Source organism: Triticum aestivum, chromosome 7D (assembly GCF_018294505.1).
Source record: "Triticum aestivum cultivar Chinese Spring chromosome 7D, IWGSC CS RefSeq v2.1, whole genome shotgun sequence".
NCBI classification, from domain to species: domain Eukaryota; kingdom Viridiplantae; phylum Streptophyta; class Magnoliopsida; order Poales; family Poaceae; genus Triticum; species Triticum aestivum.
The window spans coordinates 568,334,154-568,394,255 of record NC_057814.1 but is presented as its reverse complement, the minus strand read 5'-3'; the positions used below and the strand labels follow the sequence as shown (position 1 = coordinate 568,394,255).

At 43.4% G+C, this 60,102-nt stretch overlaps 2 long non-coding RNA genes and 2 pseudogenes across 3 annotated transcripts; all 4 read right to left on the bottom strand.

The window, feature by feature from the left end:
• Window positions 1-7,181: 7,181 nt before the first annotated feature.
• Window positions 7,182-10,453, bottom strand: LOC123169776 (uncharacterized). The gene is made up of 2 exons (XR_006484948.1): window positions 10,087-10,453; window positions 7,182-7,450 (listed from the first exon to the last, which is right to left on the bottom strand). It is a non-coding gene; the product is annotated as an uncharacterized lncRNA (long non-coding RNA).
• Window positions 10,454-11,131: 678 nt separating this feature from the next.
• Window positions 11,132-12,580, bottom strand: LOC123167802 (uncharacterized). Of its 2 annotated transcripts, none has more exons than XR_006484096.1 (3): window positions 12,308-12,580; window positions 11,538-11,651; window positions 11,132-11,461 (listed from the first exon to the last, which is right to left on the bottom strand). It is a non-coding gene; the product is annotated as an uncharacterized lncRNA (long non-coding RNA). The 2 variants fall into 2 exon arrangements; XR_006484097.1 differs by having other exon boundaries at window positions 11,538-11,646.
• Window positions 12,581-31,244: 18,664 nt separating this feature from the next.
• On the bottom strand, window positions 31,245-34,854 carry LOC123166070 (chaperone protein ClpB1-like; annotated as a pseudogene).
• Window positions 34,855-41,939: 7,085 nt separating this feature from the next.
• Window positions 41,940-42,560, bottom strand: LOC123171302 (phytoene synthase 1, chloroplastic-like; annotated as a pseudogene).
• Window positions 42,561-60,102: the final 17,542 nt, after the last annotated feature.

Here is a 60,102-nt window from a genome sequence, read left to right as displayed (position 1 = left end):
CGTGGTGTTCCTCTTTTTCCTTTTCTGCATTTCGCAAAAGGGAGGGATTGGGACGACAAGTAGCTAGACGGGGACTTGATTAGCTCCAATTTAAGGTCGATTGTTCTTTTTGGCTTTTTTTTTGAAGAACCTACACTTCTTACACGCAGATCTTGATGATATTTGTGAAACAGGTTTTTTTTTTCTTTTTTTCGAAAAGGGGGATCTCCCCGGCCTCTGCATCAGAGTGATGCATACGGCCCTCTTATTAACGAAATAAAAGGTTCCAACAAGGTTCCAAAGTCTCCGACTGAAAAGTAATAAAAAGACAGCTCACACAGAGCTAAAGAGGCTGGACACACAGACTAGCCAAGATAAGACGCCACAACCGGCTGGCTAAAGATAGATAGGTAAACTAATTGCCTATCCTATTACATGACCGCCATCCAAACCGGTTGAAGATATCCCTAGCTACCATCTCCCAGCGGATAGATCCAGTAACCAAATGCTCCCTGGCCTCCATCGGAGTGAGTAGCGACCATGAACGGATCACAGCCGTGGCTCGGAAAATAACCTGCAAAAAGTGAATACATGATGTTCTGTTAAAAACCAAATCATTTCTGCAAGTCCAGATAGTCCACAACAAAGCGCAAACTCCAACGCGAATATGTCTCGCTAATTCAGGCTCAATCCCAGTGAGCCATGTCCCAAATAACGTAGTGACAGAATTCGGTGGAGTAATATTAAAAGCAATGTGAACCGTCCTCCAAAGTACTGTGGCAAACGGGCAATCAAAAAAGAGATGTTTGATCGTCTCGTCCCGATCACAAAAGCTACACCTCGTAGGTCCTGTCCAATTACGCTTAATCAAGTTATCCTTGGTTAAAATAACCTGTTTATGGACAAACCACATAAACACCTTTATTTTCAAAGGAACTTTGACAGCCCAAACATGCTTGGAGGTAGGAATGGAGCTCGAATTAATTACATCAATATACATTGATTTAACCGTGAATACTCCAGACCTAGTCAGTTTCCAGCGTAATACATCGGGTTGTTGAGAAAGATGGACATCCATTAGTCTCCGAACTAGACGGAGCCAATCTTCCCAACGATTGCCCACTAACGACCGTCTGAACTGAATATTAAGGGGGATGGATTGAAACACCGTAGCAACGAACACCTCACGTCGTTGAACAATGCGATATAAAGACGGATATTGAATGGCCAAGGGTGTCTCGCCGAGCCAAGTATCCTCCCAAAAGCGTGTATTTGTGAAACAGGTCGATTGGTTTCATCTCTCTAATGCCTGCTTGGTGTTAGTTCTTAAGGCATGCATCGGGTAGATCGGTGCGACTCACAATACATGATTCAAGACCCCTAACAACAAGGTACGTGGGTTCATTGTTGATCATTTGAGGTGCTATCCACCACCATATCTTCAAGAGTTAATTACATGTTTAGTACATGAATTTGCACGACGGATACATATTAACATAAAGTTAAAAATGACGAAAAAAATAGCCCAACAACTTGTGTTTGTGGTACATTTCCGTCGTTGGCCGTTATCTCTCCGTTAACTCGGTTGTGAGTCTGGCCATGCTCTCTTACATGTGGGGCCCATCTATAAGTGGGGGAAAGAGAAATAAACAGAAAAATAAAATTCCTCGAGTGTGCTAGACGGAGCCTCCCGGTTCTGATTTTTACCAACCATACGCCGATCTAATGGTTCATCAGCTGGGTTTTTAGGCACTAAATTTATTTATTCTTTACTACTCCCTTCGTCCAATATAAGAGCATTTTTGACACTATAGGATGGAGGGAGTAATACCCTAATGGAAAGAGATCAAATACCACCAAGTTCTACAACTTGAAGAAAAAAGTAGCTTGGGTGATATGGCCATTGGGCCAAATCTGAAAAGTGAAGACGATGTCTCCAACGACCTAGGGTCGAATCCTAGTTCATGCGGTAGACTAATACTTTTATAATTTACGCACGGTTTATGTGGAAATACTAGAAAAGAAATGGTTGAAGGTAAAATAAAAGATGTTGCTCGCGTGCGCCGCGAGCTCTCGCGTTTGAGTCCCGTCTGCTACAGGCATGGAATTTTAATTTTCTATTCATTTCTCTATCCCCGGTTGCATGTGGGCCCCACAGTTAAGAGAGCACGGGCCCAGACTCGCTGGCTTGCCATGTAGACAGAGTTAACCGAGAGATAATGGCCAGCGACGGAAATGTATCTTATTGCACCCCAAACACAAGTTGTTGGGCTTCTTTGTGTCATTTTTCAAGTTTATGTATGAATTTGTACCCGTCGTGCAAGTTTATATATTAACAATGTAATTAACTCTTTTGTAATTCAGAAGTATGGGGTTTAATTATTTAGTCTTAGAATATGTTAACATAGTTGAAAATAAGTTTAGGTCGCGTTTGGAAATAATATTTATGTTTCTTCACAGAAAAATAAATAATATTCATGTGTCACAAATGGTAACCTATTTTCCCATATAAATATGTTATTAATAACAAAAAAAGGAATTAGTTTTTTTAACAAAGGGTTCATGCATGATGATCATACACTGTTTACAAAATATGCACATTTTCCCAAAAAAACAAAGCCAGGAAAATAAAAGAAAATGCAAAAAAAGAAAGAAAACACAATAAAACCGACCAAATCAGCTAAAAATTGGATGGTGAAACCAGAAATTGATGAAACTGTAAATCACACCAGAAAACCAACAGAACAAAGTGAAAAGCAGAAAAAAAAAACGGTAAATGCTATTTCTCACCCAGTTTGAGTCCTAATAAGTCTCGCCTACAGCACGATGCTATTGGACTAGCCCCTGTAGGTACACACGAGTTTTTTCTGGCTTGTGTTCTTACCGGCATTTTCACTGTTTTGCATCGGGTTTCTTTGCGTTGTTTCATTCTCTGTGGTTTTCTTCGGTTTTCCTCTATTTCTTTCCTTTTTTTCCTCGATTTTTTTTGTTATCTTCTTTGGTGTTATCCTTGGTTAAAATAACCTGTTTATGGACAAACCACATAAACACCTTTATTTTCAAAAGAACTTTGACAGCCTAAACATGCTTGGAGGTAGGAATGGAGTTCGAATTAATTACATCAATATACATTGATTTAACCGTGAATACTCCAGACCTAGTCAGTTTCCAGCGTAATACATCGGGTTGTTGAGAAAGATGGACATCCATTAGTCTCCGAACTAGACGGAGCCAATCTTCCCAACGATTGCCCACTAACGACCGTCTGAACTGAATATTAAGGGGGATGGATTGAAACACCGTAGCAACGAACACCTCACGTCGTTGAACAATGCGATATAAAGACGGATATTGAATGGCCAAGGGTGTCTCGCCGAGCCAAGTATCCTCCCAAAAGCGTGTATTTGTGAAACAGGTCGATTGGTTTCATCTCTCTAATGCCTGCTTGGTGTTAGTTCTTAAGGCATGCATCGGGTAGATCGGTGCGACTCACAATACATGATTCAAGACCCCTAACAACAAGGTACGTGGGTTCATTGTTGATCATTTGAGGTGCTATCCACCACCATATCTTCAAGAGTTAATTACATGTTTAGTACATGAATTTGCACGACGGATACATATTAACATAAAGTTAAAAATGACGAAAAAAATAGCCCAACAACTTGTGTTTGTGGTACATTTCCGTCGTTGGCCGTTATCTCTCCGTTAACTCGGTTGTGAGTCTGGCCATGCTCTCTTACATGTGGGGCCCATCTATAAGTGGGGGAAAGAGAAATAAACAGAAAAATAAAATTCCTCGAGTGTGCTAGACGGAGCCTCCCGGTTCTGATTTTTACCAACCATACGCCGATCTAATGGTTCATCAGCTGGGTTTTTAGGCACTAAATTTATTTATTCTTTACTACTCCCTTCGTCCAATATAAGAGCATTTTTGACACTATAGGATGGAGGGAGTAATACCCTAATGGAAAGAGATCAAATACCACCAAGTTCTACAACTTGAAGAAAAAAGTAGCTTGGGTGATATGGCCATTGGGCCAAATCTGAAAAGTGAAGACGATGTCTCCAACGACCTAGGGTCGAATCCTAGTTCATGCGGTAGACTAATACTTTTATAATTTACGCACGGTTTATGTGGAAATACTAGAAAAGAAATGGTTGAAGGTAAAATAAAAGATGTTGCTCGCGTGCGCCGCGAGCTCTCGCGTTTGAGTCCCGTCTGCTACAGGCATGGAATTTTAATTTTCTATTCATTTCTCTATCCCCGGTTGCATGTGGGCCCCACAGTTAAGAGAGCACGGGCCCAGACTCGCTGGCTTGCCATGTAGACAGAGTTAACCGAGAGATAATGGCCAGCGACGGAAATGTATCTTATTGCACCCCAAACACAAGTTGTTGGGCTTCTTTGTGTCATTTTTCAAGTTTATGTATGAATTTGTACCCGTCGTGCAAGTTTATATATTAACAATGTAATTAACTCTTTTGTAATTCAGAAGTATGGGGTTTAATTATTTAGTCTTAGAATATGTTAACATAGTTGAAAATAAGTTTAGGTCGCGTTTGGAAATAATATTTATGTTTCTTCACAGAAAAATAAATAATATTCATGTGTCACAAATGGTAACCTATTTTCCCATATAAATATGTTATTAATAACAAAAAAAGGAATTAGTTTTTTTAACAAAGGGTTCATGCATGATGATCATACACTGTTTACAAAATATGCACATTTTCCCAAAAAAACAAAGCCAGGCAAATAAAAGAAAATGCAAAAAAAGAAAGAAAACACAATAAAACCGACCAAATCAGCTAAAAATTGGATGGTGAAACCAGAAATTGATGAAACTGTAAATCACACCAGAAAACCAACAGAACAAAGTGAAAAGCAGAAAAAAAAAACGGTAAATGCTATTTCTCACCCAGTTTGAGTCCTAATAAGTCTCGCCTACAGCACGATGCTATTGGACTAGCCCCTGTAGGTACACACGAGTTTTTTCTGGCTTGTGTTCTTACCGGCATTTTCACTGTTTTGCATCGGGTTTCTTTGCGTTGTTTCATTCTCTGTGGTTTTCTTCGGTTTTCCTCTATTTCTTTCCTTTTTTTCCTCGAATTTTTTTTGTTATCTTCTTTGGTGTACGGCTGGTTTATTATTATTATTCTGTTCTAACAACACGTGAAAAAAAATCATACATATTGTAAATTTATCATATACATCAGAAACATTTTTATACACGTTGAACATTTTTCAAATACATAATTAATATATTTTTAGATATATATTATCTGATGCCTACTTTTTCATACACATTTATCCTTTTTCATATGCATCTAAAATAGTAATTTCTATGTGTTTAACATTCTCCATATGCATGAATAATTATTATTTTTCAAATATGTCTTTTGAATATTTTTACGAAGATGTGTTAAAAATCAAATACACATTGAAACATTTTTTAGAATGATTATAAATATTTCTTGAAAACAATGCGAATATTTTTACATTGCATAAATATTTTTTTAAAGTCACAAACAAAATTCTGAAGCACGTGATTTTTTTAATGCAACGTTCATTTTTTTTGAACGATATGAAACAGTTTTTTTAATTTCACAAACGTTTGTTTACATAGTATAACAAAGTTAGAAAATATCACGCACACTTTTTTTTAAACACGTGACCGTTTTATAAATGTCACCTACATTTTTTTTAATGGTACAAACATTTGTAAAAGTTGAGAAAACTATTTTTACACTGCCTGAACATTTTTTAAATGTTTGTTAAACATTTCTAAACTAACTTAAATTGTTGTATCATATTATTTTTTAGGGAAATGTTTTCATACTATGTGTATTTAGTATTTATCAATATATAAAACTACTAAAAAAGGAAAAATCATGTGTGTGACATCAGATGATGAGACCACAGAAGCACATGGGTCGACCCACAACCTAACCAGATTGACCTTGTTAACATTGATTTTCCGGCCGGCCAGGTAAATGTCATTGATCTTGACATATCTGCCTGTGTTACATGAATAATTTATTACTGTATGCGTGAGAGGTTGGCACTTCTTATTGTTCCAAAAAGAAAGTACGTGCTCAGCTATAAACCACAAAAAAGACAGGCACACACCCTTAAGAGAAGTAACTGTCGTACTTGAGCACCAAATCTAAGGCTCAGAACATTAGGCAAAATAAAGTAGAAATATCACAAACATGAAATGGTAAGAAATCAGGGATCAATTGGAGGAAAATAGGAATGGGGAGAACGTACCTTGCTATTTTTTGGGCAAACAGATTATGATGGATGCAGAATGATCTTGTGTGGCTGCAGAATGATTTATGGTATAAACAAAACACAAATGGATGAAACAAGTTGATATCAAAATGACATATAAGAAATCAATCAAAAGGGATCTTAGTGTCCCATACACCAAAGCAAATCAACCTCTCTTTTTAAAGAGAATAATCACCTCAAAATAAAAAGAGCATGCTAGCCTACAGCTGCAGTTGAGTAACTTCACTTTTACAAATTTGAAGGTTTAATTTTCCAAATAATTCGCTCTTTGAATATCTTCCTCTGAACGAAGTCAAATACAGTCGAGAATGTCTATGAAGCCAATGTCATGCGCGTTATTGTTTGCGGACAGCTTTTGACTAATTCCAGTTCTGCTTGAAACATCACATATAACTGGCTAGTGCTTTATTTCTGAAACTGGAGTGCCAAAAATAATAATCCGAAATTATAAATAGGGATAAGTCAACAGAAACGATAATTCCATAGGATGCAAATCCGAAAAATTATTGAATCATCATTTTATCAATGTTCATATTGTAATCATTAGAATCAATATTTTTTATACTTCAAATACTACACGCTGAGGAAGCAAACTCTGGAAACTGATTCTGACAATTACCTCTAGACAATGAATCGTGAACTTACGTGGTGCTCTCCGAATAACTGAGAAAAAACAGTGGACACATTAGAAGATGGCAAAAATGATTTTATACTGCAGTAAAAAGAAGCAAATACTCTTACGGCACAATCAGTGGAGGCATGCCGACAGCGTCATGGGCAACATCGGAGGGCCCTCTTACGGCACTGGGTGGGTATGACGCCCCCGATTCAATCGTACACTAATCATGCACGCAAATGTGTACGATCAAGATCAGGGACTCACGGGAAGATATCACAACACAACTCTACAACATAGATAAGTCATATAAGCACCATAATACAAGTCAGGGGCCTCGAGGGCTCGAATACAAGTACTCGATCATAGACGAGTCAGCGGAAGCAACAATATCTGTGTACAGACATAAGTTAAACAAATTTGCCTTAACAAGGCTAGCACAAAAGTAGCAACAATCGAAAAGGCAAGGCCTCCTGCCTGGGACCTCCTAACTACTCCTCGAAGCCGAACTCCATGTAGAATCATCCTCGGGATCTCTAGCTCCTGGACTCCAGCATCTGGTTGCGACAACCAGGTATAAAAAGGAGAAAAGAGGGAGAAAAGCAACCGTGAGTACTCATCCAAAGTACTCGCAAGCAAGGATCTACACTACATATGCATGGGTATATGTGTAAAGGGCCATATCGATGGACCGAACTGCAGAATGCCAGAATAAGAGGGGGATAGCTAATCTTGTCGAAGATTACGCTTCAGGCCACCTCCATCTTGCAGCATGTAGAAGAGAGTAGATGGTAAGTTCACCAAGTAGCATCATATAGCATAAGCCTACCCGGCGATCCCCTCCTCGTCGCCCTGTTAGAGAGCGATCACCGGGTTATATCTGGCATTTGGAAGGGTGTGTTTTATTAAGTATCCGGTTCTAGTTGTCATAAGGTCAAGGTACAACTCCAAGTCGTCCTGTTACCGAAGATCACGGCTATTCGAATAGATAAACTTTCCTGCAGGGGTGCACCACATAACCCAACACGCTCGATCCCATTTGGCCGAACACACTTTCCTGGGTCATGCCCGGCCTCGGAAGATCAACACGTCGCAGCCCCACCTAGGCTCAACAGAGAGGTCAGCACGCCGGTCTAAATCCTATGCGCGCAGGGGTCTGGGCCCATCGCCCATTGCACACCTGCACGTTGCGTACGCGGCCGGAAGCAGACCTAGCCCCCTTAATACAAGCGCGAGCTTACGGTCCAATGCGACGCGCGCCACTCAGTCGCTGACGTCAAAAAGAGCTTCGGCTGATACCACGACGCCGAGTGTCCATAACTGTTCCCGCGTAGTTGGTTAGTGCGTATAGACCAAATGGCCAGACTCAGATCAAATACCAAGATCTCGTTAAGCGTGTTAAGTATCCGCGAACGCCGACCAGGGCCAGGCCCACCTCTCTCCTAGGTGGTCTCAACCTGCCCTGTCGCTCCGCCACAAAGTAACAGTCGGGGGCCGTCAGGAACCCAGGCCCACCTCTACCGGGATGGAGCCACCTGTCCTTTCAGCCCCCTCATCAGAACCACTTGCGGGTACTCAACGAGCTGACCCGACTTTAGTCACCACATGTGTCATGTATATAAGTATATAGTATATACCCGTGATCACCTCCCGAAGTGATCACGACCCAGTAGTATAGCATGGCAGACGGACAAGAGTGTAGGGCCACTGATGGAACACTAGCATCCTATACTAAGCAGTAGGATAGCAGGTAAGGGTAACAACTGTAGCAACAATGACAGGCTATGCAGCAGAATAGGATTAACCGAAAGCAGTAGCATGCTACACTACTCTAATGCAAGCAGTATAGAGAAGAATAGGCGATATCTGGTGATCAAGGGGGGGCTTGCCTGGTTGCTCTGGCAAGGAGGGGTCGTCAACTCCGTAGTCGTACTGGGTAGCAGTGGCGTCGGTCTCGTAGTCTACCGGAGAGAAGAGGGGGGAGAAACAATAAATATAATGCAAACATAAGCATGACGATGCAAGACATGACAATGAGCGGTGCTAGGTGTGCCCTAACGCGGTAGTAGGTGATACCGGCGAAAGGGGGAAATATCCGGGAAAGTATTCCCGGTATTTCGCGTTTTCGGATAGATGAACCTGAGGGGGAAAGTTGCGTGTTCGATATGTAGGGCTGTGTGGCGGACGAACGGGCTGCGTAGTCGGATTCGTCTCGTCGTTCTGAGCAACTTTCATATATAAAACTTTTTCATCCGAGATACGGTTTATTTTATATTAATTTTCGAAGCTTTATTGATTTTCCTGAATTTCTGGAATTAATTTAATTCGAAATAAAACAGAAAATACTTTTGTCACCCAGTGCTACCCTGGCCTATTTGTATGACAGTGGGGCTAGGGGTGGTCCAGTCAGCTGGGTCAACAACAGTTGACCAGTCAATGCTGACCCACATGTAAGTGTCACAGGTGCTAACAGAAGTAGCTAGACTAAAATAAACTAAAGGGGGCCACATGTCATTGGGCCAACTAAGTCTACCTAATACGGGAGTACTAAACAAATCCTAGTACTAAACCAAAGTGTTGGCTGGCTGTAGGCATGCACAAGAGCACGCAACGCATATGCAGGAGCGTTGGATGCTTGTGTGCACGAATGCATGGCCGTCCATGCCCGAAGCATAGCACGACGAGCGTGAGCAGAAGGCCGTGGGCCGGTCGCAGCAGCAGCGGCAGCAGGCGAGCATTAGGCGGCCGAGCACGGGCAACAGCAAGCGGTAGAAAGCAGCAGTAAGAGCAGTACGAAGCAGCGGCAGCAGCAAGCGAAGGCAGCAGCAGCGGTAGTGCAGCAGCAAGCAGCGACGGGAACGCAGCAGCAGGTGGCTGAGGGTACGCGCGTGTGGGCGTAGGGATGGGCAGGACCTGCCGCGCGCTCGAGGTCGGGTGCGGCCACGGGTGGGCATGAGCGGAGGGGCGAGCGGTGCACGCAGAGATCTGGGCTCGATGTAGATCGAAGCCACAGGCACACAGCTGGCTCGCCAAGGGCACGGGCAACATCTACGCGAGGCCACTAGCGGGGCGGCGCACTTGGCTGGGCGAAAGGAGCACAACAGCAGCGGCGCTGAGCTCCGGCGGCCATGGCAGCAGCAACAGTATGCACGGAATCGAGACGCGGCAAGAGGGGAAGTGATGAGGAGCTCACCACGGAGGCACATGGAGGCCCGTTGGTGGCTTAGGAGCTGCAGAGGCGACGGATTGACGAAGAACTGCGGCAACGACCGAGGAAGAAGATGGTGTCGATTCGGCCGCTGCAGTGGCTCCGGGCTTGAGCTCGTGGGCGAGGAAGACGAAGAGGACGACGGCGGATCTCCTGGACATGTCGGCGAGGCGAGGGCTTGGTGTTAGGCGACGGGGCCATGATGATGGACTCACTCGGCTTGCGCGAGGAAGAAGAGATCGAGGCGAGGGGGAATTGGGGAGGCTAGGGTTCCAGGAGGGGTGTGGGGGTCTTATCCACGCGGGGGTAATGGCAGAGAGGCGCGGGATGGCCGACACGGCGCGGCCTCCGCGCCATGGACGACGCAGGGGCGTCCATGGTGCCTCCTATGAACAGGAGGATGAGGAGGGAGGGGGAGTTGGGCTGGGCTGCAGTGTTGCGCGGCTGGGCCAAGTGCACAGTGCAGCCTGGCCTTTTCTTTTTACTTTTCATTTTGTTTTCTTTTATTCTTTCAAAAAAATTCTATTTATTTTTAACTTCAAATTATTTTGTTAAAATAAAATACAAAACTAGTTTCTAAATTAGTATAAGTAAATATACCTCCGCCACAAAAAGTTTGGTACTCAAATAATTTAGTTTGATATTTTAGAAATTATAAAAGGCATTTATATAATCGCTCAAGCCACTGTTTTAATCATTTTTTAGCACTTAAACACTTTATAAAAATTTGGTTTCTTCACCATAATTACCTATGCATTATTTGGCACAAACCGAACATTTTAGTTTTAATATTTGAATTTTTTTATTGTTTGCTTGATTTTGAATTTAATTTGAATCGGTTTCGAACTAACGCGAGATTAGCCACAATAACCAAGGTCACGTGGCATCATTAGCAGAGGTTCACTGTAGCTTAATTACCCGGGCGTCACAGTGGGACAAACGTAGGACGACATGAGTGTGATGCTAGTGCTAGGGTTTCATACTAAATACTGAAGAAATATAAGAGCGTTTAGATTACAGAGGGACTAAATACTAAATACTAAATACCAATGCCTTTATCAGTCACCACCAATATATTTTCATACTAAATACGACAATCACACTCAGAGCACTAATCTTTCACTACATCATGAACTGCATGTTCATGCGCCATTTGTGTCCCCTTGGATTCGCGGTGCCATTTGATCAACTAAAGTCTTCTCATCGCAGGTAATGCAGTAGCAAAGAATTTCATCAGGATCGCCAGTAAAACCACATGTCCCAGATTCGTACTTATGTTGTGTGCAAAAGGGATCACAACTGTCATGATTACAAGGAACAGGAAGTTTGTAGGTTTGTTGCTTACACTTAGCATCCGTACCTGTATCCAGAGAAACGCATTAAGACACGATATATATATTTGAAGTAAAGCTTTCGTAATATGTGTTTTTACTTACCATGACAGAAGACGAGTGCTAACATGAACATAGATGCAACTACTATTGACACCCTCCGCTCCATGGTTTATTCTTGGATCGGTAGCTTGGGATGTAGAAGGCGGAGTTTCTATCCTTCAAAAAGTACATTCAATCCTTTAAAAAAAATCACAGTGATATTTTCTATAAAAGACTGAAACTTGCTATTTCAAAAGAGTTGAATAAACAATTCGCTATTCCAATTCAGTTATTCCAATTCTAATTTGCTATTTCAAAAAAAAATCACAGTGATATTTTTGAACAATGTCATTTCAGTTATTCCAATTCTAATTTGCTATTTCAAAAGAGTTGAATAAACAATTCTAATTTTGAACAATGTCATTTCAGTTATTCCAATTTACATACCACGATTCCAGTGTCGTTTCAAAGAACGCAGACTATCAATTTGACATATGTGCACACTGTTTTGTACTGTAGAATTTAAGATCACAAAACCAAATAACAAAAAAAAATCGATTCACTCATCAACTTCTCAATTTTATAAATTGTTTTCGCTGGATTCTACGATTCATAAATCATGCCGTTCAAATCATGTTTCAATGTATTTCACACACATTCCACAACAATAACCGATGCTCTCTGTCACAAACATACAAACATCTGAAAATGAAGGAGCAGGGTAGGCCGGCCATCAGGTGAAGGAGCAAGGGATGTCCAAATCATTCAAAATAAAATCGAAATCGTCAAGTACAGATGGAGAGAGATTAGGGGAGATGGGCTTCATTACTCACCAGATCCGGTGGCGGTCAGATTTGGAGTCGCCGGATCCAGCGACGCCCGTGCGCGGTGACCCGCCGGCGTGATTTGGCGTCGCTCCTCACCGGCCTGGTGGTACAGCCGCGCCGGCGCCGCTGCCGGTCTTGGGTGTGTCCCCCGTGGTAGGTGACGGCCGCAGAAGCCGGATCCACTGCCGGAAGTTGGTGGAGAAGCTAGACCTTGTGGCGGCGGCGACCGGTGTGCAACTCACGAGAGAGAGAGAGGAAGAGAGCTCGATGTGGGAAATACTCCCTCCGTTCCTAAATATAAATATAAGTCTTTTTAGACATTTCAAATAAACTACAACATACGAATACATATAGACATATTTTAAATGGTAGATTCATTCATTTTGGTCCGTATGTAGTTACTTGTTGAAATCTCTAGAAAGACTTATATTTGGGAACGGAGGGAGTAGACAACAGCGTGGGGTTGATATTATCTTTTTTTTTTACTTTTTTTGCGTGGATCTTTTTTTTAACTGCAGGTTGATATTATCTATTCTGGGGTCCATCTTGTATTGCATCTCTAGAACACTTGTATCCTGGAAGTGGTGGGGGAAAAGAAATCTCATGGGGTCCACCAGCATCAATCTAGAAGCAGTGAAAGATGGTGGATTTCCCGCCAGCAGCTACCGGAACCGGTAAAATTACTTATTCGACGGGTGCACAACCTAACGCCCGTGGCGGCACACAGTAGTGCTAATAATATGCATGTATTTTCGGCTAAAAAAATATGCATGTTTTTTTTTGAACCGGGCTCACACCCCTTTCCATTACTTTCATAACGAAAATAACCAGCACAATAGATTCCATCCGAACTGCTATACCAAACGAGAAGGGTGCGGGAAAGGGACACGCGAGTTGGTTTGTTAACAGGAAACCCGCTGTAGATGCTCAAACTTGAGGCATCCACCATGGGGCAAAAACCTGCTAACACCACTCAATGACAATTAGTGAACAAAGAAAAGTACCAGGCGGCCATTGACCTTACTTGAAACCAATCTTAGTAGGCATCCAACATCTGTGAGAGCTTAGCAAAACACCAGAAGCTACCATTAAACTAGAAGAGGCTTCTCACCTCTCAACGCTGCACAGCCCCAATGCCATCTGCAATTAAGAACCTACCGCGAGAAGGAGACCTATTCGTCAAGGAAGCAGCCATCTGAGCCACCTTCTGTACACCAGCCTTGAATGTAGTTCTATCTTTCAGTTTCAGCAATCCTGTCCAACAAGTCAAAAAAGAACATGCAGTGAAAACAGCTTCCAATGGGGAGCAAACAATGTGTCCATCAGAAATGACTTTGTTTCTAGTGCAGCTGATCCTCCAACAAATAGCAGAAATGATCATTATATAAAACCTCTTGCCCTCAGGCAAGTAACAGTACAACCATGGTCAACTTTGCCAATGAAATCTGGGGCCACAAGGAGCACCCATTGCAAGCCCAAAAAAAACCCAAACAGGTCTAGCAAGTGTACAGCCAAAGAACAAATTAAATGATTAGCAGCCTCCACATTGCAACAAAAGGAATAGAGCGCTGCTATGCACACGATGATATACGGACGACGTGTGAACGATAGCATATATCAGTCCGTCTATGCGTATCAGTAGAGTTCAGTCGACGGCTGGATCGGGCATCGTCCCGCTGTCGTGCAGGCAGTGTCGTGCACACAACAGTTTCGAAAGGAATAAGAAGGATTTCCTCCCCAATTACCTTTGCGCAAGATATCACGTGTAGGGACAGCATTCTAAAAAAGTTGCCACATAAAGTTTTTGATTTTTAAAGGGATATTGGCTTTCCAAACCCACTTATACTTTGGACCAGCCAACCCTCTCTCTAGACACTTATAAACTGACTTAACAGTAAAGTCCCCATTGTTAGTCAGCGACTAAACAATGGAGTCCGAAGCATCACTTCTCTGAAAGGTCATGGCCCTAGAGACAATATCCTGCCATCACTAGCGGAAAGACGGCTAGCCATAACTTTCGTTAGTAGCACGTCGTTTTTCATCAACGCCAGCACTATTATTATCAGATAGTGTTGGCGTCGGCCAATTTCGTAAGCCATAGATATTTTGTTATTGCTGGGTAGGAATCCTAGGGAACGACACCGTATGTGGGTCCCAACATTCCGACCTGGCCTAACTTAGTGCCAGCGAGGCAAAAGTGCCCTACGACAGCACTAACCACAATAGCTATGGCGTCGTGGAGTAAGTTACGACAGCAGTATATTTTGCGGGTCCGCCTTGGGCGGTCCATTTTTGACCTAGCATAACATTGGCGTGAGTAGTATCCGAACGTCAGGGATACATATAATTGTAATGATGTTCCCTATTTTTTCGCACGCCAGTAATTACGTCGAAGCTGCATCCATTTAGATATTTTGCTTCTTCTTCGTCCCTCTTTCCCTCTTCCGCTCCTCTCTCTCTTCTCTTCTTCTTGAGAAAAAGACCAAATTCTTTCTTAGGATTTCTTAAGTAGGTAGTTAGATCTAGCTAGGTGATGCCTTAATTAAGCTTGCTAGCCTTCACACTATCACTCACTAAGCTAGTTTTCTTCTCCACCCACTCAAACACACACACTTGCATGCAAATTTCCACCACACTCCATTAATGGCGCCTCCAACTTAGGTACGGGCGGCCGGCCCCTCTCCTGCACCTTTGATGAGGTAAAATAGACCGAACGTCTCGTTAATTTATGTACATATATATGATGCATGTGCATATGGATGGATATGTGATGGATGTGTGGGTCAAATTAGTTGCTACCTATAGAAATTGCATTGCTCGTGAATTATTGTCTCGTGGTTTGTTTCATTTTGCACGCAAAATGTCTAGAGAGTTGCCAATGTTTTGGCAAAACGTTGATTCATTTCCGTTTCGTCAAATTTCAGGCACTTAATATGTCCCTTTTTTAGCAAAGGTCATGTCGAATTTTTTATGCCGTCATTGTTAATATATTTAATTATTTTTGTACTTTTACCTTTGCAACGCTGCTTGATCGATCAAAAGATTCAATATGGATCGAAGTGTGAAGGGCTTTCTGTTGGAAATATGCCCTAGAGGCAATAATAAATAGGTTATTATTATATTTCCTTGTTCATGATAATCGTTTATTATCCATGCTAGAATTGTATTGATAGGAAACTCAGATACATGTGTGGATACATAGACAACACCATGTCCCTAGTAAGCCTCTAGTTGACTAGCTCGTTGATCAATAGATGGTTACGGCTTCCTGACCATGGACATTGGATGTCGTTGATAACGGGATCACATCATTAGGAGAATGATGTGATGGACAAGACCCAATCCTAAGCCTAGCACAAGATCGTGTAGTTCGTTTGCTCAGAGCTTTTCTAATGTCAAGTATCATTTCCTTAGACCATGAGATTGTGCAACTCCCGGATACCGTAGGAATGCTTTGGGTGTACCAAACGTCACAACGTAACTGGGTGGCTATAAAGGTGCACTACAGGTATCTCCGAAAGTGTCTGTTGGGTTGGCACGAATCGAGACTGGGATTTGTCACTCCGTGTAAACGGAGAGGTATCTCTGGGCCCACTCGGTAGGACATCATCATAATGTGCACAATGTGACCAAGGAGTTGATCACGGGATGATGTGAGTTACGGAACGAGTAAAGAGACTTGCCGGTAACGAGATTGAACAAGGTATAGGGATACCGACGATCGAATCTCGGGCAAGTAACATACCGGTAGACAAAGGGAATTGTATACGGGATTGATTGAATCCCCGACATCGTGGTTCATCCGATGAGATCATCGTGGAACATGTGGGAGCCAACATGGGTATCCAGATCCCGCTGTTGGTTATTGACCGGAGAACGTCTCGGTCATGTCTGCATGGTTCCCGAACCCGTAGGGTCTACACACTTAAGGTTCGATGACGCTAGGGTTATAGGGAATAGATATACGTGGTTACCGAATGTTTTTCGGAGTCCCGGATGAGATCCCGGACGTCAAGAGGAGTTCCGGAATGGTCCGGAGGTGAAGATTTATATATGGGAAGTCCTGTTTTGGTCACCGGAAAAGTTTCGGGTGATATCGGTAATGTACCGGGACCACCGGGAGGGTCCCGGGGGTCCACCAAGTGGGGCCACCGGCCCCAGAGGGCTGCATGGGCCAAGTGTGGGAGGGGACCAGCCCCAGGTGGGCTGGTGCGCCCCCCCACAAGAGGCCCAGGGCGCAGGAAAGGGGGGAAGGGGGAAACCCTAGGCTCAGATGGGCCTAAGGCCCATCTAGTGGGGCGCCCCCTCTCTTCCCCCCTTTGGCCGCCCCCCCCAAGCACCATCTAGGGCTGGCCGCACCCCTTGGGGGGGGGACCCTAGATAGGGGCGCAGCCCTTCCCCTCCCCTATATATATTGGGGTTTTGGGGCTGCCCAAGACATGAGAACGTCTCTCTTCCGGCGCAGCCCTACCCCTCTCCCTCCTCCTCCTCTCCCGCGGTGCTTGGCGAAGCCTTGCGGGATTGCCACGCTCCTCCATCACCACCACGCCGTCGTGCTGCTGCTGGATGGAGTCTTCCCCAACCTCTCCCTCTCACCTTGCTGGATCAAGGCGTGGGCGACGTCACCGGGCTGTACGTGTGTTGAATGCGGAGGCACCGTTCTTCGGTGCTTAGATCGGAATCAACCGCGATCTGAATCGCAACGAGTACGACTCCTTCATCCGCGTTCTTGCAACGCTTCCGCATCGCGATCTACAAGGGTATGTAGATCCACTCCCCTTCCCCTCGTTGCTAGAGTACTCCATAGATTGATCTTGGTGATGCGTAGAAAATTTTGAATTTCTGCTACGTTCCCCAACAGTGGCATCATGAGCTAGGTCTATGCGTAGTTTCTATGCACGAGTAGAACACAAAGTAGTTGTGGGCGTCGATTTTGCCAATTCTTCTTGCCGCTACTAGTCTTATCTTGTTTCGGCGGCATTGTGGGATGAAGCGGCCCGGACCGACCTTACACGTACGCTTACGTGAGACAGGTTCCACCGACTGACATGCACTAGTTGCATAAGGTGGCTAGCGGGTGTCTGTCTCTCCCACTTTAGTCGGAACGGATTCGATGAAAAGGGTCCTTATGAAGGGTAAATAGAAATTGGCATATCACGTTGTGGTTTTACGTAGGTAAGAAACGTTCTTGCTAGAAACCTATACAAGCCACGTAAAAACTTGCAACAACAATTAGAGGACGTCTAACTTGTTTTTGCAGCATGTGCTATGTGATGTGATATGGCCAGAAGATGTGATGAATGATATATGTGATGTATGAGATTGATCATATTCTTGTAATAGGAATCACGACTTGCATGTCGATGAGTATGACAACCGGCAGGAGCCATAGGAGTTGTCTTTATTTTTTGTATGACCTGCGTGTCATTGAATAACGCCATGTAAATTACTTTACTTTATTGCTAAGCGCGTTAGCCATAGAAGTAGAAGTAATCGTTGGCGTGACAACTTCATGAAGACACAATGATGGAGATCATGGTGTCATGCCGGTGACAAAGATGATCATGGTGCCCCGAAGATGGAGATCAAAGGAGCAAAATGATATTGGCCATATCATGTCACTATTTGATTGCATGTGATGTTTATCATGTTATGCATCTTATTTGCTTAGAACGACGGTAGTAAGTAAGATGATCCCTCACTAAAATTTCAAGAGACGTATTCCCCCTAACTGTGCACCGTTGCGAAGGTTCGTTGTTTCGAAGCACCACGTGATGATCGGGTGTGATAGATTCTAACGTTCGAATACAACGGGTGTTGACGAGCCTAGCATGTACAGACATGGCCTCGGAACACGTGCGAAACACTTAGGTTGACTTGACGAGCCTAGCATGTACAGACATGGCCTCGGAACACAAGAGATCGAAAGATCGAACATGAGTCGTATAGCAGATACGATCAACATGGAGATGTTCACCGATGATGACTAGTCCGTCTCACGTGATGATCGGACACGGCCTAGTTTGACTCGGATCATGTATCACTTAGATGACTAGAGGGATGTCTATCTGAGTGGGAGTTCATTAATCAGATGAACTTAATTATCATGAACATAGTCAAAAGGTCTTTGCAAATTATGTCATAGCTTGCGCTTTAGTTCTACTGTTTAAGATATGTTCCTAGAGAAAATTTAGTTGAAAGTTGGTAGTAGCAATTATGCGGACTGGGTCCGTAAACTGAGGATTGTCCTCATTGCTGCACAGAAGGCTTATGTCCTTAATGCACCGCTCGGTGTGCTGAACCTCAGCGTCGTCTGTAGATGTTGCGAAACATCTGACATACACGTTTTGATGACTACGTGATAGTTCAGTGAGTAATGCTAACGGTTTAGAATTGTGGCACCAAAGACGGTTTTTGAAACGTCGCAGAACATATGAGATGTTCCGAAGACTGAAATTGGGATTTCGGACTAGTGCCCACGTCAAGAGGTATGAGACCTCTGACAAGTTTCTTAAGCCTGCAAACTAAGGGAGAAAAGCTCAATCGTTGAGCATGTGCTCAGATTGTCTGAGTACTACAATCACTTGAATCGAGTGGGAGTTAATCTTCCAGATGAGATAGTGATGGTTCTCCATAGTCACTGCCACCAAGCTATTAGAGCTTCGTGATGAACTATAACATATCAGGGATAGATATGATGATCCTTGAGCAACTCGCGATGTTTGACACCGCGAAAGTAGAAATCAAGAAGGAGCATCAATTGTTGATGGTTAGTAAAACCACTAGTTTCTAGAAGGGCAAGGGCAAAAGGGATACTTCATGAAACAGCAAATCATTTGCTGCTCTAGTGAAGAATCCCAAGGTTGAACCCAAACCCGAGACTAAGTGCTTCTGTAATGAGGGGAACGGTCACTGAAGCAGTACTACCCTAGATACTTGGTAGATGAGAAGGCAGGCAAGGTCGACAGAAGTATATTGGATATACGTTATATGAATGTGTACTTTACTAGTACTCCTAGCAGCACCAGGGTATTAGATACCGGTTCGGTTGCTAAGTGTTAGTAACTCGAAATAAAAGCTGCGGAATAAACGGAGACTAGCTAAAGGTGAGATGACGATATGTGTTGGAAGTGTTTCCAAGGTTGATGTGATCAAGCATCGCATGCTCCCTCTACCATCGAGATTTGGTGTTTGCGTTGAGCATGATTGGATTATGTTTATCGCAATACGGTTATTCATTTAAGGAGAATAATGGTTACTCTGTTTATTTGAATAATACCTTCAATGGTCTTGCACCTAAAATGAATCTCGATCGTAGTGATACACATGTTCGTGCCAAAAGATATAAATAGTAATGATAGTACCACATACTTGTGGCACTGCCATTTGAGTCATATTGGTATAGAACGCATGAAGAAGCTCCATGTAGATGGATCTTTGGACTCACTCGTTTTTGAAAAGATTGAGACATGCGAACCATGTCTATTGGTATATATGCATGAAGAAACTCCATGCAGATGGATCGTTTGGACTCACTTGATTTTGAATCACTTGAGACATGCAAATCATACCACATGAGCAAGATGACTGAAAGGCCTCGTTTTCAGTAAGATGGAACAAGAGAGCAACTTGTTGGAAGTAATACATTTGATGTATGCAGTCCAATGAGTGCTGAGGCATGCAGTGGATATCGTTATGTTCTTACTTCACAGATGATTTGAGTAGATGCTGGGTGTATTTACTTGATGAAACACAAGTCTGAATTATTGAAAGGTTCAAGTAATTTCAGAGTGAAGTTGAAGATCGTCGTGACAAGAGGATAAAATGTCTGTGATATGATCATAGAGATGAGTATCTGAGTTACGAGTTTGGCACACAATTAAGACATTGTGGAAAGTGTTTCACAATTAATACCGCCTGGAACACCATAGTGTGATGGTGTGTCCGAACATCATAACTGCACCCTATTGGATATGGTGCATACCATGATGTCTCTTATCGAATTACCACTATCGTTTATGGGTTAGGCATTAGAGATAACCGCATTCACTTTAAAAGGGGCACCACGCAATTCCGTTGAGACGACACCGTTTAGAGAAACCTAAGTTGTCGTTTCTTAAAAGTTTGGGGCTGCGATGCTTATGTGAAAAAGTTTCAGGCTGATAAGCTCGAACCCAAAGCGGATAAATGCATCTTCATAGAATACCCAAAACAGTTGGGTATACCTCCTATTTCAGATCTGGAAGCAAAAGTAATTGCTTCTAGAAACGAGTCCTTTCTCGAGGAAAAGTTTCTCTCGAAAGAATTGAGTGGGAGGATGGTGGAGACTTGATAAGGTTATTGAACCGTCACTTCAACTAGTGTGTAGCAGGGCACAGGAAGTTGTTCCTGTGGCACCTACACCAATTGAAGTGGAAGCTTATGATAGTGATCATGAAACTTCGGATCAAGTCACTACCAAACCTCGTAGGACGACGAGGATGCGTGCTACTTCAGAGTGGTACGTGATCCTGTCTGAGATATCATGTTGTTGGACAATACTGAACCTACGAGCTATGGAGAAGCGATGGTGGGCCCATATTCCGACAAATGGTTAGAAGCCATGAAATCCGAGATAAATGGATCTTTGAGAAGAAGACGGACGTGGACGGTAATGTTACCGTCTATGAAGCTCGACTTGTGGCAAAGAGTATTTCCACAAGTTCAAGGAGTTGACTACGATGAGATTTTCTCATCCGTAGCGATGCTTAAGTCCGTCGGAATCATGTTAGCATTAGCTGCATTTATGAAATCTGGCAGATGGATGTCAAAACAAGTTTCCTTACCAGTTTTCGTAAGGAAAGGTTGTATGTGATACAATCAGAAAGGTTTTGTCGATCCTAAGGATGCTAAAAGGTATGCTAGCTCCAGCGATCCTTCCATGGATTAGAGCAAGCATCTCGGAGTCAGAATATACGCTTTGATGGAGTGATCAAAGTTTTTGGGTTTATACAAAGTTTGTTAGAAACTTGTATTTACAATAAAGTGAGTGGGAGCGCTACAACATTTCTGATAAGTATATGTGAATGACATATTGTTGATCCGAAATGATGTAAAATTTCTGGAAAGCATAAAGGGTTGTTTGAAAGGAGTTTTTCAAAGGAAGACCTGGATAAAGCTGCTTACATATTGGGCATCAAGATCTATAGAGATAGATCAAGACGCCCGATGATACTTTCAAAGAACGCACACCTTGACATGATTTTGAAAGAGTTCAAAATAGATCAGCAAAGAAGGAGTTCTTGGCTGTGTTACAAGGTGTGAGTATTGAGTAAGACTCAAGACCTGACCACAGCAGAAGAGAGAGAAAGGACGAAGGTCGTCCCCTATGCTTCAGACGTAGGCTCTACAGTATGCTATGCTGTGTACCGCACATGAAGTGTGCCTTGCCATGAGTTGGTCAAGGGGTACAATAGTGATCCGGGAATGGATCACATGACAGCGGTCGAACTTATCCTTAGTATCTAGTGGACTAAGGAATTTTCTCGATTATGGAGGTGAAAAGGAGTTCGTCGTAAAGGGTTACGTCGATGCGAACTTTGACACTAATCCGGATGACTCTGAGTAGTAAACCGGATTCGTATAGTAGAGCAGTTATTTGAAATGGCTCCAAATAGCGCGTGGTAGCATCCACAAGATGACATAGATATTCGTAAAGCACACACGGATCTGAAAGGTTCAGACCCGTTGACTAATAACCTCTCTCACAAGCATAACATGATCAAACCAGAACTCATTGAGTGTTAATCACATAGTGATGTGAACTAGATTGTTGACTCTAGTAAACTCTTTGGATGTTGGTCACATGGTGATGTGACCTATGAGTGTTAATCACATGGTGATGTGGACTAGATTATTGACTCTAGTGCAAGTGGGAGACTGTTGGAAATATGCCCTAGAGGCAATAATAAATAGGTTATTATTATATTTCCTTGTTCATGATAATCGTTTATTATCCATGCTAGAATTGTATTGATAGGAAACTCAGATACATGTGTGGATACATAGACAACACCATGTCCCTAGTAAGCCTCTAGTTGACTAGCTCGTTGATCAATAGATGGTTACGGTTTCCTGACCATGGACATTGGATGTCGTTGATAACGGGATCACATCATTAGGAGAATGATGTGATGGACAAGACCCAATCCTAAGCCTAGCACAAGATCGTGTAGTTCGTTTGCTCAGAGCTTTTCTAATGTCAAGTATCATTTCCTTAGACCATGAGATTGTGCAACTCCCGGATACCGTAGGAATGCTTTGGGTGTACCAAACGTCACAACGTAACTGGGTGGCTATAAAGGTGCACTACAGGTATCTCCGAAAGTGTCTGTTGGGTTGGCACGAATCGAGACTGGGATTTGTCACTCCGTGTAAACGGAGAGGTATCTCTGGGCCCACTCGGTAGGACATCATCATAATGTGCACAATGTGACCAAGGAGTTGATCACGGGATGATGTGAGTTACGGAACGAGTAAAGAGACTTGCCGGTAACGAGATTGAACAAGGTATAGGGATACCGACGATCGAATCTCGGGCAAGTAACATACCGATAGACAAAGGGAATTGTATACGGGATTGATTGAATCCCCGACATCGTGGTTCATCCGATGAGATCATCGTGGAACATGTGGGAGCCAACATGGGTATCCAGATCCCGCTGTTGGTTATTGACCGGAGAACGTCTCGGTCATGTCTGCATGGTTCCCGAACCCGTAGGGTCTACACACTTAAGGTTCGATGACGCTAGGGTTATAGGGAATAGATGTACGTGGTTACTGAATGTTGTTCGGAGTCCCGGATGAGATCCCGGACGTCACGAGGAGTTCCGGAATGGTCCGGAGGTAAAGATTTATATATGGGAAGTCCTGTTTTGGTCACCGGAAAAGTTTCGGGTGATATCGGTAATGTACCGGGACCACCGGGAGGGTCCCGGGGGTCCACCAAGTGGGGCCACCGGCCCCAGAGGGCTGCATGGGCCAAGTGTGGGAGGGGACCAGCCCCAGGTGGGCTGGTGCGCCCCCCACAAGAGGCCCAGGGCGCAGGAAAGGGGGGAAGGGGGAAACCCTAGGCTCAGATGGGCCTAAGGCCCATCTAGTGGGGCGCCCCCTCTCTCCCCCCTTTGGCCGCCCCCCAAGCCCCATCTAGGGCTGGCCGCACCCCTTGGGGGGGGGGAACCCTAGATGGGGGCGCAGCCCTCCCCCTCCCCTATATATATTGGGGTTTTGGGGCTGCCCAAGACATGAGAACGTCTCTCTTCGGCGCAGCCCTACCCCTCTCCCTCCTCCTCCTCTCCCGCGGTGCTTGGCGAAGCCTTGCGGGATTGCCACGCTCCTCCATCACCACCACGCCGTCGTGCTGCTGCTGGATGGAGTCTTCCCCAACCTCTCCCTCTCACCTTGCTGGATCAAGGCGTGGGAGACGTCACCGGGCTGCACGTGTGTTGAACGCGGAGGCACCGTTCTTCGGTGCTTAGATCGGAATCAACCGCGATCTGAATCGCAACGAGTACGACTCCTTCATCCGCGTTCTTGCAACGCTTCCGCATCGCGATCTACAAGGGTATGTAGATCCACTCCCCTTCCCCTCGTTGCTAGAGTACTCCATAGATTGATCTTGGTGATGCGTAGAAAATTTTGAATTTCTGCTACGTTCCCCAACACTTTCTCAATTTCGCGGTGAAAAATATAATGCTAAATGGTGAAGTGTAGATAATATGTCCATGTTTGACATGCGAAAATGGAGTTTTGCACAACCTGTTCGAAGGCAGCGTGCTGGCGCACTTGCTCTGTCGCGGTTTCGTTGCAGGTTATACACGGTGGACAAAGCATGGTGAGGAGGATGTTAGCAATGATGAAGGAGGAAACAATGATGCGGAAAACTCTGGCGATGAAGCAGAGCCGCCAGAAGGAGGAAACACTGAACATGCGCGTGCAGGAGGAAATGATGAGATGTCACCCGAACATGAAGAGGATCATGAGACTGTCACGCAGGATACGTCGTTGGCTACAATGCTACAAGATCCTCGTGTCAAATATCTGCTTTGAAAGAAGATGACAACCGAGAGAGCTGCTATTAAAGAGGCTCTAAAGTTGGCGCAATTGGAATTAGACGCGAAAACTCCACTGTATGAAGGTTGCGATCCCGAGCACACCCGCCTGCATGTCACGCTCAAACTTCTGGACATCAAGGCAAGATTCAAGAGAACTGATGCAAGTCTGGATGCTACATTGGAATAATTACACAAAGTTTTGCCTAAGGGAAATTTGTTGCCTCGTAGTGTCGATGAGGCGAAAAAGATCATATGCCCGCTTGATTTGCCGCATGTAAGATATCACACATGCATAAATGATTGTATCTTATATCGGAATGAGTATGAGGATAAAATAGAATGTCCAACTTGCAACGAACCTCGATACAAGCCTGGAAAGAGGGAACCTCGAAAGGTTGTATGGTACCTTCTGTTGATTCCTCGCTTGCAGCGTTATTTCACTGACCCAAAGGAAGCAAAGAACATGACTTGACACAAGACTAGAACGTCTAAAAGTGATGGCATTCTGAGACATATTGCAGATGGTTGTCAGTGGAAAGCACTGGACAGTTTATAACCAGAATTCGCAGCAGAACCAAGAAATCCAGGTTGGATTCAGTAGTGATGGACTAAACCTATTTGGCAACCAGAGTAGCACACATTGTACATGACCCGTATTTGTATGGATGTACAACCTCCCGCCCTGGCTCTGCATGAAACAAAAGTACATAGACATGGTTATGCTAATTCAAGGGCCAGTCCAACCTGGCAATGATATCAGCACATATCTTGGGCTGTTGAAGGAGGAGTTAAAAATATTATGAAAGCCTGAAGGAGTCAAAACCTGGGATGCTAGCATAGGAAATTATTTTCACATGAGAGCAGCATTGCTCACGACCGTTTATGACTATCTGGGTTACGGATATATTTCCGGTCAGGCGTGTCATGGACAAGCAGTTATTTTAAATGTATGGATGACACATCTTTTCGACAGCTATCGAAAAAGGGCAGTAGGAAAACAGTCTTCATGGGCCATAGAAGGTGGCTTGACAAACAGGACGAGTGAAGAACTCGTGGAGATCTGTTCGACGACACTGATGCCCGAGGGCCACTGTGTAAGAGGTCTGGAGCAGAAATCATGGAAATGTTAATGAATTGGGAAGATTGCCCTAAGCCAGGAAAGAAAAGAAAGAAGTCAATACTGCTAAAAGTATGGAAAAGGAAGTCTGCTTTCTGGGGCTTGCAGTATTGAGAACTACTTAGTACGCCTCATTCTCTTGATATGATGCATATCACAAAAAATGTGTGCGAGAGTTTGCTTGGCACACTGTTTGACATGCCAGAAAAGAGTAAAGATGGTCCGAGGGCGAGACAAGACTTGAAAGATATCGGCATTACGGAAGAGCTTCAACCCTCATCCATTAAAACCAAGGACATAGTCAAGGGCAAAAAAAGTCAAAGGCAACGAGTCAGACAAGGGCAAAATTGTGTCCAAAACCAAAGATGATTATTGCCCCCCAGCTTGCTTCACTCTCGACGAGGATGAGCTTTCTCAAGTTTTCAAATGCCTCGACGGCATGAAAGTTCCTTCCGGCTACTGAGGACTCATACGCAGGTATCTTGACTCGAAAAAGGAAAGTTTAGCAACATGAAGTCGCATGACTGTCATGTGATATGACACAATTACTTCCGGTAGTTTTCAGAGGGATAATGGACGATCACGCCCGCAACACACTTATTGACTTGTGCAACTTTTTCGACGTTATGTCCCGAAAGTCGATCAGTGTGTGGCATCTAACACAACTACAAGAGGAGATCATTTCAATACTATGTGAGCTTGAGATATATTTCCCACCGTCATTCTTTAATGTCATGGTCCATCTGCTAGTTCATGAGTGCATGTAGACTAAGGTTTAGAAAGGATATTGAGCAGTAGGTGTGCGGTGTGAGCTTCCAAAGACACTTAGATATCAAACATAATTGGTTCTGCACCAAAAAAAACTCTATCTACAATCGCGAGGTTTGATATTGATAATCATCATTATTGTGTTGAAAGAAGTGTCCATCGCCATGTACGAGCTCCCTCATAGCACTATAGGAACTACTCCTTCCGGACGGAGGGGGTACTTTTTATAGGAACGAATTCTAGAAGAACAACCACTTGGGATGGTTTACCCTGAAGAAAAGGTGGAAATGACGCCCTTGCGTGTCCCAATACCTCCCACGCCCAACAAAAATGGTTAGCTAGCTAGGTGACACAGCCATGTAACTGAAGAAAACAATAACCTATACAGATTACATCTGGGTGTGCGTGCGGTGAACGCATGATGTTTGTTTGCGCTTGGAATTCGAGGCATCAGCAGTCAAACCTCAATGTTATCTTAGGTGCTTATGCCCTGGCATGCATCTTGCAAAGTTATGTATGTACAATGTTGGCTCGCAGTGAAGTAGCTATTTCACCCGGAAAAAAAAAATCTTACCAAAGATAATCCTCACACCTTATCTAGGTATCTTTAATACTCATGGATTATATGCATCTCAGTGTAGTTTTATCATAGGCATCTAGAGAAACCTAAGTTTTGTTCCTCCGCAAAAAAAAGAAGTGATTTTGAAACATTTCTTTGCAAGTTACACTGTGTTGGCTGATACAAGAATGCAATGTTCAATAAATTAAATGTGCTCTCTCTTCCACACGATACTTCTTAAGTTGTTTACTCCATCTATAGTTGGCAACTTGGCATTCAATTCATCTTAGCCTCTTTGTCTACTCCACTCATTTTCTCTCTTTCCATCTACCCGTGAAAGTACTGTTTGGCATGGAAGATAATTAGGTGTGTGTAAAATTATTCTGCAGCCTATCAATTCCCTATACCCTGACGCGAAGTTTTCACTTGAGAACCTAACCAGTCGTACATGTGATTTTTCTCATGTGAAATTACACCCATGTAATAAAAAATATATGGTTGGCTGACGTAGTTTGGTCAGTTTTTTCCCATTCTCTTATGTGTGTTTTTCATATATGCATGCCATACTTTTCATTCTGTTTGAAGGACGATCTTTGAAAGGCTAAGTTTCTCCAACTCCAATTAAGATCCTTGATAAGAGATTTAGTAGAGAAAAAATGTTGCCGGTTTAAAGTAATTTAGGGCAACTATTATTCACAATCGACAGAACCAAACGGCAAACAATGATCGCAACCCTTGTATGCTTGCATCATGAGAGATTTGTAAAAACTAATGTGATTGGTTTTCCAAATCCCAAAGGCTATGCCAACAGCTTTATTACCAAGATCAAGGATGAGCATTAGCAATTGAGAGGCAGATGTCCAGATAAAGATATTTTTTCTTGTTTTCTTCATGTACTTAAACTCTTGCTTTATTCGCTGAAGTTAGACAAAGCTTGTACCTTTTATTAAGAAAAGAGACAATAGGAAGTGGAGTTCAGTAAAACAATGAACGTACTAACACTCCATTGACACTGAGTAGCAGAAAATGGAAGAAACGTTGCCAGTTACTAACCAGATTATGTATGGATCACAGACACTTACCTGGTCATTAGGTGCACAGAGTGCTTGCATTGCAGACTGAGGTTCATAAAAGATAGTGAGCAGTAGGTGTAAGGTGTCAGCTGCTAAAGATACCTATGTATTGAACATGATCAGTTCTGTCACCAAAACATCTATCCCTAATTGCGAGGTTTGATCTTGATAGCCATCATAATTGTTTTAATGGCAGCAGAACAGATCATGTACAAGATTTTTCAGCGCACGATAGGAAATACTTCTTACAAGTACCACATTATCAGCAACAAGAAACACTCCTGCTGCTGGAGCTTGAAGAAAAGGTGGGAACGACACGCGTCCCAGTACCTCCCATGCCGAACAAAAATGGTTAACTAGCTAGGTGGATAAAACTATGTAACTGAAGACAAGAGTAACCTATACAAATTGCATCTGCATTTGCGTGAATTCATGTTTTTATCTGTGATTGCAAGAGGAGGCAGATCTCAATGGTACCTTAGGTGCCTATGCGGCGGTATGTAACTTGAAAAGTTGTATATGTACAATGCTGGCTTGCAGTGAAGTAGCTACTTTATTTTCAGTGATAGAGGGAAGGGGCGAAAAATGAGTACTAGGAGTAGATAAGGAGTGAATTTCTTTTCGAAGTCTGATGGCCTTGCACATTACAGCATATTCTGCATTGCTTCCTCCGCTGTCAGTATGCCTGAAGGTTGCGCTTCACATTGTTACATTGCACAGTAAATCCACAGACGTCGTCAACTGATGGAGGCTCCCTCCCTTCTTGTGAGCATCTTTGAGCTATCCTGGTGGCGATCACTGTCCTATTATACTGCGTGGTCTACATGATACCGACACGACTGGGCAAGATGGCCAATCTACTTGGAAGGGCGGGTATGATAATAGTTTTGATGTGCAAGTTCATCTTTTGAATTTTTCATTCATGTCAGATTCTCAGCTGCTACGAGTCAGTGTGAGAAGAAGTTGAATGATTGCCACCAGCCACAAGTTGAGGCCAGGGGGTGCGAATTGATCTTGCTTTGTCTCTGCTTTTTGTGATGACCTAGGAATTAATCTCCGATATATGTATGTTCCTAGGAGTGTACATAATTGAAGGTTTGTGTCTAAGTACTGACATGATCCATACATTCAGCATAAATGTATGTGTCCTACTATGCTACAACCATGCATTGTCTAGAATTCTCCTTGGTGAAGTTATGCATTAACCTATTCTTCACTGAAGTAGCTTATCTTTATGTTGAATTATTTATCTTGCTTGCAGAATGATATGCTCCCTATTACTTGTACTGCTTGCCTGAAGCCTTGGGAATTGTTTGCCAGACAGTTGGAGCCTTTGGCTAGAGAGATTATGGCACTAACTACTTGCTTTACCTTTCCAACTGTATTGGAGTGGTTCACATTTCCTGAAGTTTATGATGGCTTCTGTTAGACAAATGATTTTTATTTAGTTGGTTAATGTGCCCAGTACATGACGAGATAAGGCATCTCCTCACTGCTATAAGAGTGGAGAAATTTAGTTAACAACACTGCAATGGGCAATTTAAATCAATTTTATTTGACCATGGGAGCCAATGATCGTATCTGCACTTCGTATAGCAAGGGGTTTGTTCATATTAGTGCCACTGCCATCTTGAGCTTTAATTTTGTTTGAGTACGAAACGGTCAGATGTTTGCCCAGATGGATGCCTAACTGGAAATGCTAATCTGAGTTGACCAGCTGACCACTAATTCTGGAGAATTGCCAGTCGGCCGAAGCTCTACAATAAAACAACCTCCCAAGAAAGATTGGATACTACATTGTTAGGGTTTATGTTTTTAATGTTATTTAGTTATATATGTGTGGTCATTTTGAATTAATTTTACATGTTATTTTTGCCCGGCTATAGCGGCCATACCTAGAATGGCGGCACAAAGTTACATAACCTCGCTTTTAGTCCCCCAAAAGCTATAGCTAGCAATTTAAATTCTTGCACAGAGTGCATGCAGACTAAGGTTTGGAAAAGATATTGAGCGGTGGGTGTGAGTGAGCTACCGAAGATACTTAGATATCAAACATAATCAGTTCTGCCACCAAAAAACACTATCTATAATCCTGAAGTTTGATCGTGATAACCATTGTTATCAAGTTGATGGCCATCGCGATCGTAATGTACGAGCTTTTTTAGAGCAATGGTAGGAACTACTTCTTACTGGAACCACGATTGCAGCAGAAGGAAACACTCCTAGTGTCAGAGCTTGCAGAAAAGGTGGAAACGATGCCCTTGTATGTCCCAGTACCTCCCATGCCGAACAAAAATGATTAGCTAGCTAGATGATAAAATCATGCAACTGAAGAAAAGGGTAACCTATACAAATTACATCTGGGTGTGAGTGAACACATGTTGGTTGTTTGTGGATGGAAGAGGAGGCCGGAGCAGTAAAATCTCAATGGCATTTCAGGTGCATATGCCTTGGCATGTATCTTGCAAAGTTATATATGTACAATGCTGGCTTGCAGTGAAGTGGAGTATTTATTTTCACTTAAATGGAAAGAGCGAATAATAAGTACTAGGAGTAGATACAGATGCTAAAATGCATTGAATGCCGACTACATATAGATGGGGTAGAAAAAAAATAACAATTGAAGGCAGCTGCCCTCGGTATGTTGGAAGAACCGGCCCTTGAGTGACTGGAATGGTGGTGTGAGTATATCATGGTGAAAAGCTTGAGGTGCATGGAATTTCCTAACAGTATTCTTATAAAAAGGATAACAAAAGCTGGTCCCTGAATTTCCTCCTTCCCTGTACCATTCATTGGTTGGTCTTATCCTACAATGTGCCAACTGACAACAGTTTGATTCAAAGGTTGAAAATTTTGACCAACTATTTTTCTTTCTTCCAAGCAGTCGTTGAAAACTAGTTTAACTTTTCCAAGCATTAGTGGACTCGTAACTTTTTATATGTCAAACGGGGGATGGATCATAAATGGATTGCACAGTTTGGTTAATTTATTCATTCTGAACTCCTTGTCGCTAATGAGAATCATCTCCAATTTGCTTCATCCAGCAAATCATGGAACCAAAGATAAATTGTTAAGTTCTACTGTGGCACATCCTAATATATTCTTTAGCGTTAGATGTAAGAAGCAGTTACTGCTATAAACTACGAGGGCAAAGAACTTGTACTGCTCTGAGCCAAGCCACGCGCCCAGTTTGTCGATCTCACGTGCCAATCACGCCATCAACTAGCTATGGTAGAAACTAGAGGAGGTGCGAACTAACAGGGAGAAGCTTTTTTCCTTAAACAAACTACAAAGTGGCCACGGCGCAAACGAAGGAGACCCTGTTCAGCAAGTGTGAGTGCACTTTTCTGCGTTGAATTATCACGTAGTACTCCACATGACACTGATGAACCAAAAACTACACAGAATATCCAGAAATCGCAGTCGCCGTGCTATAAAGAAAGCTACACAGTCTCGCAGTTACCAGGGAGTTTGACCGTCAGACTCTTGGGTCGCGGATCTGACACCTTCAACACTTCAAACTTGAGCCTCTTGTCATTGGCAGCATCAATGGAGATTGACGAGCCTTCACTAATTTGTCCATTGACCAGCATCTCGGAGAGATCAGTCATCACATTCTTCAGCAACCACCTCTTTACAGGCCTTGCGCCATACAACTGCGGGTGCGGGACAAATTAAGCATGGATGGTTACTAAAACATAAACATTGTTACCTTAAACATGAGCCTAATATGCCTCAGGTTTGAAAGGAAGCTGCACTTACTGGGTTGTATGATTCCGACAAAACCACGTCCAGAGCGGCATCGCTCGCAGATAGAGAGATGCCCTTGCTAGCTACGCTGGCGACAATGCTCTTCATCTGGATTTTCACAATCTCCTTCAGTTTGTCGCGTGAAAGCGGCTCAAATATAACAATCTCACTCATTCTGTTGCGAAGCTCAGGTTTGAAGTGTTTCTGGACCTGCAAGAACAAATGTACACACCATTCAGCATGCGTCTACTGGAGACTTCGCAACAACAGTCTCTTGTATACACAAACCTGATGCATCACAAGGTCCCGTGCAGCTTCCATTGTGATTTTTCCAGCCATTCCTGCTGTTAGGTGCTCCGCTCCTAGATTTGAGGTCATAATGATGACGGTGTTCTTGAAATCTACGGTCCGGCCTTTCCCATCTGTCAACACAACATCATCCAGAAGTTGAATAAAGAGGTTCAACACCGATGGATCTGCCTTCTCCACCTCATCAAAAAGGATAACACTATATGGACGTCTCCTGATTTTCTCCGTCAATTGTCCACCTTTTTCATGGCCTTCATAGCTTTAAGAAGGACCAAATAAAGCAACTACGATCAGCAAAATTAAAGTATGATATGAGAAAGTAATGCATGTTCAAAAAGATATACAAACTAAACCTTGGAGGTGCTCCGATGAGACGCAGCACAGATCCCCTGTCAACATATTCAGACATGTCAAAGCGAACTAACATCTTCTCGCTGTCAAATAGCTGCACAGCAAGAGCTTTTGCAAGCTCTGTCTTTCCAACACCAGACAAGCCTAAGAAGAGAAAAGAGCCTATGGGTTGTCCAGGCTGATCAAAGCCGGCTCTGGAACGTAACACTGCTTGTGCAACCAGATTTACAGCTTCATCCTGGCCAACAACTCACTCCCGCAGTCTGCTCGCTAGGTGAATTAGTCTATCCTTCTCCTCTTGGTCAAGTGCAGTGACAGGAATTCCAGTCCATTGGCTCACAACCTTCAAATAACATTGTTAAAATTTGCATGACAAGCACATCTCGTCGATCAAAACAGTACGAAACTGTCATTAGGAAGAGAATGCCTACTTGAGCTACATGATTAGGGCAAACAATTGCCTCCTTCACTGCATTTTTAGAGCTACTCTGCACAGTGTTATTCTCTTTTTGGTCGCCAACTCGCATCATTGTTTTGGTTTCTGTGGCACAAGCCTCATCAATCAGGTCAATTGCCTTATCAGGAAATTGACGACCTACAGTATAGACATCAATAAATCTGTCAATTAACTCCAACATATATACATTATTGCCAACCATCGGAGCAACTCGGCAGAAAGAAAGCACCTGCTCCATTAATTGATGCATCTGGCACTATCATGAATTTGTTCAATACCGTAAACATGATTTATATACATTAGTTAAACCAAATTAAACTGAATGCATGGGTTGCAACATGGGTGCTCCACAACAGTCTCATGCAATAATTCTGCCCTTCAATTGCACAGCAGAACAATTGAGCAGATAGTTTAATTAGAATGTGAGCTAGTGGACCTTAACAAGAATGGACATCTGACCATAACCAATTAAAGATCATACATAATCCTGTTTCTTCCCTTCATGTTTCATTAGACTTCCTAATAAACTAGATGAGTCCATGCATCTACTAATCGCCTCTGGAAACAAAAGGAATAAAATTAATTCCTCACCGGTGATGTAGCGGTCAGCGAGCTGCACCGCAGCAACAAGAGTGGCATCTTGGATTTCTAAGCCGTGGTGCTGTTCATACTCCTGCTTTAGCGCCCGCAGCATGGCAATGGTGGCCTGCGCGCTAGGCTCCTCAACGTGCACTTTCTGGAACCGCCGCTCGAGTGCAGCATCCTTCTCAATGTACTTACGGTAATCATCAAAAGTCGTCGCACCCACACAGCGGATGCGACCACGGGCCAACGCCGGCTTCAGCATATTGGCAGCATCCTGGCATCCCCCCCTCACTGCACCGGCGCCGAGAAGAGTATGCATCTCATCGATGAATAGAACTATCTTGCCACCCGAATCCTCCGCCTTCTTTATCACGCCTTTCAAGCGTTCCTCGAACATGCCACGGAACATGGTCCCGGCCACCATCGCCCCGAGATCAACATCCACAACGCGAGCCCCGGCAAGTGCTGCAGGGACCTTCCCGGCAGCGATGCGCTGTGCAAGGCCCTCGGCGATGGCTGTCTTGCCTACTCCTGCAGCACCGACCAGCGCGGCACAGTTCTTGGTCTTGCGGCAGAGGATGGAGATGACACGGTCTATCTCGCTGTCGCGGCCGACCACCGGGCTGACTGCCTGTTTGCTGCCAGCGGTCATGTCACGGCCGTAGCTGCGGAGGCACACGGTGCGCTCGTAATACCGCCACGCTGCCCAGCATAAACCAATGGCTGCCCCAGCACAGAGAACGCTCTCCACGCTTCCATACAACCTAGATGCATGTGACAAGAACCGATCCAAGACCGCGCCTGTCGGAGTTTCTCCATCGGACGCCATAATACTCCAGGTCCCGAGCAGGGGATCGTAGGTTGAGGTCCGTTCCATACGGCGATGGCGATGAAAAGACCTAACCTGAACAAGGAAAATACACTGCAACAATTCAACGTATTGCATAAATATATATAGAGAGAAGAATTCATGTTGCACAAGTATCAGACTTCAAACTGTATTACATGGCGGAGTTGTAATAAATTTACTATTCTGTTGCTTTGGAAACCGAGTTGTCATCAAAATTTGTTCTTTTAGGGAGTGATCAAAATTAGCAGGACTCCAAGATTATCCGGGGCGAACAATTAACTGACACAAATATCCACTTTCCTCTTAATTAACAGCAAAACTGTGACGGGGGGTGGGGAGGGGAGGGGGGATTGAGGGGAGAAAATAAATTACCCGAGTCGTGGGCGAAAATAAATTGTTCCTTCGCGCCGCCGCCGCCGCCGCAGCCTGCTCAACTCCGCCCGCTCCGCCCGCCGCTCCTCCAATGCGAGCCCTCGTCAGGTTCACGCCCGCCGGCGCCTCTCCGCCGCTTGCCTGGAGCGAGCTCTCGTCGCCTCGACCTGGTCCGGTAACCTTACTTCCGGCCGCGGCGGCGGCTGCCAGTCCGGTCTGCTCACGCACTGAGATGTCGACGACGCCTCCATTCGAGCGAGCACTTTATTTTTTTCTATTGTTTCTTGAGACAACTCAGAGCGAGCACTAGGGTTAACACCCGGGTCTCTCACTACCGCAATTCAACAAATGGGCCCACGACCAACTCAGAGCGAGCACGTTTTACATTTCGTTTTTTGCTTTATTTTTGTAATTTTGTGTATACTTTATAAAATTGTAAATATATATACTACATACAAACGAGACTGGCGTTTTGGAGGCCGAGCTCCATGGAGGCCTTTATTTTTGAAAAATTCAAATTCAAACCTTTATGTTTCAAAAAATTCTGAAAAAAATATGTGAGTATGTAAGGATGTAATCCACATGTGTGTAAAATTTCATGATGAAATACGTTGAAATGCGACCTGTATAAAAAAGACAAATTTATGGCCTGGAAGGATGAATAGTATCATCTGTTAAATAACCCTAGATTTGTCTTTTTTGCACAGCCCTCATTTCAACGTGTTTTGTCCTGAAAATTTACACACATGTGTGTTATGCCTTCATTTATATCTGTACCTTTTTTAGAATTTTTTGAAATGTAAAAATATGAATTTCGATTAAATTTGAATTTTGAATCTGGAGGCCCCCAGTGAGCTCGGTCACCAAAGGCAATTTCTACATAAAAACACTCTAAAAAATTGAAAATTGCTGAACAAGTATTTTAAAAAAATCATGCATTCGGAACATGTTGAACATGTATAGAAAAAATTGTTGATCATGTATGAAAAAATGATGAATTTTTATCCTGTATAGAAAAATGTGAATCAAGAATTTGGGAAATGTTAAACATGTATAGAAAAAATGTTGACCATATATTAAAAAATGACGAAAAACATTGATCATGTAAATAAAAATGTTGATGAAGCATTTGAAAAAATGTTGAACAAGTGTTTGAAAAATGTTAAATGTGTATAGAAAAAATGTTGACCATGTTTTAAAAAAATAATGAAAAAAATTGATCATGGATATAAAAATGTCAATCAAGCATTTAAAAGTATTTGAGGAAGTATTTGAAAAATGTTGATCAAGCATTTGAAAATGTGTAGAAAAAATGTTGACCATGTATCAAAAAATCATGAATTTTTTTATCATGTATATAAAATGTTAATCGAGCATTTGAAAAAAATGTTAAGAAAGTATTTCAAAAATGTTTTTTAACGGTTAAAACAGCAGGAGAGGCTCCTACTGTTGCTTTTTATAAAAGTTAACAAGGGTTAACAAGGGTTACAAGACCATTACAATGCCATGAGGCAACAAAATTTGAAGACCCTAGCACTAGCACTAGGATGGAATTACAATACAAGAGAGTTGCTAAAACCTTCCAAGAAGGCTGATGTGTCTGGTGGTAACCTAAAACCTAGGATCACCAAGTCTTCCTTGAGCATTCTGAGCCAATCAAAATGCATGGCACTTCTCCATCAAACACCACTTTGTTCCTTTGCTTCCAAATATTCCAGGATGCTAAGATAGTCATCTCTGTGAATAGTGGTTTCTACCAGTTTGCATTTGCTTGATCAAATTTTATTTGAGTGGTCAATGCATTGTTCCAGCTAATCCCAATGATTTCCAATCATCTTGTGGCAAATGAGCACTCTAAGAAAATGTGGGTATTGGTTTCCAAAGCTCATGTGTTACACAGGGGGCAGGAATGATCTTCACCAATTTTAAAGTGTCTCCTTAGTAAGATGTCTCTGGTGTTAACTCTGTCTAGAAGCATCAGCCAAGAGAATACCTTGTGTCTCATGATGGAGTTTGTTTCTCATGTTGATGCGATTTACTAGGCTAAGGTGATATTCCTGAACATAAATTTATAAAACTTTCTTGGTTTGAAGTTTGAGCCACCCCAGCATAGTATCCATTCATCTGTTGCCATGGGTTCCAAGCTAATGGTTGACATGAGGCTTTGTAGCCCATTCAGTTCAGCTTTGGCTTCCATGGACAGGGGGAGCTCAAAGTTTTGTGACGGCATGTTGTTATTGTAGAATTGTGCCAGCGACGTGTCTTCATTCTGAATATATGAGCAGAGATGAATGTGTGACTTCATCAGTGGTTGCTCCCCATGCCGGACATCTTTCCAGAGTAGAATCGTGTCGTCTGCAGCTGGTACACAGCTTGGTTTTGCCTGAGGTGGAGTGTCATCATAGTATGCATTCTAGAGGATCATCACCCAGGGCGTGTCATGCTTATGAATGAACTTGTGTATGTATTTAAGCAGGAGCGCCTTATTTTGTATTTGTAGATTAATAACCCCTAGGCCTCCCTTTTGCTTTGGGCGACGTACAATATCCCAAGCTGCTAGTGAGTGAGTTTTGGCATCTCTATCAATTACCTTCCTCCAAAGGCAGTGTCTCCGTGCCCGATCAAATTTTTTATGAGCTTGAGAGGAAGTTTGAGCACACACATGGCGAAGGAAAGGAGCGAAGATAGTGCCGAGTTAATTAGCTGCACTCGTTGTTCTCCGTAAGATAGCCATATCGTTGTTCCTGTGAGTCTTCTCTCGATCCGATCCACCAGCGGCATGAGTTCTCTCACAGTAGGTCTTGTGGTTCCAAGTGGGAGACCAAGGTACGTGAATGGCATCGCACCCGCCTGGCATCCCAGAAGTTGAGCAAGATCCTTTGCTTTCTCCTCTGTCACATTCATGGGCATTAATTGCGATTTCGCATACTTGATCTTAAGGCCCGTGGCTTTAGCATGAGTCCAAAATCATTTTGATTGTGCTCAATTCATTACTGTTGGCTGGGAGAACAATGATTGTATCGTCCGCACATCGAATAAATGGAAAGTTCTCCAAGGCAGGCTGGTCTATTGGTAGATTAATGTGTCCTTCGGTCCACCCCCTATTAATTAACGGCTATAATAAATCTGCCGCGAGCACGAACAACGACGAGGACAATGGATCTCCCTGCCTCACTCCACGTCTACATTTAAATTCCTTACCAGGTATGCCATTGAGAAGCACTAATGAAGATCCAGATTCGAGTATCATTTTGATCCACATGCACCATTTGGCATTGAACCCTTTGCATTTGAGCATGTTTAGGATGAAAGAGTGTTCCATCCTATTGAAAGCCTTCTCAAAGTCTAACTTTAAAATGACAATTTCACGGCCCGACTATTTGCATTGATGTAGATACTCGAACGCCCACCTCAGGCAATCTTGAATCGTGCGCGTTTTAATAAATGGTATTGATTTTGGTGCACCACCTTTAGAATCCATTTTTGCAATCTTTCCGCAAGGATTTTTGTAATGACTTTCAACACACAGTTCAGCAGTGAAATGGGGTGGTAGTCATCGACGCTTTGTGGCGTTAGCTTTTTGGGGATCAATGTGAGAGCGAATTATTTCAAAAATGTTGATCAAGCAATTGAAAAAAATAAAGTGTATAGAAAAATGTTGACCATGTATTAAAAAAAATCATGTTTTTTTATCATGTATATAAAAAAATGTTAATAAAGCATTTGAAAAAAGTTGAGCACGTATTTGAAAAATGTTGATCAAGCTTTTGAAAAATGTTAAATGTGTATAGAAAAATATTGACCATATATTTAAAAAATAACATGTATTTGCAAAATGTTGACCGTGTATTCGAAAAAGTGTCCAAAAACATGTTTTTAAAAACTGTAGATCATGTATTTGAAAATGTTCACTATGTATCAAAAATGTTTCAAGTGTACACTAAAAATGTATATTGTGTACCGAGAAAACCTATGCGAAACAAAAAAATAATTAAGAAAACCAAAAGAAAACAAAAAAAGCATAGAAATCCAAGCTAAACAAAAAAAATAAAAAATAAACATTAAAAAAAGCAAATAAATTCAAGTAAAACAAAAAGGATGTTGGTACCTGTAGTGGGTCCGGCAACAATTCACACATAATGGAACACCACCCCCCTTGATGCGTTGGCCCATGTCTGTTTTGGCAATCACACATAACTATCATCAGGCCAACTTACGTAACAAGGAGACTAGAGAGCATATGTGGAACAAACCTGACACAAAGTTCGTGAAGCTCAATGTTGATGCATCATTTTTTGTGGATTCTGGTGATGGAGCCACGGCGACAGTGATTAGAGATGAAAAAGGAAATTTCCTGGCAGCCCATTGAAAATATATACCCCTATCCGGCGGATGTGGTCACCACAGAAGCAATGACAATGCGGGATGGCCTGATTTGCGAACTCTTTGGAATTCCCTCGAGTTGAAGCAGAGTCTGATTCTTGTCATGTGATAGATTTTTGCACTCGTCGATTGAGATGATGGATGCAGCAGCTGCTATTTTTGTAGAGTGCGTGGATATGGCATCGACTATCGGGAAGGTCAATTTTAAGCATTGTTTTTGTTCTTCAAATCAAGTTGCACATCTATTAGCTAGTTTTAGTTATTGTAATGAAGTTTCTCTTAGCTGGACAGATGAGCCTCGGGGCGGACCCAGGATTTAGGTAAGGGGGGGGGGGGGGGAGCATATTTTGCAAAAGAAATTGTGCAATGAAAAGAAAATTCCCATGTACTACAGTAATGTTCCAACACTATTAAAACAGAGCTAAATTTATATTAGTTTAAATTTGCCTCTAAAATTGCCAATAAGATTGAAATATAAATCATCGGAAGATAACCTATTTGCTAGGTAATTCTCTATCTATCTATATTATCATGTAAATTTGAAGCAAATCATCTCCGACCGTGCTTGTATTGGTAACTTCTATGTTAGCCTGATTAACAATTTCAATAGGTCGAGATCTCAAAATAACATACTTAAAAATTGAATTGATTTTTATAATGTGTGGCCGTGTTTTTTTCTTCATTACCACATCGTAGATAAGACAATCAGAAGAAATTGAAAATGATTTAGATGACACCATCAAAATAATTAATTGTGTGTGCAATTTCAACACATATGAGATGAGAATTTAGAGGGATCAGTAAATAATCGATAGTGCTAACCTTGGAGCTGAACCACTAGAGAATTGACAGAGTGTATCTCTAAGATGATTTGCTTGTCTCGCAGGTGGTGTCCCTAGATTTAATCGACTTTGCTAAGAGCATCTCCAATAGATGATGTATATTTTGGTGCTCCAAACCGGTGATGTAAAATTACATAACCAAAAAGTGCTTTTTACATCTTCGAAAAAGGCTCAACTCCAACAGATGGTCCAAAACGGAGATGTAAAAGAGCAACTCCAACAGATTATCTAAAATGAAGATGTAAAATTCTGAAAACAACCAACTACTACTTCATCTTAACATAGTTCAAACATCAAATTCAAACATAGATGACATAAATTTAAACTAGCAGAACTACTCGTTGTCTGAGGGCATCCAGTACGACTCTTCGGAGTCATCCGAGAGCCCCCAGAACTCCTCGTCCTCCTCCGATGATGACTCGATGGGGATCACCGTCGAGGGGCCGGCCTTGTCCTCCTTCTTCACCTCCTCCTTCTTATTCTTCTCCTCAGCATCACACTTCCAGTAGAACTCCTGCTCGGCCTGGACCTACTCGGGATGCTCCCGCGCAAACCGAGCCATCCCAGCCTCGTCGCACTCGTCGGGAGTGAGGACAACCGCTGGTCTCTTCTTCTTCACTGGCATCTCCTCCATCCGGATGCCCTGCAGCACGAGCCACTCTGCCACCGCCCGGGTCTCGATCTCCGGGAAGTTGAGGTCCGTCTTCGGCTGTTCGGCACGCCACACCGCCACGTCGTAGGCACGCGCGGCCTCGTCGGAGGTGGGATACGTGTCGAGCCACCAACGCCGCCCGGCGTCGGAGAACTCCACTCCAAAGTTCCCGGAGGGCTTCGCCCTCACGCCGAAGAAACCCGACTTGCCCTTCTGCGTCTTCTTCGGCGCCATCGGGTGGCAGCGGCAGCCGGAGCGAGTCGGGGCGGCGGTGTTGGGAAACGTTGAATGAAAACAAAAAAATTTCTACCGTGCACACACATACACAGAGAGAGAGAGAGAGAGAGAGAGAGAGAGAGAGAAAGTGGAGGTTAGAAGCGGGGGTCATGGCTATTTTGCGGCAAAAAATAGATGAATGCCCGGACGCTGACCGGGCACGTCCCTGGGCGTTTGTGCCTCCATATTAGATGATCCTTGTTGTAGATGTTGTTAGCCCCCCCCCCCCCCCCCCCCCCCCCCGCCTTGTCTCTGGCCTCCTGGCTGTCTTGTCTCTAGACTTGTAGATGATGTAATTTCAATTTTATTTCAATAAAGCTAGTCATAATAGCCATTGTAATCACCCCATCGTTGTTGCTAACCGTCCTAAGATTGAACCGAGTACGTAAAGTTTTTGTACAACATGTGTGTAGAAATAGCATCGTTCGCTTGGAAGTATAGCATTGACGTTTTGTAGATACAAAACACAATGAAAACCCTGATAATGTGACAAATTGTTGTGTAGCACTTGTGTGTAATTTAACCCAATAACTATTCAACATTGCACGTGTCATGCATGCATAGGCCTGTTGCATGTTTAGCCTACATGATCGGTAGTTCATGCATTCACGTACGTGTACTCGAACAAGCCATCATTAGTTGTGTGACACTGTTGAGCAAGAGTCGAGTAATTTTTTGCCTAAACTGGACGCGTAACTACAAGGTCATAACCAACGCATAATTTTCTCAACTGCAAGTGAAAGTAAACAGAAATAAAAATGTCAGGCTGCAATAGGAGGCAAAAAAATATTGGACAAAAACCATTAATAAGTAGATGGTCCACCGAGCTAGTGTGCTGAGTGTTTGACAAAAAAAACTACCACATTTAGGATATGTGTCCCACAAAAGTACTCTCTCTGTAAACTAATATACAGAGGGAGTACCACATTTTTAAAAGTGATCGAAAACAATCAAAATTTCTTAATTTTATGATTAGAAACTATCAAAAACGTTTGATGACCGTTTTAGACAATATAAACACGGTTATGACAAGCGGGGCCCATCTGTCAGTGCTGATGTGGCAGAAATGTCAATGCCGTTTGTTTGACCGGTATGTTGACCGTATGACAGGTAGGGCCCACGTCAACCTTCTTCTTCCTTCTGTCTAGCATTTCAACAAACATCTTTATGTGCAACAATGGAGGGTCCAGGTATTGTGAGTTTCAGATTACCGTAGATAGCCCATATGGCGCACCGGTCATCAGCAAGGTCCCTGCCATGCACGACCGGACATGAATGGGTGCGCTCCATGATCATCAGAGCATCGGTTTGGTGGCGTGCAGCTTGCCATCATGGCTCAAGCAAAACAGAGTATCCATGAAGGCGTGGCGTACCAAGGTAAAAGGTCTTGGCGTACTCTCGTCGCAGCGGGCGTAGGCCTCCCCGAGCCCGCCGCGCGGCGCGTCCAGCTCCCTGGCGACGGCGGGCGGCGCCGGCTGCTGCTGCTGCGGGCGCAGCTGGCGCTTGAGCAATGCGGCCTGCTTCACCACCAACCACGTCGTACACCTTCTGTTCCGACGAGACGACGGCGGCCTCGCCGGCGGGGCTGACGGTGAGGCTGGAGTACACCGAGCACGCCGCGCTCCGGCCGCCCGCCTCCCCCGGCTCGCTGTCGCCGAGGCAGCCGTACTAGAGCGAGCAGAGCACCAACGGCTGCCTTTTCCTCGCACGCAGGCAGGAGCAGTGCAAGCTCGCATGGTGACCGTCCAGGTCGGCATCTCCAGCGGCGAGGCCGGGGCCGGGGCTGCCCCGAGCAGCGTGACGGTGGTGACCATCTGCTGCATGTGCAGGTGCACATAAGATGTTTGTTGGAATGCTAAAGAGAAAGAGAAAGGAGGAAGAAGAAGGTTGATGTGGGTCCACCTGTCATAACGGTCTAACATATCAGTGAAAATAAACGGCGTTGACTTTTCTATCACATCAGCCCTGACGGATGTGTCCTGCTTATCATAAACGTGTTTAAATCATCTAAAACGGTCACCAAACTTTTTTTGTAATTTTTAGTGACAAAGTTAAGAAATTTTGGTAGTTTTCGGTCACATTTTAAAATGTGGTAGTTCTGTGGGACACATATCCTAAATGTGGTAGTTTATTTGACAAACACTCTTGTGTGCTCAAATCATGTTCACGGTTTAAGATCTGGATGTCATTATAAACTGATGTTGTCCTTATTGCCAAAAATCACTCATTGTTCGCCGTCTCAACCACCTGCATACATTCAGTTTCGACTACGAAGTTGTTTATTCCAAACTGTTGAGCCAACACAGGTCTTCCACAAAGAGCGTAAGCTTCAGGCATCAATGCATCAAGTGCATCTGTACATGCGGTGACACCTTGTTAGAAGCTGCTATGCAATAAAAAAAGTCCACGACGTGTCCCGGGCGCTACTCGGCCGATGTCTTCATCAAAGGTGGCATCCACATTGATCATGATCAGTCTTTCCTTCACTTGTCTGTTCGATCTAAACATTGCAAGTGCGCAATGGACATAGCTGATCTAAACGGAGTATGTATAGTATTGCTATGGACAAGGTGTCTTCTTTCCAACCACACACTACTAGTAGGAAAAACCTTATATACAGAATTTTATCAGCAGCGCGGACCAAGAAGAGGCGCTATTTTTAATTAGCAGCAGCGTGGGACCCAAACAGGCGCTACTGCTACCGACTTAGCAGTAGCGCGGTTCGGTAGAACCACGCTGCTACTAAAATTGACCGACCGTTCCCGCCACCCTAGGTAGCAGTAGCGTGCTCTAGCTAACCGGGCTACTGATAAAGTAATAGTAATAGCGCGGTTTTTTGCGTGACGCTACTGCTAATTTTGAAACTGGCTATATGTCGGGCCCCGCTTAGCAGTAGCGCGTGTGCCAGAAGCGCGCTGTTGCTATCCTATTAGCAGTAGCGCGTTTTACACCCAGTGGTACTGCTAAGCCGCAGCATACCACCTTTTCCCTCCCCCACCCCTCCCCCATCCTCTCTTCCTCACTTTCCCCTAGCTCCCACCTCCTCTCTCCCTCACTTTTCTTCTTCCTCACTACTTCTCCCCCCATTACTCTCCTTCTACCTACCTTTCTCTCTCTTTATTTCTCCCAACTAACTACACCACCTCCACTAATGCATCTCCTTTCTCTTTTTCCTCCCCCTCCACTACACTAATAGGGAAATGCTTATACACAGGACCTCACTAGTAGCGCTTTTACAAAGGAAGCGCTGCTGCTAAATAGCAGTAGCGCTTGGGCAGCACGAGCGCTGCTAATATGAGCATAACAGTAGCGCTGAAGCTAGAAAACGCGCTACTACTAAAACTGACAGACCGTTCCAGGTATGCTAGGGATACTAGTAGCGCTCATTCATAGAAAGCGCTACTACTACTGATCTTAGCAATAGTGCTTTTTCCCTAACCAGCGCTACTGATAAATTCAGTCCCCTCCTAATAAGACCAAAGTTTAGTCCCACCTCGCTCCGCGAACAGAATTTTTACCACGTTAAATATGGTGCTTCTCAAACCATCACAACCACTTGGTCTTCATTGAACTCTATGTGTACGATCTGTGGCCACAATAGGAATCTTCTCCGGACCGGAGAAGATTCCTATTGACAATTTAGATTCTACACAAAAAGATCATTGATGACCAATGTATTTTTGATTTTTTTACATGCTTAGCGTTAGCAGTAGCGCGTTTTTTCAGAGAGCGCTACTGCTATAGATTTTAGCAGTAGGGCTTTTTAGGGACAAGCGCTACCACTAAGGGCCCTTATCCAAACCGGCCCGCGCGCGTCCTCTCACTCTCCCCCTCACACTCTCTCATCGCCTCTATCGCCTCCGTCACCGTCGCTGCCGTCCTCATCCGTCGCCGCTGTCCTCCTCCCCCCAAGGTCCCTCCCTCCTCCTCCCCCTCCCCTCCCTCCTCCTCCTCACACTCTCTCATCGCCTCTGTCGCCTCCGTCGCCGTGGCCGCCATCGCCGCCGTCGTCCTCCCTCCGTCCCTCCTCCTCCGTCGTCGTCATCATCCTGCCCCCCAAGGTCCCTCCCTCCTCCTCCCTCTTCACCGACGCCCCCTCCTCCCCCTCCCTCTCCGGCGGCCCCCTCCTCCTCCTCCCTCCTCCTCCCCCTCATGCTCTCTCCTCCTCCCCCTCAAATTTGAATAGAATAAAATATGAAATTGAAAATAATAAGTAAATGTAGGTGTTTTGAATAGAATAGGAAATTTTTAGAAAATTTGAATAAGTAAATTTGAATAGAATAAAATATGAAATTGAAAAGAATAAGTAAATGTAGGTCTTTTGAATAGAATAGGAAATTTTTAGAAAATTTGAATAAGTAAACTTGAATAGAATAAAAATATGAAATTGAAAATAATAAGTAAATGTAGGTCTTTGAATAGAATAGGAAATTTTTAGAAAATTTGAATAAGTAAATTTGAATAGAATAAAATATGAAATTGAAAAGAATAAGTAAATGTAGGTCTTTTGAATAGAATATGAAATTTTTAGTAAATTTAGGTTTTTGTTTATATTTTGGTTTAGGGTTTTCACTAAGTCCTAAGATGAGGATAATAATGTTTTTGTTTATATTTTGTTTTTGCAGAAATCAAGGAACCCCTGCATCATCCCCGCCGTCGTCCCCGCCACCGACCACCTCCGACCTTGAGGGGAGACCAGCCAAATCCCCATGTCGATGACGATGTAGATGTTTTGATAGTTGTAGTAGAGTAGTAGCTAGCTACATGAGTAGCTGTGATAATTTTCATGGAATATGATGGAGATTTAGACATGTGATATGTAGTGTTCTGTGTAGTAATAGTGCTTGCCCAAGTGGCCTATGTTTGCAGGGTACACCTCACAGTGGCCTATGTTTTGCCGGAGTGTTGATTCATTTCTCTTCCGGCAAATTTTAGGCGCTCGATATGTCCTATTTTAGCAAAGGTCATGCAGGATTTTTCCGTGAATTTAAGCATGACTTGTGCTAGAATATGTAGGAAATATCGAGTGCCCCAGATTTGCTAGAAAGAGAATTAAACGACATTTCGAGTTCACTTTAAGTCTGCCGGGGCTTCATACATGACAGTCAAAAAATCAGTGAGGGAGAGTCTTCACCATATATGAGAGAAGAAGAATGCCGACTGTTGTCGTGGGGGTCACTTCTCCTTCTTCTCTTTGTGCTAGACCTTTGTTATGCACTAGGGGAAGAAGGAGTAGCGACCATCATCGACGGTCGAAAAATTGGTGAGGGAGTGTCCACCATATATGAGAGAAGAAGAATGCCGACTGTTGTGGTGGGGGTCGCTTCTCTTTCTTTTCCTTGTGCTAGATATTTGTAATGCACTAGGGAAAGGAGGAGAAGTGCCATCACCGACGGTCGCAATATCAGAGAGGGAGTGCCCACCATATACGTGAGATGAGAGTTTAGGAAGGAAGACTCGACAGACCTAAAGTAAATAGTGGTATGTGTGTTGAGTTTCCTGGTAGTTGCCTTCGATCGATTTTCAATTAATGTTTCAACTATGAACATAGGAAATGTCTGATGACGAAAAGGATTTTGGTATGTGCGAATACTGCGAAGACGAGCGCGGCCTGTGCGACAGACATTTCCTAGTTGATGGTAGGTGCTTCAGCATCAATCTGGATGAGAACTTCGAAATGGATACAGTAAGTCACAACGACAGTATTTTTTCGTAATTAAGGATGGCTTCTGCTTCTTTTGCTTCAACTTATAATTTTAATTTTTTACTATTCTACTAGCGTATCCCCTGCCATGCAAGAATTTTTGTCTTGGATGTGATTGATTTCAGTCTTATGAAAACTGTGGAGGTAAAGAGAGTTCACCTGAGGACCGAGCATGGTTATATTTTTGCCGCAAAATTATACAATGCAGACACCTACACCTATTTTGAATGCAAAAATGGGAGAGCACTATGCAAGGCTTATGCATTTGAGCCTAATATGCTTATCACCTTTGATATTCGTCCGGAAGATAATATTGAAGATAATATCGACATCTGGGTCGATGTGCAGACGCCTCCAGTTCTACCATTATGTGAGTTTCTCAACCATATTTATGTCTTGGATATTGTTTATTCAAAAATAGTTGACAACTAATTTCTATTAACAGCTTATTTCCATTCAAGCAAACATTACGTTGCTGGTCCTCCCATGCCTTTAGTGTATCTTTTGTCTTCCCATACACACCCAAGAAGCCAAGCAGGGTCACGCAAAGATTCTTCATCACGTGCATCACGTCGATTGCAGAGCGGACCTCTAGGTCTTTCCAATAGGGCAGGTCCCAAAATATAGATTTCTTCTTCCAAATGGGTGCGCGTCCGTCAGCGTCATTCGGAACAGGTTGTCCGCCAGGACCCTTTCCAAAGATTATCTTTAAATCTTTGACCATATCATGTACATCAGCACCAGTACGGTGGCGAGGCTTCGTCCGGTGATCCGCCTCACCTTTGAAATACTTGCCTTTCTTTCTTACGGGATGCCTGCTCGGAAGAATCGATGATGTCCCAGGTACACATTCTTCTTACAATTATTCAAATATACAATGTCGGTATCATCCAAACAGTGCGTGCATGCGCGGTATCCCTTGTTTGTCTATCCTGAAAGGTTACTGAGAGCAGGCTAATCATTAATGGCCATGAACAGCAACACATTTAGGTGAAATTCTTCCTGTCTGTGCTCATCCCACGCACGTACACCTGTTCATTCCACAGCTGTAAGAGTTCTTCAACTAATGGCCTTAGGTACACATCAATGTCGTTGCCGGATTGCTTAGGGCCTTGTATGAGCACTGGCATCATAATGAACTTTTCCGCTTCATGCACAACCAAGGAGGAAGGTTATACATACATAGAGTCACAGGACACGTGCTATGGTTGCTGCTCTGCTCCCCAAAAGGATTAATGCCATCTGCGCTTAGACCAAACCATACGTTTCTTGTGTCACCTGCAAAGTCCTTCCTGTACTTTCTCTCAATTTTTCTCCACTACGACCCGTCAGTGGGTACTCTCAACTTCCCGTCTTTCTTACGGTCTTCTCTGTGCCATCGTATCGCTTTGGCATGCTCTTTGTTTAGGAACAAACGTTTCAACCGTGGTATTATAGGAGCATACCACACCACCTTGGCAGGAATCTTCTTCCTGGGGCGCTCGCCCTCGACATCACCAGGGTCATCGCGGCTGATCTTATAGAGCAATGCACCGCATATCGGGCACGCGTTCAAATCCTCGTACTCACCGCGGTAGAGGATGCAGTCATTAGGGCATGCATGTATCTTTTGCACCTCTAACCCTAGAGGGCACACAACCTTCTTTGCTTCGTATGTACTCTCGGGCAATTCGTTGTCCTTTGGAAGCATCTTATTTAACATTACCAACAACTTTCCAAATCCCTTGTCAGATACACCATTCTCTGCCTTCCATTGCAGCAATTCCAGTGTGGTGCCCAGCTTTTTCTTGTCAGCTTCGCAAGTCAGGTACAACAATTTTTTGTGATCCTCTAACATGCGCTGCAACTTCTTCTTCTCCTTTTCACTTGCGCAATTTCTCTTTGCATCGGCAATGGCCCGACCTAGATCATCAGCGGGCTCATCTGATGCCTCTTCTTCAGCTTCTTCCCGCATTGCCGGCTCAGCTTCTTCCCCCATTGTTGTACCATCATATTCAGGGAACCCATGGCCAGGATAGCTGTCGTCGTCCTCTTCTTCTTCATTGTCTTCCATCATAACCCCTCTTTCTCCGTTCTTGGTCCAAACATTATAGTGGGGCATGAAACCGGACTCAAACAGGTGGACATGAATGGTTTTTAACTTAGAGTAATTCCGACCACTCTTACAGCCAGCACATGGACAAGGCATGAAACCATCCGCCCGCTTGTTTGCCTCAGCCGCAAGCAGAAAAGTATGCACGCCATCAACGAACTGGGGAGAGCATCGGTCATCGTGCATCCATTGCCGGCTCATCTTCATTACACAACACCGAAAACACCAAATTACTACAAGTTCATACATAAATTAAAGTTCATACATAAAGTTCATACAACACTTATTCTCATAAAACAAACATACAAATAACTCTCTAGCTAAAGCATTTAAATACAACAAACAAATGCGATCAAGATCGCAACTAAGGTAACAATTGATCCAATAGCATAATGATACCAAGCCTCGGCTATCAATGGCATATTTTCTAATCTTTCTAAACTTCAAGCGCATTTTCTCCATCTTGATATTGTGATCATCGACGACATCGGCAACATGCAACTCCAATTCCATCTTCTTCCCCTCAATTCTTTTCATTTTTTTCTTTCAAATACTCGTTTTCTCTTTCAACTAAATTTAACCTCTCGACAATAGGGTCGGTTGGAATTTCCGGTTCACATACCTCCTAGATAAAAATATCTATGTCAACTTGATGGGCATAATTTGTGATAAACATGAAATGCAAAAAATAGTTATAAAATAGAATATACCACATCCGAATCATAACCCAGACGAGGGCCGACGGGAACGGATATCAAAACCATGGCACTATGAATAACTAACAACGTACGGGTAAGATACTTATACAAGTAACTATATATCTAAATCACACAAACATGATTTTTTTATATAAATAATATAGGAACAAGAGGCTCACCACAAGGTGGTGCCGGTGACAGGACGGTGCGGACGACCGAGGGTGGTTAGGACGGAGACGGGAAGGCACTAAGTAAACCACACCTACATATGCAAACTAAGAGTTATTTTGAGCTCAAATTGCATATAAATCAAATAAACTACCACCTAAAATTTCTCCCAGATTACTAAAACCCACAAATTGATCACTATATAAAGCATTGCAAGAGCTAATCTAGCAATGAGAGATGGAAAGAACAAAGTTGCTTACCTTTGTGATCACTTGAATGGATGGGGGCCCTCAAATCTTGACAAAATTTGGGCAAAATGTGTGATGAGCTCGAGGAAGAGGGGAAGAACAGAGAGGAGAGGGAAAAGGACAAAAATAGAGCGAGCTCGATTGCGGGTGGACGAAGGGTTTATATAGGACGACCTTTAGTACCGGTTCGTGTCACGAACCGGTACTAAAGGTGTTGGAGGGGCCCCAGACAGACAACATCCTGCCACCACTCTCTTTAGCACCGGTTCGTGGCACGAACCGTTGCTAAAGGTTCGCCACGAACCGGTACTAATGAGAGCGGCCCGCCTAGCCGTTGGAACCGGTACTAATGGTAATATTAGTGCCGGCTCAAATACAAACCGGGACTAATGAGCTGAACATTAAACACTTTTTCTACTAGAGTCTCTTGAATATGGGTTAGTTGTCTGATGATGATGGCGGCTTCTAAAACTTGTGCATCTGGTGTGCATTTTAGGTAGGTTGCACCGGTTGTTGGTCCTGATACGTTATGTGGATGTATCGGCGACGACACCAGTTTTAGATATGAGGAATGAGAGCACTCTACATTATCGAGTTTGTAGGTATGAGTGGTGGCATCGGGTGGATTGATGTATGTTCTTGTCAGACCTTTGTGGAATAATTAATAAAAATGGCTGCATGCATCGATTGATGCAGAGGCCCGGGGTTTAATCTCCTTTAAAAAAATTAAAAAAAAGGAGGTGCCAAGGTGGAGTTCAGTAAAGCGATGCACGTACTAACACTTGATTGACACTGAGTAGTAGAAAACGAAAGTAAGGTTGCCAGTTACTAACTGGATTATGTATGAATCGCAGGAACTTATCTGGTCAATAGGTGCACAGAGTGCTTGCATTGCAGACTAAGGTTCATAAAAGATAGTGAGCAGTAGTTGTAAGGAATGGGAAATTAAAGATACTTAGATATTGAACAAAATCGGTTCTGGCAGCAAAACACTCTATCCCTAATTGTGATATTTGATCTTGATAACCATCGTCTTTGTGTTGATGGCAGGAGAACAGATAATGTGTACAAGCATTTTTAGTGCACGATAGGAACTGCGTCTTACAAGTACCACATTATAAGCAACAAGAAACAGTCCTGCTGCTGGAGGGGGGGACATGGTTCTTGGCAACATTGAGGGAGCAATGTCACCGACAGAATGGTATCTTAGCTGCATATGCGGTGGTATGTATCTTGCACATTGCGGCATGCTGCATTGCTTCCTCTGCTACTGGTATGACTGAAGGTTGCGTTGCACATTGTGACGTTGCTGATGCAGATCAAGTTTGTGTTCCGGGGTGCACATACAACTGGATGAGCAGTGAAATCTAAAAAATAGTTAAAAACTACAATAATCTGATTTTTTTGTACGTTCTACTCGCATGCAGAAATAACATTTGATGTGCTCGTGACGAAAAAAACAAAATTGATACTTTGAAAAAGCTCGTGTTTGAAACATTTTGGGGGGTTTTGTTATTTTACCCAAAGCATCACAAATGTGATCTCTTAACAAAAAAAATTACGTAGGGAAAATACTCAAGAATGTTTGAATACAATTTTTTTTAGAATACTCCTTGGTGAAGTTCTGCATTTGCCTATTCTTCACTGAAGTAGATTTTCTTTATGTTGAACTATTTAATCTTGCTTGTTTCTTTTTTGAAACTGTCCAGGAGGGAAGGGCTCGCCACCTGAATATATCTCAAGGGAAAATTTATCCACAATGTTTAGGTAAGGCGAGAGGAGAAGAAATCCTGCCACATATCGGGGTGGATTTTTTGATCCGCCTGCTCGACACGGTGAGAAGAGAGAGTGATGTCAGAGATTATGGCCCTGATTACATCATTTGGGGTGTGATGCACATCCCTAAAATTCGTTGCATTGTGAGCATCCCAGATTTTCCAAAGCACTAGCAGAAGAACAAAGGGCCAGACCGAACGAGGCAGACCTCGGTGGCATGGTGAGTTCTACAACTCAGCTAACGGCGAGAAACATGGTTGTAGTCCAAGAGCAGCCCAAATGGAGGTGGCTGTGGGGCAAAGGAAGAACAAACGAGAACGGTCTTCAGGAGCTGTATTACATCGGGGGCATGACGATGACTCGATGATGGTCTTGCGGTGTAAATTTTCCCGTGTGTTCAATCTGTAAAGCCACCCAAACACATGGACCCTGCTAGGGACATTTAATCTTGCTTGTAGATATGAGATGCTCTCTATTTACTTGCACTGTTTGCCTGAAGCCTTGGGAATTGTTTGCCAGGGAGTTGGAGCTTTTGGCTAGAGAGATTATGGCACTAACTAATTCTTGCCTTACTATTTCCATGTTTATTGGAGCGGTTTAAATTTCCTGAAGTTTATGATGGCTTTTGTTAGACAAATAATTTTTGTTTAGTGGGTTAATGTTCCCACTATATGAGGAGATGAGGTATCTCCTCACTGCTATACGAGGGGAGAAATTTAGTTAACAACGCTGCACTGGGCGTGCGATTTAATCAACTTTATTTGACCATGGGAGCCAACGATCATATCTGTACTTGGTATAGCAAAGGGTTTGTTCATATTAGTGCCACTGCCATCTTGAGCTTTAATTTTGTCTGAGCACATAGTGGTCAGATGTTTGCCCCAGATTGATGCCTGAAGGAGGGAATGCTAATCTGAGTTGATAAGCTAAACATTAATTCTGAAGAGTTGCTAGTCGGCCGAAGCTCTACGATAAAACATTGTTAGGGTTTTAGTTTATCCAGAATTAATGTAATCAGTTCTGCCACCAAAAATCTCTATCTATAATCGTGAAGTTTGATCTTGATAACCATCATTATCGAGTTGATGCCCATGAAGATCCTCCTATACGAGCTTCTTCATAATGGGGGTAGGAACTACTTCTTACTGAAACTACAATTTCAGCAGAAGGAAACACTCATAGTGTCGGAGGAAAACGTGGAAACAACTCCCATGTGTGTCCCAGTACCTCCCATGCCGAACAAAAATGATTAGCTAGCTAGGTGATAAAACCATGCAACTGAAGAGGAGGGTAACCTATACAAATTATATCTGGGTGTGAGTGAACACATGTTGGTTGTTTGTGGATGGTAGAGGAGCCGGAGCGGTAAAATATCAATTGTATTTCAGGTGCATATGCCTTGGCATGTATATTGCAAAGTTACATATGTACAATGTGGGCTTGCGGTGAAATAGAGTATTTATTTTCACTTCCAGATGGAAGGAGAGAAAATTGATTACTAGGAGTAGATAACAGGCTAAAATGCATTGAATGCCGACTGTTCATGGCCGTCATATTTAATTTGTGCGTCACGTTTGGCGTTTCCTGGTCCTTTAAAAAAAAAGGTTAAAACCCCCGGCTGATGCTGTTGGGGAACGTAGTAATTTCAAAAAAATTCTACGCACACGCAAGATCATGGTGATGCTTAGCAACGAGAGGGCAGAGTGTTGTCCACGTACCCTCGTAGACCGAAAGCGGAAGCGTTAACACAACGCGGTTGATGTAGTCGTACGTCTTCACGATCCGACCGATCAAGTACCGAACGCACGGCACCTCCGAGTTCAGCACACGTTCAGCTCGATGATGACCCTCGAACTCCGATCCAGCCGAGTGTTGAGGGAGAGTTTCGTCACCACGACCGCGTGGTGACAATGATGATGTTCTACCGACGCAGGGCTTCGCCTAAGCACCGCTACGATATTATCGAGGTGTAATATGGTGGAGAGGGGCACCGCACACGGCTAAGAGATCAATGATCAATTGTGTGTCTAGAGGTGCCCCCTGCCCCCGTATATAAAGGAGCAAGGGGTGGGGGGTTCGGCCGGCCAAGGGGAGAGGTGCGCCAGGAGGAGTCCTACTCCTACCGGGAGTAGGACTCCCCCCCTTTTCCATGTTGGACTAGGAGAGAGAGGGGGAAGAGGTGGAGGGGAGGAAGGAAAGGGGGGGGGGGGCGCCGCCCCCCTCTCCTTGTCCTATTTGGACTGGGGGGGGGGGGGGGCGTGCGGCCCTGCCCTGGCCTCCTCTCCTCTCTTCCACCTAGGCCCACTAAGGCCCATTAAGTTACCGGGGGTTCCGGTAACCTCCCGGTACTCCGGAAAAATCCCGATTTCACCCGGAACACTTCCGATATCCAAACATAGGCTTCCAATATATCAATCTTTATGTCTCGACCATTTCGAGACTCCTCGTCATGTCCGTGATCACGTCCGGAACTCCGAACAACCTTCGGCACATCAAAACATATAAACTCATAATATAACTGTCATCGTAACGTTAAGCGTGCGGACCCTATGGGTTCAAGAACTATGTAGACATGACCGAGACACCTCTCCGGTCAATAACCAATAGCGGAACCTGGATGCTCATATTGGCTCCCACATATTCTACGAAGATCTTTATCGGTCAGACCGCATAACAACATACGTTGTTCCCTTTGTCATCGGTATGTTACTTGCCCGAGATTCGATCGTCGGTATCTCGATACCTAGTTTAATCTCGTTACCGGCAAGTCTCTTTACTCGTTTCGTAATACATCATCCTGCAACTAACTCATTAGTTACAATGCTTGAGAAGCTTATAGTGATGTGTATTACTGAGTGGGCCCAGAGATACCTCTCCGACAATCGGAGTGACAAATCCTAATCTCAAAATACGCCAACCCAACAAGTACCTTTGGAGACACCTGTAGAGCACCTTTATAATCACCCAGTTACGTTGTGACGTTTGGTAGCACACAAAGTGTTCCTCCGGTAAACGGGAGTTGCATAATCTCATAGTCATAGGAACATGTATAAGTCATGAAGAAAGCAATAGCAACATACTAAACGATCGAGTGCTAAGCTAACGGAATGGGTCAAGTCAATCACATCATTCTCCTAATGATGTGATCCCGTTAATCAAATGACAACTCATGTCTATGGCTAGGAAACATAACCATCTTTGATCAACGAGCTAGTCAAGTAGAGGCATACTAGTGACACTCTGTTTGTCTATGTATTCACACATGTATTATGTTTCCGGTTAATACAATTCTAGCATGAATAATAAACATTTATCATGATATAAGGAAATAAATAATAACTTTATTATTGCCTCTAGGGCATATTTCCTTCAGTCTCCCACTTGCACTAGAGTCAATAATCTAGATTACACAGTAATGATTCTTACACCCATGGAGTCTTGGTGCTGATCATGTTTTGCTCGTGGAAGAGGCTTAGTCAACGGGTCTGCAACATTCAGATCCGTATGTATCTTGCAAATTTCTATGTCTCCCACCTGGACTAAATCCCGGATGGAATTGAAGCGTCTTTTGATGTGCTTGGTTCTCTTGTGAAATCTGGATTCCTTTGCTAAGGCAATTGCACCAGTATTGTCACAAAAGATTTTCATTGGTCCCGATGCACTAGGTATGACACCTAGATCGGATATGAACTCCTTCATCCAGACTCCTTCATTTGCTGCTTCCGAAGCAGCTATGTACTCCGCTTCACACGTAGATCCCGCCACGACACTTTGCTTAGAACTGCACCAACTGACAGCTCCACCGTTCAATGTAAACACGTATCCGGTTTGCGATTTAGAATCGTCCGGATCAGTGTCAAAGCTTGCATCAACGTAACCATTTACGATGAGCTCTTTGTCACCTCCATAAACGAGAAACATATCCTTAGTCCTTTTCAGGTATTTCAGGATGTTCTTGACCGCTGTCCAGTGATCCACTCCTGGATTACTTTGGTACCTCCCTGCTAAACTTATAGCAAGGCACACATCAGGTCTGGTACACAGCATTGCATACATGATAGAGCCTATGGCTGAAGCATAGGGAACATCTTTCATCTTCTCTCTATCTTCTGCAGTGGTCGGGCATTGAGTCTTACTCAATCTCACACCTTGTAGTACAGGCAAGAACCCTTTCTTTGCTTGATCCATTTTGAACTTCTTCAAAACTTTGTCAAGGTATGTGCTTTGTGAAAGTCCAATTAAGCGTCTTGATCTATCTCTATAGATCTTGATGCCTAATATATATGCAGCTTCACCGAGGTCTTTCATTGAAAAACTCTTATTCAAGTATCCCTTTATGCTATCCAGAAATTCTATATCATTTCCAATTAGCAATATGTCATCCACATATAATATCAGAAATGCTACTGAGCTCCCACTCACTTTCTTGTAAATACAGGCTTCTCCAAAAGTCTGTATAAAACCAAATGCTTTGATCACACTATCAAAGCGTTTATTCCAACTCCGAGAGGCTTGCACCAGTCCATAAATGGATCGCTGGAGCTTGCACACTTTGTTAGCTCCCTTTGGATCGACAAAACCTTCCGGTTGCATCATATACAACTCTTCTTCCAGAAATCCATTCAGGAATGCAGTTTTGACATCCATTTGCCAAATTTCATAATCATAAAATGCGGCAATTGCTAACATGATTCGGACAGACTTAAGCATCGCTACGGGTGAGAAGGTCTCATCGTAGTCAATCCCTTGAACTTGTCGAAAACCTTTCGCAACAAGTCGAGCTTTATAGACAGTAACATTACCGTCAGCGTCAGTCTTCTTCTTGAAGATCCATTTATTTTCAATGGCTTGCCGATCATCGGGCAAGTCAACCAAAGTCCATACTTTGTTCTCATACATGGATCCCATCTCGGATTTCATGGCCTCAAGCCATTTTGCGGAATCTGGGCTCACCATCGCTTCTTCATAGTTCGTAGGTTCGTCATGGTCTAGTAACATAACCTCCAGAACAGGATTACCGTACCACTCTGGTGCGGATCTTAATCTGGTTGACCTACGAGGTTCAGTAATAACTTGATCTGAAGTTTCATGATCATTATCATTAACTTCCTCACTAATTGGTGTAGGTGTCGCAGAAACTGGTTTCTGTGATGATCTACTTTCCAATAAGGGAGCAGGTACAGTTACCTCATCAAGTTCTACTTTCCTCCCACTCACTTCTTTCGAGAGAAACTCCTTCTCTAGAAAGGATCCATTCTTAGCAACGAATGTCTTGCCTTCGGATCTGTGATAGAAGGTGTACCCAACAGTCTCCTTTGGGTATCCTATGAAGACACATTTCTCCGATTTAGGTTCGAGCTTATCAGGTTGAAGTTTCTTCACATAAGCATCGCAACCCCAAACTTTAAGAAACGACAACTTTGGTTTCTTGCCAAACCATAGTTCATAAGGCGTCGTCTCAACGGATTTTGATGGTGCCCTATTTAGAGTGAATGCAGCCGTCTCTAAAGCATAACCCCAAAACGATAGCGGTAAATCAGTAAGAGACATCATAGATCGCACCATATCTAGTAAAGTACGATTACGACGTTCGGACACACCATTACGTTGTGGTGTTCCGGGTGGCGTGAGTTGCGAAACTATTCCGCATTGTTTCAAATGTAGGCCAAACTCGTAACTCAAATATTCTCCTCCACGATCTGATCGTAGAAACTTTATTTTCTTGTTACGATGATTTTCAACTTCGCTCTGAAATTCTTTGAACTTTTCAAATGTTTCAGACTTATGTTTCATTAAGTAGATATACCCATATCTGCTCAAATCATCTGTGAAGGTGAGAAAATAACGATATCCGCCACGAGCCTCAATATTCATCGGACCACATACATCTGTATGTATGATTTCCAACAAATCTGTTGCTCTCTCCATAGTTCCGGAGAACGGTGTTTTAGTCATCTTGCCCATGAGGCACGGTTCGCAAGTACCAAGTGATTCATAATCAAGTGATTCCAAAAGTCCATCATTATGGAGTTTCTTCATGCGCTTTACACCGATATGACCTAAACGGCAGTGCCACAAATAAGTTGCACTATCATTATCAACTCTGCATCTTTTGGCTTCGACATTATGAATATGTGTGTCACTACTATCGAGATTCATTAAAAATAGACCACTCTTCAAGGGTGCATGACCATAAAAGACATTATTCATATAAATAGAACAACCATTATTCTCTGATTTAAATGAATAACCGTCTCGCATTAAACAAGATCCAGATATAATGTTCATGCTCAACGCTGGCACCAAATAACAATTATTTAGGTCTAAAACTAATCCCGAAGGTAGATGTAGAGGTAGCGTGCCGACGGCGATCACATCGACTTTGGAACCATTTCCCACGCGCATCGTCACCTCGTCCTTAGCCAATCTTCGCTTAATCCGTAGCCCCTGTTTCGAGTTGCAAATATTAGCAACAGAACCAGTATCAAATACCCAGGTGCTACTGCGAGCATTAGTAAGGTACACATCAATAACATGTATATCACATATACCTTTGTTCACCTTGCCATCCTTCTTATCCGCCAAATACTTGGGGCAGTTCCGCTTCCAGTGACCAGTCTGCTTGCAGTAGAAGCACTCAGTCTTCAGGCTTAGGTCCAGACTTGGGTTTCTTCTCCTGAACAGCAACTTGCTTGCTGTTCTTCTTGAAGTTCCCCTTCTTCTTCCCTTTGCCCTTTTTCTTGAAACTAGTGGTCTTATTGACCATCAACACTTGATGCTCCTTTTTGATTTCTACCTCCGCTGCCTTTAGCATTGCGAAGAGCTCGGGAATTGTCTTATTCATCCCTTGCATGTTATAGTTCATCACGAAGCTCTTGTAGCTTGGTGGCAGTGATTGAAGAATTCTGTCAATGACGCTATCATCCGGAAGATTAACTCCCAGTTGAATCAAGTGATTGTTATACCCAGACATTTTGAGTATATGCTCACTGACAGAACTATTATCTTCCATCTTGCAGCTGTAGAACTTATTGGAGACTTCATATCTCTCAATCCGGGCATTTGCTTGAAATATTAACTTCAACTCCTGGAACATCTCATATGCTCCATGACGTTCAAAACGTCGTTGAAGACCCGGTTCTAAGCCGTAAAGCATGGCACACTGAACTATCGAGTAGTCATCAGCTTTGCTCTGCCAGACATTCATAACTTCTGGTGTTGCTCTTGCAGCAGGCCTGGCACCCAGCGGTGCTTCCAGGACGTAATTCTTCTGTGCAGCAATGAGGATAATCCTCAAGTTACGGACCCAGTCCGTGTAATTGCTACCATCATCTTTCAACTTTGCTTTCTCAAGGAACGCATTAAAATTCAACGGAACAACAGCACGGGCCATCTATCTACAATTAACATAGACAAGCAAGATACTATCAGGTACTAAGTTCATGATAAATTAAGTTCAATTAATCATATTACTTAAGAACTCCCACTTAGATAGACATCCCTCTAATCATCTAAGTGATTACGTGATCCAAATCAACTAAACCATAACCGATCATCACGTGAAATGGAGTAGTTTTCAATGGTGAACATCACTATGTTGATCATATCTACTATATGATTCACGCTCGACCTTTCGGTCTCAGTGTTCCGAGGCCATATCTGCATATGCTAGGCTCGTCAAGTTTAACCTGAGTATTCTGCGTGTGCAAAACTGGCTTGCACCCGTTGTAGATGGACGTAGAGCTTATCACACCCGATCATCACGTGGTGTCTGGCACGACGAACTTTGCAACGGTGCATACTCAGGGAGAACACTTTTATCTTGAAATTTTAGTGAGAGATCATCTTATAATGCTACCGTCAATCAAAGCAAGATAAGATGCATAAAAGATAAACATCACATGCAATCAATATAAGTGATATGATATGGCCATCATCATCTTGTGCTTGTGATCTCCATCTCCGAAGCACCGTCATGATCACCATCGTCACTGGCGCGACACCTTGATCTCCATCGTAGCATCGTTGTCGTCTCGCCAACTATTGCTTTTACATCACAACATGGCGATTGCATTGCATACAATAAAGTGACAACCATATGGCTCCTGCCAGTTGCCGATAACTCGGTTACAAAACATGATCATCTCATACAATAAAATATAGCATCATGTCTTGACCATATCACATCACAACATGCCCTGCAAAAACAAGTTAGACGTCCTCTACTTTGTTGTTGCAAGTTTTACGTGGCTGCTACGGGCTTAGCAAGAACCGTTCTTACCTACGCATCAAAACCACAACGATAGTTTGTCAAGTTGGTGCTGTTTTAACCTTCGGAAGGACCGGGCGTAGCCACACTCGGTTCAACTAAAGTGAGAGAGACAGACACCCGCCAGTCACCTTTAAGCAACGAGTGCTCGCAACGGTGAAACCAGTCTCGCGTAAGCGTACGCGTAATGTCCGTCCGGGCCGCTTCATCTCACAATACCGCTGAACCAAAATATGACATGCTGGTAAGCAGTATGACTTATATCGCCCACAACTCACTTGTGTTCTACTCGTGCATATAACATCAACGCATAAAACCAGGCTCGGATGCCACTGTTGGGGAACGTAGTAATTTCAAAAAAATTCTACGCACACGCAAGATCATGGTGATGCATAGCAACGAGAGGGGAG